The sequence below is a fragment of the Astyanax mexicanus genome, chromosome 11, assembly GCF_023375975.1.
Source record: "Astyanax mexicanus isolate ESR-SI-001 chromosome 11, AstMex3_surface, whole genome shotgun sequence".
NCBI lineage: Eukaryota > Metazoa > Chordata > Actinopteri > Characiformes > Acestrorhamphidae > Astyanax > Astyanax mexicanus.
Genome location: NC_064418.1, coordinates 15,518,129 through 15,590,217, shown reverse-complemented (window position 1 = coordinate 15,590,217; position 72,089 = coordinate 15,518,129). Strand labels below are relative to the sequence as shown.

At 35.9% G+C, this 72,089-nt stretch overlaps 3 protein-coding genes across 6 annotated transcripts; 2 read left to right on the top strand and 1 right to left on the bottom strand.

Annotated features, from left to right (window-relative positions):
• Positions 1–15,116: 15,116 nt before the first annotated feature.
• On the bottom strand, positions 15,117–26,614 carry LOC111196198 (sterile alpha motif domain-containing protein 9-like). Its single transcript, XM_049484819.1, has 4 exons — positions 26,609–26,614; positions 24,319–24,690; positions 21,612–21,882; positions 15,117–19,882 (listed from the first exon to the last, which is right to left on the bottom strand). The coding sequence occupies exons 1-4, from the start codon at positions 26,612–26,614 to the stop codon at positions 16,287–16,289; spliced, it is 4,245 nt and encodes a 1,414-aa protein (XP_049340776.1). The 3' UTR covers positions 15,117–16,286.
• Positions 26,615–29,480: 2,866 nt separating this feature from the next.
• On the top strand, positions 29,481–36,970 carry LOC103037290 (si:ch211-10d23.5). 2 transcript variants are annotated; one of them, XM_049485312.1, is made up of 6 exons: positions 29,481–29,639; positions 31,946–31,983; positions 33,833–33,979; positions 34,069–34,194; positions 35,692–35,718; positions 35,800–36,970. In XM_049485312.1, the coding sequence occupies exons 2-6, from the start codon at positions 31,956–31,958 to the stop codon at positions 36,588–36,590; spliced, it is 1,119 nt and encodes a 372-aa protein (XP_049341269.1). In that variant the 5' UTR covers positions 29,481–29,639; positions 31,946–31,955; the 3' UTR covers positions 36,591–36,970. The 2 variants fall into 2 exon arrangements, with proteins under 2 accessions (XP_049341269.1, XP_049341268.1); XM_049485311.1 differs by having other exon boundaries at positions 29,484–29,639; positions 33,833–33,985; positions 35,800–36,814.
• A 2,635-nt stretch (positions 36,971–39,605) lies between these two features.
• Positions 39,606–54,596, top strand: mmadhcb (metabolism of cobalamin associated Db). Of its 3 annotated transcripts, XM_022685409.2 has the most exons (9): positions 39,606–39,775; positions 41,415–41,504; positions 41,645–41,683; positions 42,828–42,966; positions 43,836–44,053; positions 44,910–45,012; positions 46,163–46,293; positions 52,732–52,818; positions 53,098–54,596. In XM_022685409.2, exons 2-9 carry the CDS (start codon positions 41,439–41,441, stop codon positions 53,290–53,292), a joined length of 978 nt encoding a protein of 325 aa, XP_022541130.2. In that variant the 5' UTR covers positions 39,606–39,775; positions 41,415–41,438; the 3' UTR covers positions 53,293–54,596. The 3 variants fall into 3 exon arrangements, with proteins under 3 accessions (XP_022541130.2, XP_007250670.3, XP_007250671.3); XM_007250608.4 differs by lacking the exon at positions 41,415–41,504 and having other exon boundaries at positions 39,607–39,775; XM_007250609.4 differs by lacking the exon at positions 41,415–41,504 and having other exon boundaries at positions 39,611–39,710.
• Positions 54,597–72,089: the final 17,493 nt, after the last annotated feature.

The following is a 72,089-nucleotide window of genomic DNA, read 5'->3' as shown; positions in this document are numbered from 1 at the left end:
TTGACACATAAAAAAACAAACAATGAATTAACTTAAGGTTACAACAATGACAAACCTATTACCAGAAGGATAACTCTCCCTAGAGTTTATCTATCCTTTCATTTGTTCCACTTATCAAGACATTTTGGCACAGTGTTAAGGGACAGTTTTTGTGTTCAAGTTATGTAGTAACTAAAAATTGTAAAAAAAAAAAATGGAGATACTTGTTTTTCATTGGACAGTGACAATATACTCAGGACTAGGGTTGCAACGGTATGAGATTTTCACGGTATGATAACCGTCTCAGAAAATACCGCGGTATCACGGTTATCACGGTATCACAGTTTGTTACATATATTATTAAACCGACCAATAAAGAAATTACAACAAAGGTTTTTTTGTCCAATTAACTATTTATTGTAGAAACCTGGAACAATTATAATTTAATGTCTCCTTAAAAAAAATAAGCTGTACACCATCAGGTGAAGGAAATTAGTTTTTTCCACTAGTCTTAAGGGCATTAAGAGTGTATATAAAAAAATATATATAAATATATAATATATATATATATATATATATATATATATATATATATATATATATATATATATATATATATATATATATATATATACACACACACACACACGTTACACACATTACATGTCCTCTAAGAAGTAAAGATCCTGTATTTAAAATATTCAGTACAATTATTTAAGTTTAAATTATTTAATATCTGATAAACTGAGCCTGGGTCAGTGTCTGATCAACGACTGTTGTAAACGTCCGTTTTACTGCCAAGTTGGTATATAACCAGATACTGCAGAAAGAGGGGATTTATTTCTGACATGATCCTCACAATAGAGATTTCTATTTTAAGGCTTTCACAGCGAGTCTGGTTTTAACATATGTAAAACAGGCACGTCAGGATTTGAAAATGAACGCATGTAAATGAATGGCGTCTTTCACATCCTGTCCGGCCAGGACCTTTACACGGACACGTGAATCCGTCGTAGCACGCACTTCACGCCTGTACCTGCGTGCCCAAATTTCGGATAACTCAGCGCTTTTGCGGGCGCTTACTGCATGGGTTGTGCACGACTACAAAGAGGTTTTATTTAGGTTCAGAGTAAAATTATAAAGTAAACACATACTTTGCGCTGCACGGCGGGGTGGTGTTCTCGGAGATGGGAGAACAGGTTTGACGTATGTCCACCTTTAGCTGTGACTTTACGGCCACATTGATTACAAATCAGATAACCATCCTCGGGTGTGTTCGGCGGGTATCCGAAATAGTCCCACACTGCTGAGTTTAGTTTAGCCTTTTTTAAGGCGGACGGAGATTTGTTTAGTCTGATGCACTTTCTGCTGTTCTCAACGCTGTGTGCTGAGCAGCTGAAGCGGAGCAGAGTTGCGCATGCGCGGGTGAGTTTCTCCGCTGGCTTGCGTTTTACCGGTAATAAGCAAACACACACGGTATGATAACCGTGCATTTTAATACCATGGTATACCGTGAAACCGGTTACAGCTGCAACCCTACTCAGGACTAACGAAGAACACATGAGAAGAGTAAACAAAAGGGCAGGGCTGCAATAGAAAACACCTAATGACACTATGGGCCCAATTTTAGCAGCTTATTTTAGGGCTTATTGGTGTTCCTTTGGAATAGTTAGGGAGCAACAAAATTCTCCTTGCACAGCTCGAAACGTGCAAAAGTTGGTGTGGGTGTGTTTTGGGCTTAATAAACCAATCAGCGTGCCAGTTTCCTTTAAAAGGCAGGTGCGCTCTGACTTTGCCGCTTTAGTATCTTAACAGCCGGATGCATTTTATCGCCTCTGCTGTGTTCTATAATTTGAGAGTAAAATTGAATTATGCTGTAAACATGTTATTATTCCACAATTCACAGAAAGAGACAACAGAAACAATCAAGATATTGTCCATATTAGAGGCTACATTTGAATAAGCTACACTAATGTAAACAAAAACAGACATGCACAGACTCACTGTATGATATTAGCATTTTTATACAATCCACACATTGACCTACAATGCTGCTTTCTTGTGGACGGCAGGTAAAAATGCAGACAAAAATATTTTTTTACGAAAATCTGGATTCGTGTGGACTGGGCCTAAGCAGTACATGGTAATTGTGACAAAACATTTGTATATTTTGTAAACAACAGTAACCATCACTAATTTATAAGACTCTGTGTTTAGTGTAACATAAAAATAATAATAACAATAATAATAATAATAATAATAATAATAATAATAATAATAATAATAATAATAATAATAATAATAATAATAATAATGTTACAAATTAAATAAGGTAAAATTAAAGAATCTAATGTAGCAAAAAAAACACAATACCAATACTAGTACTACAAAAAAAACGGAATAATAAAGTGTGAAATATATTTTGTGCATGTAAACAGTAAAAATACACAACTATGCAATTTTACAAAAGTACACTTAAATAGCAAAACACATAGAAAATAGACTGAATTCAAAGCAGAATACTGCTATTATCACAATGAGGATTTTTATATAGTTTCAAAAATTACATTGACATTATTGTTGACAGTATGATATGGCACACCCAAAATTTGCATTCCATCATGTACTTTTTATGTTATTTGTAAAAGAGCATCTTGTGTTGTATCTGCTAATGATGTGTATTGTGTATTAATGCCACAGTAAACATGCAGCAGTTCACATGCCAGCTCATTGTTTTCTTACTGTGGACTAATTGAGCACATAACACCTCGCTTCGTATTGTGTCACACAGTTAGCTTATCCAAAATTGAAAGACAAGGGGGTCTGATAATTCCAAAGGGATTGTTTAATTGCTATTTATCTGAGTATGCAAATTCAGTTCATTGTCTGGATGTCTGTTTACGTGTGTTTTTTTTTTTTTTGTTGGTACATTTTGTATGTTTTCGTTCGTGCTCTTCCCTAAGGGGCCACCAGGGCTAATTTGTCAGCTTAATTACTTTCAGACACGTTTTGGAGGTCAGCATTGTAATATGATTCTGGCACCCACCATAATGAGCTCATCAAGGCAGGAGTTAAACCCAGGCCAGGAATATTGATTTAGTAATCCCCGCAGAGACACGGCCGCCTCTCAGACAATAGAGCTTCCAGGACGGATCTCGGCCGCGACCGATACATGTTAATGTGTAGATCCTATCAGACACATCTTAAGCCATTCAGCGATCTACATCTAATTGCTTTGGATAATTCGTCTCGTCCTTTGAACGGTTGCCAAGAGACACGGCAGGAAGAAATGAAAGGTGATTATTTCTTTATCTCGTACCGTCCACCCAATATGGAATTGATTTACGAGCACAAAAAGAGATTCTAAAGGTTATTGTTTCAGCGACGGATACCAAGATGGCAATATTCATCCGCTATATCACGTCAGAGTCTTTTCTGCGTATGTAAATGTAGTACTCATTATTCTTCTCATGGCACAACTTACACAACCATGACTGTCTTTAGGAGAAGAATAGAATGACAGCAATTAAAGTGTAAATGCACTTTACAGTGGGATGTTCCTGTGGGATTTTGCTCTCCATATGCCAGAGACATGCCATGCATGTAATTTCCTCGTCATGGCTGAAAGCCTCAGATAACCCCGCATGGAGTGTCAGAGCAGGTGCTCTACCAATACTGACGTGATGGGCTGTCGTTTAGATACCTCAGAAAATGAATTTTGCCAACTGTCAGCCTGTATGCTTTCTTTTTTTATCAGATTTAATTTACGCAAATGTCACAGACAAAGATCACCAACAACACACTGATTGCGTTTATTTTGTTGACTACTGTTGGAAAGATATTGGGCCCTATTTTAGTTATCTATTGGTGAACCATCAACTGCACATCGCACAGCTTGATTTAGGGCGTGTCGATGTGTCTTTGGTATTGTTAAGGAGCAAAAAGCACACCTTGTGCAACTCAAAAACTGCAAAAAACAAAGGCATGAACTAATTCTATTAATTAATCATGAGTGTGTTTTGGGAATAACAGGAAATAAACCAATCAGTGTTTCACTTGTCATTTACTATAAGAACCAGGTGTGCTCTGATTTTGGTGCGTTGATATCTTAACAGCGCAGTGCTTTGTTTACCTGTTTTCGTTCAAGCTGTTGCCCATTGTCTTTCGTACACACATTTACCTCGATTTCATCATTTAAATAAAGAAAATCGATGTATCAGAGTATTGCAATATTCCAACAATAATCGTAACAACCCAACAATAAGCAAGGTCATATGCATGATTTATTATAGTGACAGAGACCATGTTGATCTGTTTTACGATGGCCATACAGCACATCAGATACTCTACTGGCAGAGGACTTATACAAGCTAAACAAATGAATAGATCATTGGTGGGACACTTTATAGAGCTGTCTAGTAAAATGTTCATTAGACAGCCAAATGTGTTTTTTCTTCACCTCTCTCTCTCTTTAAAAAACTTGGTAGCCCTTTTATTTTTAAATGAACAAAACATTCTTATTTACAGTGGGCAGGAAACTGTTTCAGGGTCATAGTCACTGCTTCTCCTGAATAGAATATTGAAAACATTGCATTTTCTGACGTCTCTCCACAATAGAAGTAGTGCAATTGTGCCGTCCAATGTTTCCGCATTCGCAGTAAATATTTGATTCATATTTTAAACAGTATCTACTAGAACAATATACAAGCTGCAGCCAAAGCACATTATGTAACTCTAGATTTCCTAACATGAAAAAAAAATTGGGTCAGCACTTTCCCAAAACCCAAATTCAACTCCCTTTTAAACAAACAGGATCTGTCACAGTGACATGGATGTTTCAGATTCTGAGAACTAAACCCAGAAGTCTGACATTCCTCAAATGTGCTTCAGTACTAAAGGTATACTGAAGGTTTTTTTTTACTGCTGAAGCTGCAGTGTCAGAAATAAATTAAAAACTGGTATGTTTAAGTTATTTGCATCTTGTGACCAATCTAACACAATGTATTAGGCCCTACCTCACACCCTGCTCAAGGCGCGTTTTGATGCTCATTGCTATCTTACACCCAGTCAACAGTCTATTTTCACGCATTGTGCCTGTATTGTTTAAATAACAATGGCGCTTGTGAATATATCTAGGCCGATGGGCGTGGTGGTCTGGAAGTGAGGTTTGTTTTTTTAGGTAAATTTCTGACGTAATTTGCTATCTTGCCAACGAAAAAAATAACACCAACTAAACACAAACTAGAAAGACATCTACATTCAGGCGTTCATTGCCATCTTGGCAGTGAAGTGTGTTTGATAATCAGAAAAATGTAAGAATGACCAAAAAAAAAAAAGCAAAAACAAAAGAAATCTGTATACTTTTTTCACAGAACTGTATGTTTTATGAAAGTTGACTAATTGAACCACAGCGCCACCATTACTGAACTAAAAATAATAACATAGACATATAGATATATTCATAGACTCCACATATCGTAGCATCCGGCTTCAGGAGGCAGGGTATGAAGAGTCTATGTATATATAGGTCTATATGTTATTTTCAGTTCAGTAATGGCAGCGCTCGGAGCTGAAGCTCGCTTTATAGGATGTAAAAAAAAATGTATTAAGCTTTTTGTGCACTTTTTAAGTTATTAATGCCTCGTTTTAAATATCAAGGCTCTCCAGATTCTAGCAAGGAGGTGTGGAGCTACTTTGTGCCTGGAAGACAGTGTAAAATTGTAAAAATTATGTCCTGTGTTACCCAGTGGATTAGGAAAAACATCCATAAAAAAGTATCGGAATTTGAACAGATTTAACGCAGCCCATACCAATCCATGAAAACATGCCTTGATCAACTCAGATACTGATCTTTTAGATAAGATCAATACATAATTTTTTTTACATGCTTAGTAATACCCTAAGTATATGTCACATACTGTAACAGTATTTCCTGAGTAGACTAATAGTTACATTGATCATTACATTACATTACATAACATAACATTTAGCAGACGCTTTTGTCCAAAGCGACTTACAATATTGAAGTGCAAATAATAGAAGAGGTTAAGTACAAAAATAATAGAAGTTAAAATAAAGCATCTATAGATAGGGCCTTAAGGAGGTCAGAGGGAAATAATGGGATAGAGGAGTAGAGAAGAGGAAGAAGGAGATGAGGTTAGAATTAGTTAGTTTGTTAGAGGTGTTAGGAGAGTAAGTGCTCTTTGAAGAGTTGTGTCTTCAGGAGTTTCTTAAAGATAGCGAGAGATTCTCCTGATCTGCTAGTGGAAGGTAGTTTGTTCCACCATTGGGGAACTCTGTATGAGAACAGTCTGGATTGCTTTGTGTGAATGTTTGTTTGGCAAAGCGAGGCGACGTTCATTGGAGGAGCGCAGCGGCCGGGAGGTAGCGTAAGCCTTCAGGAGCGAGTGCAGGTAGGAAGGAGCCTGTTCTGTCATCACCTTGTAGGCGATTGTAAGAGTTTTGAATTTGATGCGAGCAGCAACTGGTAGCCAGTGGAGCTCAATGAGCAGCGGGGTGACATGTGCCCGTTTTGGTTGGTTGAAGACCAAACGTGCTGCTGCATTCTGAATCATCTGTAGTGGTTTTACTACACAGGCCGGGAGGCCAGTTAGTACGGCATTGCAGTAGTCGAGGCGTGAGATTACCACAGCTTGTACCAGGAGTTGGGTGGCCTGTTGCGTCAGAAACGGTCAAATTTTTCCGATGTTGTAAAGCGCAAAGCGGCAGGATCAAGCAACTGAGGCCACATGGTGCGTGAAGAGAAGCTGGTCATCAACCATGACACCCAGGTTCCTAGCAACCTTTGTCGGTGAGAGAGAGAGAGAGTCGATGGTTATGGCAAAGTTGTGTTGAATAGAAGGTTTTGCTGGTATGACCAGAAGTTCAGTCTTTGAGAGGTTTAGTTGGAGGTGATGTTCCTTCATCCATGCGGATGTCTGAGAGACACTGTGATATTCGTGCAGAGATTGAGTGGTCATCTGGTGAGAACGACAGGTATAGCTGAGTGTCGTCAGCAAAGCAGTGGTAGGAAAAACCATGTGAGCGGATAACCCGACCTAGAGAGGTGGTGTATATTGAGAAGAGAAGAGGTCCCAGTACCGAACCCTGGGGAACCCCAGTGGGTAACGAGTGGGCTGGGGACAGCCGTCCTTGCCATGACACCCTGAACGAGCGCCCAGTGAGGTACGATCTGAACCATGACAGCGCATTGTCTGAGATCCCCATGTTCGAGAGTATAGTTAGGAGGAAGTCATGGTTGACTGTGTCGAAAGCAGCCGAGAGGTCCAGCAGAATGAGCACTGAGGACTGTCCTGCAGCTCTAGCAGTTTTTAACGCTTCCGTCACAGACAACAGAGCCGTGATCAGAGAGGTCTTTCACAAAGAACTACAGAATATGTCCACATATAAAGACAGATAACAGATCAATGAATGTTCGAGCAGAGAAAACGTCAGTCAAGCTGAATGATCCCTCTCTCCCAGCACTGATGCGAGATGAAGGTCAGTGGATTTAGTGGCGTATGCCGCTGTAAGGTTGAATGTCTATGAAAATCCTCTCAGGACCTGCAAGACAGGGGGAGATCAGTGACCCCCAGCAGGAGCCCGGCTCTTAATGACACTGATTCCTGCAGTGGAGGACTCCTGTCTGACAGGAAGCATCAGTCCATAACTCCATGACCAGCAACTGCCGACACAGGGGTGACAAGCTGCTTACAATTAAAGACAAGCTTCCATTTACTGCAGCTAAAGGTCATGTGAAGGTCAGCATGGTCTTTTGAAAGAAGGGGATTTTATATTTATATATATATAAACGTAGAAAAACTTTATACTTTATATTTACAACTCTGGAAAAAATACCACTTAATAAAAGTTACGAGTTTCTTTGATTTTACCTAACTGAAAATGTCTGGAATATAATTCAGAGGAAAGTGGTAATTCTTGCTACTCCTTTCCTGGGGCAATTCTGATGAGGGCCAGTTTCATCATGATGTTTTGTAATTCTTTGCAACTGCATTAAAGGATAATCTTAAAGTTCTAGATTTTTTTATTTTTTTAGATTGACTGATCTTCATTTTTAAAGCATTTTTTCCCTTTATTTTGTTGAGTAGTTTTTGCCATAATATAGATTAGAATATTACTATTTACTGTATACTTGTAACTCTACCTCTTCACAACTTTACAAATGATGCTCTCAAACACATTAAGAGAAAGGAAATTCAAGTAATTAACTCTTGACAAGTTCAGCACAGCTGTTAACTGAAAGCCTTTCCAGGTGACTCTACCTCATAAAGCTGACTGAGAAAATCTAGTCAAGATGTGCAAAACTGTCATCTGAGCAAGAGGTACCTATGGGAAGGCGCCATATATTCTTAGTTTAAAAAAATTATATTAAACACTAGGGGTGTGACGAGATCTTGTGGCACGAGATCTCGCAAGATTAAAACGGATGATATTTCTCGTCAGGCTTAAACCTGTCTCGCGGGGCAAAAAAACAAGTAAAGTGTGGACTATTTAAGAGTGATCTGGCAACCCAGTAGTGACAGCGACAGATGAGCAGTGAGAGCAGCTCTGAGCAGAAGAGGAAAATTCAGGTATTTGCATAGAAGATGCTTCTGCTACTTAAGTTGTATGTCTGGCTGCATTTTGGCACAAACCATATATAAATACTGTAAGTAAATCCTACATGTGACTGTTTCATAGGCAGTTGTACTAATCCCTGAGCTCTGTACTGTATTAAAAAAAGTTCTGACTCTGTTTGCACTTCAAGCATAGTCTTAATATGACTGGTTATGGTTATGCATAGTTAAATTACAAGAGATTTAGAAGAAAAAAACACAAACCATAGGCTTAATATGACTGGTTGTGGTTTGCACTTATTGTTTACCCTATATAAGACCTAGAAAAGTTTTATTTTTATTTTTTATTCTTATTTCTACTTCTTATAGAATCAATGTGTGAGAGAAACCAGTCTGTTAAATATGCGTTATATGATTTTGTCAAATAGAACTCTAGTTTTCAAGCCATTTTTCATTTTTGACGTTTTCTTTAAAATTTTATTTTTAAATCTTGTCTCGTCTCGTTCTCGTGAACCCAATATTGTGTCTTGTCTCGTCTCATGATATTAGTAACTCATCACACCCCTATTAAACACAAATTAAATGAATGAACAAGTAGTGGTTTCACATCTGTGTTCATTAAAACATCTCCAAATCACTTCTCATAGGAGTTTACCAGTATTTATAGATCTCATCATGTCATCACCTGGTTAGGTAAATCAGGGATTAATGATGTTAGATGTTAGAGCGTCACAATATTTCAACTATGTTGTTTAAAATTAGAATTTCTTAATATTCTATTGTGATCTGGATCTTTTTATGGGGATATATGGTTTTAAATAATGTGCTTAGATGCCTTAAACTTTTGCAGAGGACTGTATGTCAAGTACACATTTCACAGTTATTAACAGATAAGTAGGAACAGACCACCATAGAACAAATGACCACATCATGTTCATGGACCACCCTTAGCACTAGTATGGCAGTGGGGGGCTGATTACACAGGCTTTAGATACAGAGTTTAGATACGATGAGCTGCTGCTGAGTGGTCCTGCGGTGTAAAGCGTTGACACTATATTCGGGAGATAGCTGGTTCGAATCCCAGTCATGCAGCTTGCCATCACCTGCTGGAGCCCTGAGCCTTGCTCTTTCTGGGTGAGTAGATGGTGCTCTTTCCCCTCATCACTTCTAGGGTGATTTTAATCAGCACAAGGCGTCTGTGAGCTGATGTATCGGAACAGAGTCGCTGCGCTTTCCTCCAGTACACTGTGATGCTACTCGGCGATGTTCGAAAAGAGGTGGTGACTGACTTCACATGTGTTGGAGGAGGCATGTGCTAGTCTTTATATTCTTCACCCTCCTTGTGTTGAGGCATTACTAGTGATGGGGGATATACAGCTGACAAGAAGCTGAACATGTGGGATAATCGGCCTAGCTAAATTGAGAAGAAAAATGGGGAAAAAAATTAAAATAATGTTAAAAAAAGATGTTACTTGCTGTTTACTTCTAAAGGTTTATTTAGTTAATTAGATTTTGTTATTTTGTTAAACTAGGGGTGTAAGAAAATCGTATTATGTCATCATTTTTTGCAATACTATAAAAATTGTTTAAAAACACAGTATTGGTATTTAATTATTCGTTTATATGTTACTCTTGGTGTCAGACAGTGGTTTATTTTTGTGTTGTGTTTAAACCCCACCCACTACACAGCATGTTCTTCTCCATTTTTATAGTCAACTGTTTTCATTGCATACATTTTTTCAGGTTTTATAAATGGGTGTAATGGTGTGTTTTTTATACTATGACAGTTTTTTTTATAAAACCTGGTTTGAATAATAATCACTTTTTGCAAATAAATATTCAATACATTTCAATACTTTTCAATGTATTTCCACCAAACAGCACTGTAAGTTATTGGTGATCTATATATGTTTATACTGTATGTCTATATATATATATATATATATATATATATATATATATATATATATATATATATATATATATATATATATATGTTTTTTTTTTTTTATGAATGTTTTAAGCCCCCCTTTGAGTTTATTTAAACTGAAAATGTGGGACCTCAGTACCTAACCTGTGATGCAATATATGGGACCAGTTTTTGTGTATGCAATGTCTTGATAGGTCCAGCACTGCCACCCAGCTATACAGTACCATCCTGACCCCCACACAGACAGTAAAAAGAAAACATCCAGCACAATGAAGAAAAGAAGAAGAGCTCCCAGCTCCAACATCCTGGACAGATGATGTTCAGTCAAGCAGAGCATCATTGCGGCACTGAGTTCATTATCTCATATCCAATCTTGCATAAGAAATCATCCTCCCAGTGCAGGGAGAGGTCCAGGTGACGTGACACTGGCTCAGTTCCAGAGGCTCTGCTTTGTGCAGACATGCTCGAAAAACTACAGCTAATAGACCGTTGATATTACATGGTTATACCATTAGACATAATGGGTTAATCTGAAGCCTAGTGGCTAGTAGACGGAAGACTGAAATGTGTTGAATCTTGGCATTTAAATTTAGTAAGACCAAGTCTGGATTTTGGGATATTTTCTATGATTTACTTGCAATAAGCCATTAGACTACAAGACAATATGACCAATAGATCAATAGTTAAGCAGGTTATGCAAGGCTAATTCAGTAGCCAAGATCCCTTCACTATAATCTATTCACTGTAAACAATTACTTCCTTGAAGAACCTCTAGGTTACTCAAAAAACCTAGGGGCTCATTCAAGAAAGCAAGCGTCCTTCAATACTTTGGGTATCATCAGGATGAACTCTGGTGCTTCCATTTGGTTTGAGGATCCTAGAGTATATTTTGGCTTCTGTAGTTGGATATCTGTCTATAAGGGACTACAGAAGAAAGGTTTTCTTGTCTACACTGCAAAAAATCCATTGGCAAAAACTAGAAAAAATATATGCAAATTAAGACAAATATTTGTATATTAAGCAAGACAATCTGCCAAAATTTTCTTAGTAAGATTTCTTACAAAAAGCAATGGTAAAGTCTCAAAATGAGTGAAGTAACACCTAAACAAACAAAAACAGTCACTGTTTTTGGACACAAGAATCAGAATAACTTAATTGTTGCTTGATTGTGCTTATTTTGAGTTCAAATTACTTAAAATATGGTACAAATTCTAATAATACTAAGAATGATTAAGATATTCCTAAAAATAAGCAAAATAATCTAACAATTACAGTGCTTAGTAAGACAAAAAGTCTTATCAGAGAAGAATATAAGATTTATTGCCTTAAATTTAGAAACTTTAGGTAAGATTTAGTTGCTAAGGTTTAGTTTTTTGTAGTGTAGCTTATATATATATATATATATATATATATATATATATATATATATATATATATATATATATATATACAGTGTTAACTGCAGCCATAGTCTCTTAAAGATTAGCAACTGAACTTGGCATATGGGGAACTTGTGGTCTTCTTTGTCACTCAGGGTCGATATATGATTGCTGATATCTATGCGTCCCTGTGTGCATGTTGGCTGCCTTGCGTATTTTCCATCTGTTTGGATCAATGGTTGTGCACATCCTTAAGAAAGTATTGGGATGTGTACGCAAGGTGCTTAGGTACTTAGTATGTGGTGCTCACCACGTAGAATCTGGTGCTCACTAATTAATATGTGGTGCTCACCACATAGTATCTGTTTTTCACCACTTAGTATCTGGTGCTCAGGCGCTCACCATATTTTACCTAAATGTTTACCTTATTTTTCTATTCTCTAAAAAAATATGTAAAAATTCAGATACGCTTAGGCAAAAAAATCTGCAAATTGGGTTAGCAGTTTTTTTCTTAGTAAGAATTTTTAAAACAAGCACCTGAAAGTCTCTAAATCCTTGAAGTACAACTTGAATCAAGTAAAAATCCCAATTTTAGCTTAACTGGTGCTTACTTTGAGTTCAAATTACTTAAAATGAGGTAAAAATTATAAGTAAGACCAATTGAGGTTGGTATTCCTAAATTAAGCAAAATGATCTTACGCTTATGATGCTTGGTAACACAAAAATTCTTATAACAAGAAATAATGTTTTTTTTTTTTATTGGGTAATTTCACTTGCTAAGAATTAGATTTTCAGGAGAAATCAGCATTGTTTTAAAAGTCGATTTTAAAACGTTTAAATTAAAATAGAAACAAATCCAAGAATGCTACATCGCAGGGAAGAAAATGGCCGAGAAACGATTAAAGTTTTGTCTAGCAGTCGTCAGACACCTGAATGTGGAAGCCTCCAGTAACACATAAGTAAGTATGTGAACCTTTATGTTTACTACAAAGCTGGTTGTCTAAGCAAATACATAACCAAACATCAAGTACGTTTCTAGTCTTAGCTGTTGTTGTGCCTCAGCATTTGTGTGTTTTATACTACTGAAATAGTCTGTCCTGAAAGATCCAGAAAGAACTAAGACTAAGAACTTTCCAGTAAATTCAAAGCTGATGGGTTTTAAACATTGAATTTACCTAGACAAACGTTGCATAGCAAATTTACCACTGTACTTTGTCAGTGTTAACACTGGTAAACACCATTTTATTTTAAAATGACAACACAAACTGTGTTGATATAACTTTGGCAAATGTACTGTGTAGATTTACAGACAGTGGAGGTGAGTCAGATGTGATTGTTCTTAATGATATAATGTTCTAATACTTTATCTGTCTAAATCAGTATGTTATGAGTCAGAATAAACAGAGATCGCATACTACATAGGCTACTGGTATCAGGAAGTGTTTGATGCTCTACTGACATCTAGTGGAAGAATATGTTGCCTTCCCATTTTAAAATGTGTTTAAAGCCTTAAAATAAATTACATTTTAATGCAGAAGCATAATCTCACTCTAGAAAAATAGAAAAAAGCAACCAGGTCATTTATGAAAAATAATTAGAAATCATTATTTTTCATAAAATGATCTGTTCCACAATTTTTGGCACCCTTAACAATTTCTTGTAAATAAATGTATTTAAACTATTTATGTAATTTTTACTGTAGTTTATAAAGTGTCTAGGAACCTTTAATTAGTCATTCATCACTTCCTGTTTCCCCGGGGAAATAAATATGGTGTTATACAGAGGCCTATTTCACTTACTCACTCTTAAACATGGGAAAGACAAGAGAACACACTATTCAAACAAGACAGATGTCAACCATAAATCAGGCAATGGCTACAAGAAAATAGCCACTCACCTGCAGATGCCCTTATCTACAATTAGAGCAAGCATCGAACAGTTTAAAACATCTGGAACAGTGACAAACAAGCCTGGAAGAGGACGCAAGTGTATCTTGCCACCAGGCACAGTGAGAAGGATGGTAAGAGAAGTATAAAGTTCTCCAAAGCTCACTGTAAGAGAACTGAATCAAATGGTAGCATTTTGGGGTTACGAGGTCTCCCAAACAACCATCAGGCGCTATTTACAACAAGCTGATAGGAGGCATGCTGCACGGAGAAAGCCTTTTTTGATATAATAATAAGTGTAACACTAAGGATGAGTATGTAGAGTATGCTGTGAGCCTGTTTCTCCTCCAAAGGACTTGGAAACCTTGAAAAGAATCAAGGGATCATGAACTCTTAGAAATATCAGGACATTTTGAGTATAAATTTGGTGGCCTCTGCCTTAAAGCTGAAGATGGGTTAAAACTGGGTCTTTCAGCAAGATAATGACCCTAAACATATGGCCAAATCTACTCAAAAATGGCTCACAAGGCACAAAAGCTCCTCTCAAGGCCATCTCAGTCCCCAGACCTCAACCAAAAAGAAAACCTGTGGGGTGAGTTGAAGAGGAGAGAGCATAGGAGAAGACCCAGGATGATTTTAGAGAGGTTGTGTAAAGAGGATTGGTGGAAGATCCCTCTTTCTGTATTCTCCCACCTTGTGAAAAGTTATGGGAGAAGATTAAGTCTTTTTGGCAAAAGGAGGTTCTACAAAGTACACACAAAGGCACATCAGGGGTGCCAATAATTATGTCACACATGATTTTATTTAGAATATTTATTTCTTAATGTGTGATTTTTTTCCCCACCAAATAAAGGCACTTGAAATAAAGCTTAGATTGCATTGTTGTCCTATATTATTAAAGAAGAATTAAAATATTTATTAGAAGACAAAGAATACTGCTTAACCAGGGGTGTCAATAATTATGGGTGCTGTATAAATATATCATAATTGTATAATATATTTTATTTGTAATTGTGTGTGTTTTTTTATACGGCTTAAAAGAACTAAGACTATTAACTTTTCAGTAAATTTAAAGCTGATGACTACATCTAGACTACTTGATAGACTTACTTTCAAGCAGTCATTTTTTTTAAGTAAATCTGGAGGTGAGTTAGCTGTGATTGTTGCTGATCACCAAACTGTTTTGCATTAAGACTACAGTTACAGCAGTATACCATTGTTAGGTATATGTATATAATACCATGTACTTCTGCTTAATACCTGTATTGGTAAAAATGCTACCATTAGAGAATTAAATGTATAATTGTATTTAATGTTAATGTTTGATAATAAGAAGAGCAATAACAACTAGAAAATTATGAAAGACCATATCCCATGATACCACAAAACTGTTTTATTTTAAACATGGTTATCAAACCGTGAAAATCACATATCGTTGCAACAATAACTAGGACTCTTCAGGATCTGAGCTACACACCCACAGGTTACATAATATTAAACTGTACATCAGCCTTGTGAATCAACAAGGCAGGTCTTTTGTGTCCATGTGTGCCATACATTGTATTATTTACCATTAAAAATACATAATAATAATAATACATAATAATATACTTCAATATAAAATATACTATATATACAACATATATAGAAATTCTTTGTTTTCTCTCTGTCACAGTACAAAACAAAAATTACATTAATTTCTGTCAAAGAACGTAAAAAAGTCATACTAATTCTAACATCATATACAACAGATTGCCAACAGAAAAACAAAACAAAAAAAAACAAGGAACACAAAATTTCTTCATTTTCATAGTTCATTGATATCACATTCACATATATTGTCACATAATATAAGTACAAATGTACAGGTGAATGAAAAACTTGCATGATTCCACATGTTCAAGTCTGAAGATTATGCTTACATTTATTACACTTATATTACACATGAGATTTGTTCTCCTGCCTACACATTTCTGCCTCTGCGGTTAAACTAAATGTTAAAGTGACATTATTTTACATTTTTAATTATACATTTGAACACCCCAACAAGTAATGGGGTATGTCCAGAACATGGTCGCCTCTTGAAGCCACCATATTTTGTTTCAGAAATAAAAGGGTGTCCTGTGACTTCTGACTCATCCTATATAAATGCTCACAACAAGGTAGGCCACTCATGCAAGTTATGCAGTAAACTCTGCTTTGACCCAAAACTGACATCTTGTAGATATTTTTCCTATGTTTTGCATTTTGATCTACACTTTATACTTCAAATTGTCATATCTGTGCATAGAGGTTTTTCCATTCTGTTGTATTCTAACTGATGAAAAGTTTCTTCTTTTCACAAATTCTTATTCTTATTGTACTGTTTTATATCTAGTTTATTTGTTTTTCATATTCGTCATTTCATTTTCCACACAATAATTATGTTATTTTTGAATGTTTCATTTTGCATCTAAACAGCTTTTTATTGACTCCCAATTATTCATGGTGGGATACTGCTTAATGTTCCTAACTCATGTTGCTTTGCTGAGCTCTTTTAATTTTCATACTGAATATCATAGGCAAGTGGGCCTGTCATGGCAAAACCCAAGTAGAAGGTCACCTTTTCTGTACTGAATCCAGTCCTCACTGCATCAATGAAGGCTGGGTGCACTGGGATTTTGAGTTTACCGTACTCAATGTAAACTTCCCCTTGCTCAACAATTCCATGGACGCGGAGCAGGCGGTCTTTGATATCTTTCTGAGCAAAGATGTCCCCACTCTGCCAGAGCCTGTTGCTTTCCTTTGGGTCATTTGTGTAGTACAGCTTGGCTTTAGGAACAAGCCTTTCCAGTCCAGGCTTTTTGCCCAGGAAGATATGAGAAATAGCACCTCTCCTGCGCAATGAATTGGGCAGTTGATGACGTGAGGAACTGCGTATGGCCTTGATATAGATCACAATATTTTCATCAATTTCAGTTGTTGAAGAACTGGGCCAAAGTAAGAGTAATGCCAGGTAGTACGGCTCTGGAAATGGATGCTGTGCTCGTATTTCTAGCATTGCTTGTCTCAAAAGGTGAATGAGATCTCTTTCCTGCAGTATGCGTTTTGATTTGGGGTTTAAGAGGTGCAGGATTAGGTTGGCCAAAATTAGGTTTGTTATGATTTTTGGATGTCTCGACTTTGAGTGCTCAATCAAAAATGTATAACATTCTGTTATTTTCTCCATGGTTTCTCCACTTCTGTCCTCCAAGTGCTGGAGCAGCCCAGCAAAGGTGTCCGCTTTCTGTTCTTCAAGAAACATTTTTCGATCCTCAATGTCCATGCTTTCTTGTAGAAATCTTGTAGAAAGGTTTTGTGCCAGTTCATCTTCTATGGTGAAAAAAGAAATATACTTCTTGAAGTGTTTTGATAACTTTCTTCTAAATCTATGGCCTGATTCCTCTTCAAATTTTCTGCTCTTCAAGTAAATAAAGTATCGCTCAAAGAATTCAAAGCTAGTCTTTGCTTGTTGTTTTAACCCATGAATGAAATATTCATGTTTCTTTAGGATGTCTGCATATTTCTGATTCACCACATTATCCTCAAAATCAACATTACTAATAGAAATGCTGCCTTTGAGGAAGCTCTGCAGTTGCCATTTTGGATCTTTTACATCAAAAAATTGGAGCTTGCTAATTATATCAAAGATGATAAGTGCTATTTCTATTACCCCCATGTCTGCAGATTTGTTGTAGGTGTCTTTTGTAACATGGCAATCTTCATATGGCTCATTTTCAGTCTTTGCCAGTTTCTGGGCTCTTTGAAAAGCATTGGTTGCCTTTTTAGCAAGCTCAATGTATGAATCAAGACGGTCTGGACTGCAAGACATTTCTTGTTCCTTCTCTTGTTCAATTTGGTACTTTAAATAGTTTTTGTGGATCTGTCCTATTGTATCAACAGTGAAAGAGTTTTCAGTGATTTTTGTTGCATTTTCTGCCCAATCAAGTGCTTGAAGGAAATCCTTTTCATAAAGGTACAGGTATCGTGCCAAGGCTTGGGGGATGGAAGCCATGGTCTCATATCTGGTGGAAGCTTTCATGAAGATTTCTTGAACTTTTTGTTGTCCCTCATCTGTATGGATTTTTTCAATTAATAGAGAGAACTGAGTCTCTCTCTCATGCTCCACATTGCGTTGCCTTTCAATCAGCATTCGCTGAATGAAAAGTATTAAATCATCTTTTCCAATCCCTGTTTTGAAAAACAGATCACAGTGCAGCAGGTCCAATGTAATGTCACTCATCTTTATGTTGTATGTCAAATCTAGTTCGTCAAGACATGCACAAGCTATGTCGTAATGTAGGATACGGATAGCTGAGTATTCCCCATAGGAACCACCCCTACACTCAATTAGCAAATTTGAGTAAGGTTCCATTCGTTCTATGACAGTCTCTTTTCCCCATAGGAATGGTTGCATCCCAAGAAAGTCTTCACAGACTGACTGAGAGATATGTGATTCAGGGATGTATGAGTTTAACAGTGCCATGATGGAGAGGAGCTTTGCTTGTTTGGTCTGCATGTCTAGATCTTTCAAAATATTGGAGACAATGTTTTTAACATACTTCTTGTCAAAGTTTGATTTCATGATCATGAAACTGTAGAAGTTTTCAGGTCTTTTATGATTTTCTTTCAGCTCTTGCAGCTTTTCTTCAAAGTCATCTTGCTCTTTCTTTGTTAATTCTGCTGTTATGTACTGACTATCTGTTTCACAGTGTGTGTACTGTTCTTTTGGTAGATGAGTGCGAGCACAGTTTAAAATGATAACCGGTGAGCTGAAGCTCTTTTCCTTTTTGACCAAGCAGTTCTTGTCAATTTTTCTACGAATGCAATTTCTTAGCTTTTCTGCAGCTTCTGTATCTTTGGAATTATCAACCAACAGAAGAGCTGGTGTTTGAAGAGATGCATCACTTTTTCCATATTTCATCAGGTCCATTACTTGTGAGGCCACATGCTCATTTGCAGAGATGTCACTCAGAACTGCACATCTTAGATCCTTTCGAAGTTCCCACATCACATGCTTTGCTAATGTTGTACCTCCACAACCAGGGTGATGAAAAAGATTCACCAGGACACATGTGTTTTTGGCCATCTTAATTTGAGATGTTACCATTGTCCTAACAGCTTCGTATTTGTCTCGTTTGATGAATGGCTTTGCTTTTTGTTTCTCAGAGATGTAGAAGTTGAGCCATTTGACTTCTCCACCTCTGTAGAATTCTTCCTCATCCTTAAGTTTTAAATTATGAAATCCAGGGCTGTCCTCATCATAAGCCCCCTCATATTCATTTTCACAAAGTATTTCCAATGTATTCATTCTCTGTTCATCTTTCTTTTTAAGAATGACAGAACTACAGCCAGCTGATGGCAGCAACCTTGCAAGGGGATGAGACTGTGGTGCCAGTTTTACTATTTTTCCATAAACCTGGCTCAAATCTAGATAATAAACTGACTTCTTTTCAATGTCAAACTCATATTTGTTTTGAATGAGACTTTGCCATTTGTCAAAGGTGTGCTCATTGTTACAAATATGAATGATGTTCTCTTCCCCTCCACACTGCCTGTGAAATGTCATGAATGTGTCAAATATTGGATCTTTTTCTGACTCTACAGAAGAAAGCAGAAGGAATATGACTAGACATTTCCTACTAGGAAGGACTTCAGGTTTAAACATAAATGAAACCATCTGTTCTATTTCCCTGTGAGTCTCTTTCAGCCAGGTTTGGTAGTCTAGATGTCTTGAGTCAAGGTCAAGCCTTCCATTGCAAAACACCCAACTGGTTTGGTTGTACAGGTTCAGTTTTTTAACTACCGCACTTGGTTCACTCTGGAAATATGCTGGAAAATGGAGGTTTGCATGGCAGAATTCTGTGTACAGCTTACATGCACCATTAGTGTTAGAATTTGGATCAAAGTCCAGGACACAAAATAAGTCCAGATTGCAAAGAAACTGGAGGTGTTCAAGTTGTTCAGGATCAGCTTTGTTCATTACAAGGATGAAATAGCTGTAGTGACCCAGCGTTGATGCTCCACATGTCAGCAGATTCTTCAGCTTCTCCCCGTGGTCTGTCTCGACTTTCACCTCTGTTTTTAAGTCTGGTGTTGATATTTGTAGTTGGTCTAAAAATATAAATACACAAATACAACCACAAATCAAAAAGAGTTGGGACAGTATAGAAAATGCAATGGGTGAAAAGTCAGAACACTATGTCTCTTTTCAGCCACATGTTTTCTGGTCTTGGTTGTGGTCAAAAGAGATGCATGGGCCTTCTGCCATGCCTTTCAGCACTGCAACACCAATTTTCTGCAGCAGGTATCCCACCTCCTATTATTGTTCAGCAAATGTACGACAGGAAACCAAACTGGCACCCAAAGGGTGGAATGCCCTGGGATATGCTCATATTGGGATACCCAATATGCTCCTTGAGGGATTGGCTGTAAATAATAAGTTATTGAGGTAGACATACAGGAAGTGACCAAGGGATTCTCTCAATAGTGCTGGAAAAAAACAGGGACGTTCATAAGACCGAAAGGCATCACCTAGAACTTACGATTTGGGGGGGTTGCCTATTGAATAAGTTGTAGTTACTGGGCAGATCCAGTTTGATAAAAAATAGTGGCCTGCTACAGTGCCTCAAATTCAGTGGTGGTATTTGCTGTTGATTAAGGCTCAGATAGTCAGTAAATAAATGAAGGCCCCTGTTATTCTTTCCCACAAAAAAGCAACTTGCCACTGCAGGAGAGGATGATTGGTGGATTACCAGCCAAGTGCTCTACACCACAGGGAAGCGCAGGTGAAAACAGGACCTACACCCTTAAGAGTGGTTGTAAAAACAAAATGTATAAATAAATTAAATGTTTACAAATTAAAGGGTAGGTGCTGTATACTTCAGCCCTATAACTTTTATGTTATGAACAGCCTTCTCTTCTTCCGAAGCTTGGCATAAATTGTTTTGTCTGACTTAATTTTGTCTTACATTTAATTGGCTTGGCCTTTGCCTTTAGCATACCTTACCGTTCACCACTCCATAAAGATATGATAAAGACAAGCATCTTTTAAGGATATGACAAATATTTAGAATATACACTGTTGTGTTGTGTTCAAAATGATGATAATCTTTATGGAGTTGAATAATTTTGGCAATGAGGAAATCACAAAAAGGACACAAAGATATTATTGTAATTAAAGTTGCATTTGTCTATAATACAAGTCGTTATTTAAGCCGATTGTAAACAAGATACATAAATGTTAAACTTGCTGAAACACTTTACTGAAGTGGGGGTTGAATAATACTGAACTGTTTACAAGTTTACCAGATACACATGAAGTATCTTGGGTTTATACTGTTTGCAATTACCGTATTTTCACACTATAAGGCGTACTTAAAATCCTTTAATTTTCCCAAAAATCAGTAGGCCATTTAATCCAGTGCGTCTTATGTATGAATTTTACCAAGTTATAAGGAGCAGTAAAGCCACTCTGCTGAATGCAGCTTTATACGGGAGTTTCAGTTTAGTTCTCCAGCACTGGGGCTGGAGTAGCATTAGCTGCTAACCACTATTCCCTTGCTCAGAGATGAGTATTATCGGCTTGCTGGAGCAGCATTAACATTATATTACACAATTAGAGCACTCTGTTTTTTCTACCTCCATAATTTGCTCAGCTATTGTGGTTGTTTTGGCCAAATGCATTTTTAAGAAAAAGTATTGGTAATATAGTAAGTCATAAGTTCAACATCAGTACATGCGATGAATAAAATTCAGAAAGTAAATATAAAAAACACTGCATCAAATTGTAATGATTTACTGTTTTTAAAATGGAAAAAATGTATTTCTTGATCATTCTTACCAACTTTTTCGGTGAAGATTTGCACAAGATCATTCCGTGGAATCTTCTTCAGTATACAGTGGGTGATTTTTAGGCCATTTTCCTGCCCATGATATTCTAATATTAAGTCAGCAATGTCCATTCTTTTTCCTTTTGTCTCTAATTGACTTTCAGGAACTGCACTGCATTCACTTAGTAAAGGCTGCTGTAGGAATCTTTTGAACTTTTTGAAGTGTTCTTCTGTGAGCTCCTCAAGACATTCAAGAAGTATTGTAAATACTTTACTTGCCATCTGCATGGACAGAAGGAAACATGTTAGCAAAACATTTATATATAAGATATTATAATAATCACTCATTTTAATTTAGTTTTCAACATAAAAAACTAAATGATCAAATCCCTCACCAACGTTGACTTTCCCTTCAACTCATACTAAAGTACACAAGTGATCATTTGCACCACAAGGTAGAATGGAAGAATAGGGAGCATAATTCTGACCTGGATTGTATTTACTCATTAATCTCAGTGCACTGCTGGCAGAGTAAAGTAATGAAGCTGCACTAGCATTACATTAGTCTCATAACTCTGTGGCTCTGTAGTCTCTTTGTGGCTTATAAGCAGCTTTTTCTGCCTTTTAATAATTAAGGTTTGTAAAAGGAAATGCAGGTAACACTTTATAATACTGTTCCATAGTTAATAGGTAACTAAGCAGTAACTAATTAATAGTGCTGCATTAACACCTAAATCTCTTCTATTAACTACCAGGAAGTACTGAGTAATTACCCAGTAGATAGTACTGAACTAATGATTATAGTAGTTCACTATAAACATTCACATTAATTACTGAGACTCATTTTTAGCAACTATTCATAATGCTCAAATCAACATTAACTACTGAAAACCCTTACATGCCACCTAGGAACTATGTACTCAAACAATTATTAAAATTATTTGATGGTGATATTAAAGGCATATTTGAATGAAGCCAGTGACACCATTTGTAGTAGTAGTAGTAACCATAGTTACCTTATTATCCTCAACATCTTCCAAATATTAGCAGCATTTAGTAAAATACTACAGTGTGTATTAGTCTGCTTAACCCCTGTTTTTAGAAGAAAAAACATTATAACGTAATATTATTACATAGGAGACATAAATTAATGTTCTCCAGAAGGCATGTAAGACTCTAAGAATGACTGTTAGACTGTAATAATATTTGTTTTAATAATCATTGCTTTAACATTAAGCATCAACCTTATAAAAGTTCATCTTCAGCCTTGCAGTCTCACAGAGACTTTTAGTGCACACTGTTAGGGTAATTACGGTAATTTCACAGCAGACGCAGCTTGCCTGGTCTTCAGTGTATTTTCTGCTGTGCTACTGCAGGAGGGAGACTGCCTCTTTTTTATTTCTGTATTTGACTGAAAATAAACAAAAAGTTAATAATCAAGATATTGAGATCTTTTCCTGCTTATTTTACCCCCGGATCAGACAAGGACACTTTGTGTGTTGTTTAACAGCTGTAGGGCATGTGTTAGCGTTAGCTAGCCAAGTTAGCTAAGTTATTATGTGTGTTAGTTAGCATTAGCTAGCTAAGTTAGGTTATTACAGAGACTGTAAAAAAGATGGATGCCGTGTCGCTGTTCCCATTCATTCAATGCCAAAATCCAAAATCTTCCGCCATGATCCTGAAACCCTGAAATCCTGAGTCTGTGCAGTAGAGACCAGAGGAGGGAGAAAGACTGTGGAGAGACAGCCTACTCATTTAAATAACTCCGCCCCTGAGGCCTGCTTCGACAGAGTTATACACAGTCTATGGTCCCACCCCGGTTAGGTGTAACCCAGCCATTTTACAATAACCACACCTTTTTGAATAGAGCTAACTAATTCTGTGGGGATATAAAAAAATTGACAATATAAGCAGAGATTTAAGTAATGGGGGTGGAATTACAGTATATTGGAAAAAAATGTGATTGAAAGTTGTCTGTTTTGCCATTGAAACCTATGGGGATGGGTGGGGTTACACAGCTTTCTGCAACCGAACAGCAGGGGGCGCCCGACAGCAGCAGAAGGAGAAAATAAAGCGAGTCTACGCAGCGTGCTCGTGAACAGAAACTGTGAAGTAGTGCCCTCTATTGTCACAAAACCCGACGGTCACAGAAAACGGTGTAACACCGGCGCTGTGAAATTACTGTAATTATCCTAATAGTCTCTGTGTGACTGCAAGGCTGAAGATGAACTTTCATTAGGTTGGTGCTTAATTAAATGAAATGATCATTAAAACAAAAATTATTACATTCAGTCTTAGAGTCTTAGATGCCTTCTGGAGAACTTAATGTCTCCTATGTAATAATATTACGTTATGTTTTTTTCTTCCAGAAATGGGGTTTAAGCAGACTACTACACATTGAAGTATTTTACTAAATGCTGCTAATATTTAGAGTATATATATTAGAGTATATATAATTTACTTTTTATAGTGCATTCACTGTTAATGATGATAAAAATGAAAAGTTTAAGAGGATGAGGTATTGTACAAGGTATGGTATTGTATTAAAACCCAGCACTAGTGGCAACATTTTAGGTGTTCTTACATTCTTCACTCAAATTATGTGAAGAAAAATAAGCATAGTGCATGTAAAAAATATTTATTTCTTAATGCTAAAATAAGGAAAATAAACATTTTAAATGTAACTGTAATGTAAGTACACAACTGAAAGATGTATACCTGATTGGATCTCTCTGCTCTCTGAGTTTGGTGTCTTTTTGAAGGCATCTCTGTTGCACAGGACACAGCTTCATTTTCTCTCTTCGTCTGTTTCGGCTGTGTCTCTTCTTTGCAGGACTGAGTGTTCTCAGGACGAGATAGGTGTTCCGTTAACCGTTTCATAATCCTAACAGCTGGACCATGTTGTAGTCCCATTTCTAACAGATCTTGCTTTTCATAGCATACCAGATCTGCACCTGATACTTCCTCTTTTATAAAAATGTCTGCATATTCCGGCTTAATTTTAACAGTTTCACAAAGCCAGGCATGAACATGCTCTTTTGTCCAAGTTTCAATGTGATGATTATTGTAGTCAGCCATGGCAGCTTCACCCTATAAGACAGAAAAAAAAACATTAAATTAATGATATATCTAACAACTAAAAATAACCCAATGCAAGACATTTACGGACTTCTAAATGTGGTTAAATGTTTTCATAATGCAGTTATTTTGACAGCTTGATTCAACTAGTCAAAGTAATGACAAAAGCAGTATTGCAGTATAAGCTCACCAGCCACTTACTTAAGTTAAGGTAGATATACCCAGGGTAAAATATTACTGCAATAAAAGTTGATGTTCTACCTGTTAGTGAGTGGTGCATTGTGAGCTGAACAAAGTTTTGTGGTGGCAATTTCTTTACTTGTGTATGCTTTCTTAGAGAAATAATTTGTAAATTGTTTATTCCAAACTATACATGATGATGAAAATAAGTTGAAACAAAGTTTATACCATAGTTAGAATGTTCCAAATATGAAATACAACACTTAAACCATAACACACAACACTGTGAGAAAATTGTGTTGCTATTAGCACCTTTTAAACTGCCTAAAACAAGACATTATTAAGATTCCAGAAGTGATACTTGCACTGTTTATCTTCACAAACAATATGAAAATGGTCTTAATATTTTGACTCCTAAAAGTGCCAAAAGTGCTGCTTATTTTGAGACTGAAGCCATCAGTGCTAATAGCGCCAGTGTTGCTAAGAGTGCTCGTGCTGCTCACATAGGGACCATAGTGCTAACAGTTTTAGCAATCCTTTTTGCAATAAATATAGCAATAAACTCATCTGAGGGAGTTTTTTCTTGGCAATGTCACTCACTGGGGGTTGACTTTTAGATATACTGTGTATGAATCTGTATATGACAAGTAAACTTTGAACTGTGATACACACCCTGTTCAACTTACCTGTTAATTGCCAGGTTAAATCAGCAAACTGTGCTGGACTTTGGCCCTTGGTTGTCACAGTTATCCCAGAAGTGCCCTAAACTGAAAACTTTTGTCCCAAAATATATATATATATATATATATATATATTTTATATTACACAATTAGAGCACTCTGTTTTTTCTACCTCCATAATGTGCTCAGTTGCTTAAGTACAGCTAGTTAAACCTGTTCCCTAAGGGACAGTCGTATCTAGGCAACAGTGAAAATGCTATACAGATATATAGTTATGGTGAGATATTACATTGCATTTTTACACATTTATTGTCTCATCCTCAGCATATTAGAATTAATAACTGAAATAACTATTAACATTTGACTGTGTGAAAATACAAACCTATTCATATACCAGAATTTAAGAGTTTTTCAGGAATTAGTTTTTATTTAAATAGTATAAAATAAAAGTACCACCTTACCTGGCTGTCATTGCACACTATTCACAGTCCACTAGTCTTTAACCTGTCCTTCAGAAAGTTGACTATTCAGAGAGTTATGTCCATTACACTTGTCCTCCAGATTACACAAATGCATTGTGTAAAGTCTGTTTAAGTCACCATAGGCGTGTCTAAAGTGGGTCCACCTTCTTCTGGCTCATATTACAATGTTCATCAGTGGAAAGTTTTAAAGGAAAGTTCAATATTAAAGGTCCTTTCTACCCAGTGTTCTCTTGTGACTTTGCAACACAGAAATAATACAACTTTTTAAACATCCAAAACATACATAACAGTAGAACTAACTACATAACAGTCATCACTAATTAAAATAAAAACAAATCGCACACAAGGCTTCCATATGTGATTGGCTCAGTTCATAGATAGTTAACATCACATCAAAAGGGTCAGATGTCCCATTTCCCCAATTACAGCTCTTCACTCCATCCCCTCCTTCTCCTCTCCTCGACTTCTCCACCTTCTTTCGGGGTAGAAGATGAGAAACAGGATGTTGACTACTAATGAACACATGCCTTTACCTCTCCTACTACTGCCCAGCCATTCAAAGCTGCTGCAAACAGTCGGCACACATACAGCCATCCTTTCATCAATTAATTGTGGATGTTTAAACTTCTGTTAATGGAAGTGCAAGCCTTGTGATATTTATTTTATTTAATTAATTTGGTTCCTCCCAAGGTTTTTTCCTCCGAGGCAGTTTTTTCTTGGCAATGTCGCTCACTGGGGATTCACTTTTAGATATACTGTGCATGAATATGTATGTGACAAGTAAACTTTGAACTGTAACACATCATGTTCAACTCACCTGTTAATTGCCAGGTGAAATCAACAAACTGTGCTGGAGTTTGACCCGTGCTTGCCCGTCCTGGGTGGGAAACTGGAGACCAGAGTCCAGTTCTGTTTGAATACTATGTATACAATATAATCTCTTTATTTATCTTTTTATTATTTGTTCATAATAAGTGATGCAATGTTTTACATTCATGTAAGTTTGTTTGTGTGCTTTGTGGGCACGGCCACATGACACCACTCCAAAATCCCAAAAAGAGTTCCTGGGTTGTGTACTCTGGTGTATCCTCCGTTGAAAGTTATAGGATGCTGACTGCTGATGAACTGATGAGAAGGCTTTTGAGATACTGAGATGATTCATATTTAAGGGCCTTTCATACATTCCTCCACCAAAAAAGTATGTTATGACAATGACTAGAGAAAAGGTAATGAGGGTGTAAGAATAAATTGTAGTAATAAAATATACATAATTGGAACAAAAGGCCAAAATACCAAACTTTTTTTAAATAGTACATATAAAACTATATGCTGCAGTTGTTCCAACTTTATGAATGTTGTGTTGTTTTAGCATTTTTTCACCCTGGTGAATGTCCTGTGGTGTGACTGTGATTTATTATCAAATAAATTTTTCAAATATATATGTTCTCAGCGAAAAATATATAAAACATATATAAACACAGTGTTTGCATTACCTAGAGCTTTTGTAAATAATGATCTCATTTTTATTCCAAAATTTGGCAGTTTCTTCTTTGTTTTCAAAATATGCTGTAGATGTTGAATTTACATTGCAGAGTTGTTCTAAGTGAAAAGCTTGAACCCAAAAAGGAAAGGCACTTACTAGGAGGTGAAAGATCTCCTGTACTGTAAAACAGGTCCATCACTGATTACATGTAGAACTGCCCTTATCTGACAATCTGGCATTTCCCTGTTTGTTATTTTAAGATGCTTAGTCAATATTTTGAGACATTGTCATTCTTTTGAGATGCTTTTTTATTCATTATATCATTAATTTGAGATACTACGTCATTATTTTAAGATACTGAGTCATTATTTTGAGATGCTGCGGCATTATTTTGAGATGCTAAATCATTACATTAAGATGTTACGTCATTACATTAAAAAGCTTGAACCCAAAAAGGAAAGGCACTTACTAGGAGGCGAAAGTTCCATCACTGATTACATGTAGAACTGCCATCTTCTGACAGTCTGGCATTTTCTGTTTGATATTTTAAGATGCTAAGTCGTTATTTTAAAATATGAAGTCAATATTTTAAGATGTTGTAATTATTTTGAGATGGTAAGTCATTATATTGAGATAATAAGTCATTATAATAAGATGCTAAGTCATTATTTTGAGATGCTAAGTCACTATTTTGAGATGCTATGGCATTATTTTGGAAATGTTAAGTCATTACATTAGGATGCTAAGTCATTATTTTGAGATGCTAAAACATTTTTTTTGAGATGCTGCATCAATATTTTGAGATACTAAATCTTTATTTTAATAGGCTAAGTCACTATTTTGAAATACTATTGCATTATTTTGAGATACTAAATCGTTATTTTGAGATGCTAAGCCACTAGTTTGAAAGATCACCTCATTTTAAGAGACTTAGTCCGTATTTTAAGATGCTAAGTCATTACTTTGAGATTCTGAGATACTTATACTTTGAGTCATTATAAGTAATAAGTCATTATTTTGAGATGCTGTGTAATTATTTTAAAGTAATGTCATTATTTTGAAGTAATAAATCATTATTTCGAGATGCTAAATTATTATTTTGAGATAATAAGTTGTTATTCTGAGATACTAAGTCATTACTTTAAAGTAATGTCATTATTTTGAAGTAATAAGTCATTATTTTGAGATGCTAAGTCATTATTTTGAAGGAATAAATCATTATTTTCAGATGCTGTCATTATTTTAAAGAAGTAAGTCATTATTTTGAAGTAATAAGTCATTATTTTAAAGTAATGTCATTATTTTGAGATGCTGAGTCATTATTTGAAAGTAATGTCATGATTTTGAAGTAATAAGTCATTATTTTAGATGCTAAGTCATTATTTTAAAGAAGTAAGTAATTATTTTGAAGTAATAAGTCGTTATTTTCAGATGCTAAGTCATTATTTTGAAGTAATAAGTCAATATTTTAAGAGGCATTATTTTAAAGTAATAAGTCAATATTTTAAGATGCTAAGGCATTATTTTAAAATAATGAGTCATTATTTTAAAGTAATGTATTTATTTTGAGTCTCATTAACATATTTAAATCTTCTTCTTACCTGGGCACTTGAAACGAGTATGAATGTCCTCCAGAATTGTAACACTAACTGATGTTCAAGACAAATTGTTAAATAATGCTTTTTTTTATCATCAACATTAAGAGATGTATTGCTACCAAAAAGTGAACGTTGAGTTCTAGCTAGTTTAGCTAGTGTAGGCAGCGAGGCATCAAGGCAGCATACGCTGCGTTTCAGATGCACCTTCTCTAATTCTCCTCTCTCTGTGGATCTGTGGATTGGCTGAACTGTAGCTTTAGTTGTGTTTTGGTTTAGTGTTGTAAATATACTGTCAGTAATGTATATTAAGTCTGTTATACTGTGTGGAAAGACTGTGAACAGAACGGGTGGATTAATGGAGTTTTCCTCAGTAGGAACTGTGCTGCTGGGGCTGCGGTGATTCAGGCCGGACTGGTTTGGGTGTGGGCGCGCGGTGCTGGAGAGGCTGTGGGAGGGAGCGCGTGTGGAGGAGATCAGCGGGCTGCTGTACTTTCTTTATTTACTGAGATTACTCTTCCCTCTTAGTGTAAAACTGCAGGTAAATACACCGGCTCTTTACCCCGCCGCGCGCTCTGCGGGCAGGCTGTGAGTGCAGCAGTTATTAGAGCAGGGTCGCTGTGAGAGTCAGCTCTGTTATCAGCACTAAACCAGTAACTACACTCATTTATTTATTCATTTTTATACATTAATACATCAGCTGTGCTGTTCAGAGGCTGTGTGAAAGTAAATTACAGAGTACAGAAATCCTACCCTATCATCCGTGCAATAGCAGATCCTTCAGAAGTCTTTAAAAAGTTCTATAAATCTCTTTTTATATAGACCTTAATTTGTCAAATGTCTTATATACAGTACTAGTCTAAAGTTGAGACTCACCTTCTCATTCAATAATTAAATTTATTTAATTTATTTTCAACATTGTAGATTAATACTAAAGACATAAAAACAATTAAGAGACGTATGAAATTATGTTGTAAACAGTAAAAAAAATTGTGTTGTCCCCCACAATTCTCTGATTAAAACCTAAATGTGGCTATTTAGATGAATCCAAAGTATAAAACATCTTGGGTTGTGTAACGCTTTTAACAAAATAATATTGTTCCTGTATAGCTTTAATGTCTTCAATATTAAATTTACTATGGCATAAAAAGATAGAAAACACATTGAATGAGAAAAGGTGCATCCAAACCTTTGACTGGTACTGTATATTTTATTTAGGTTAACAGTTAGATATGTACTATTTGGTGCATTTGTGTGATACAATTAAATACTGTCACTTTAGCATAATTGTATTAGGCATATCGAGAGTGTGTGCTTATAGGCATACAGCCCATCCCTACTGATTATACTGGTTGACTACTTTAGGCTAGACAATCTTTCTTCATGCTGGTTTCCAGTAGGGTGGGAATCACAAGGCATCTCATGATACGATATTATGATACACTGCCCACGATAATGATGATATCACGGTACTGTGATTTTCTACGATACTTCACTGTATCAGTGATTTTTCAGCAGTTTTTTTCCCAATTACCTTATTTTTTGCAGACTATAAGGTGCACTTAAAATCCTTTACTTTTTTCCAAGGTGTGCCTTGTGTATGAATTTTACCGGTCAGGTTGTAAGAAGCAGTAAAGCCACTCCACTGAAGCTTTTTACAGGAGGTTCAGTGAAGTTTCTCCAGCACCGAGGCTAGAGCAGTATTAGCATTAGCCACTAACCGTGTACAAATCGCTAGCTAATAGAGCCGTTGGTTACTGGAACACTCAGGGTTTCTCAGTTTAGTGCTGTCAGGCTGCATTTACTAGCGCTAAACCCTGCTATCTGCTTCTAGCACTGCTGCTAACCGTGCTAAAATACTGGAAATCTGGACTTAATGTGAATAAACAGAATCACTTTACTCACCCAAATGAATGGCTTTCTGGAGAGAAATCTGTGTAGATGTGTAGCATCCAGCGCATGATTGACTCTGAAAGAAAGTGTGTTTTTTTTTTTTTTAAGAATTACCGTTTTGTTTACTTAGAGCGCCCCCAGCAGCGAGAACTGCTGAATTAGAAGTAAAACATGGTGACACCCTTGTTCTTTACTAGTGTCATTTAACCCCTTCAGACCTTGCGACCATTGCAATGAACATCCCATTTTTTTATGTTTTGTTACACATAATACTAATTAATACACATTGTTTATCTGAATAGACCATGAACCTGCCAATCAAAAGTTTTTAAGTCACTTAAACAGTAAAAAAAAAAAAAAAAAAAAACACTCAACCCATACATTATGACATGGCAGCACTAGAGCCAATTTTTTACTAATTCTTTGTGATTTTGAGAACACTTTTTATTATAATTATGCATGGTTTTTGAAATAAAAAGGTATATCGATATCAAAAAATAAATAAAAATGTTATGCACGGGCCTCCGATGCAATGGGCATTAAATTAATTTACATAATTTTTTTTTCATATTTTATAATATTAGAGTCTTCTTTTGTGTTAATCACAGACAGAAAATATCATTTTTTTTATTTTGTCATCACTGCATCATAACCCAGGTATGAAAGGGTTAAAGTGCGTCTTATAATCCGGTGGTTTTAAGATTCATGTTTATTACATTGATGCAGAAAGGATGTGGCTAGGTCGGCGAGGATTGGGTGATTGTACTGTGCCTTTGTGTCTGCAAAAAAAATAACTTTAAAAAATGTTGTGCTTGGTTTTAACCCTAAATGGACTTTACTTCTGTAAGAGAAGTAATGAGCTCTATATCTGCTCATCCTTAACATGTTTGTGTGTCTGTGTGTCTGTCTGTCTGTCTGTGTGTGTGTGTGTGTGTGTGTGTGTGTTTGTTGTAGGCATTTGAAAATGACGTACGAGTCTTCAGTCATGGCAGGTACGCATGATTAATTTCCTCAAATGAAAAAAAGTAAAATTTCAAAGTTTTTAACAGTCATGAACAAAACTGCTTGCACCTCCTGCACTTTTACCTTCTGCCATTTTACTTGTTAGAACATTGTTGCAGGTGGTTTGGTATTCAGCAGTTTTTTTGTTGTTGTTGTTGTTTGCATTGAAACAACACCAATGGTAAAAGCACTTTAAGTCTTATTAACTGTTTGCTAAGGTATCCATGGGGGTTGCTTTGGTGTTGTGATGTGGTTGCTTGGTCAGTGCTAAGGTGTTTCTTGATTGCATGCAATTATGTTTAGGCAATAAAAGAATGTTCCCAAACTTTTGACCAATAGCTGGTTTATCCAGCAGCTTCTCTATACAAAGACAGTACTGGAGAGCAACCAGAGTCTGGCATTCATTCCTGTAGGGAAAATCTGTATGTAATTTCACGAAATTCATACATCATATCAGTTAAAGCATACATTTTTAAACCACAGGAACAGTTCTGTGATTTGGTCTTTATATCTTAAAAATGTAAAAAAGTAACTGCTAGGTGACTACTAAGGTGTTGTTACAGTGTTTGCGGTGGTTGGTAAGGTGATACTATGGTATCTGTGGTGGATGTTATGATGTTTCTAAGAGGTTGCTGTGATGTTAGTTACTGGTTGCTACTGTGAGGAATAAGTTTGCCATGTTTCCTCTGCTACCTGTTAATCCCCAGTTTATCTGTTGAAGTTTAACAGTAGAAGTTTTACATTTTTTTTTTTTTTTTTTTTTTTTTTTTTTTTTTTTTTTTATACAGTTTACAGAGCTGAAAGCTGTACTGTGGTATGACTGACTGAATGTGAAGAAGGATTAAGCTAAATCCATTACAACAGAGATATTATTGCTGTATAGTGCTGAATAGGGTTCTCCTCCAGGAGAACTACTGTATATATACACACTAGTGCATCTCCAAAAACTTTAATATCATTGAAAAGTTATTTTATTTCAGTAATTCAGTTTAAAATATGGAACTCATCTATTATATAGATGTATTACACACAGAGTGATCTATTTTATTTTATTTATTTTATTGTTGATGATTATGCCTTACAGCCAATGAAAATCCAAAAATCAGTGTCTCAGAAAATTTGAATATTATATAAGACCAATTAGTACTTTTGACAGTGTGGGCAGTGTGCCAAGTCCTGCTGGAAAATTAAGTCTGCATCTCGTAAAAGTTGTGGAGGGAAGCATGAAGTGCTGTAAGATTTTCTGGGAAAACACTGCACTGACTTTGTACTTGATATAACACAGTGGATCAACACCAGCAGATGACATGGCTCTCCAAACCATCACTGATCATCAGTAAATTTTACATTTAATTTGGAAATCAAGGGACCAGAGTCTAAAGGAAGAGTGAAGAGGCACACAATCCAATCTGCTTGAGGTCTAGTGTGAAGTTTCCACAATCAATGATGGTTTGGAGAGACACGTAATCTGTTGGTGTTGGTCCATTGCGTTTTATATGTAATATGTGAGTTTCACATTTTGAACTCAATTACTAAAATGAAGTAACTTTTTAAAGATATTCTAATTTTTTGAGATTCACTAGTGTGTATGTGTAAACAAGCAGCGTCATTTAAAATGATGCACAAGCTGTTGTTTTTATTAATTTAAAATGTCAGTAAAGGTGTGTCCAAAGTTTTGACTTGTGCTGTATGATGAAAAAGGTTGAAAATCTGTGCTCTAGAGGTCACTGCAGCCCCACTGTAGTAGATGAGAAGACACATTTACAACAGCAACAGCACTGTGAAATGTTTGTTTTTGGCCAGACTGTCCATTTAAATTTATTTTTATTACATTTACAGTGAAAATGTTCGAGTTTTCCAGTAAAGAAGAGCTATTCAGCTTTAATGCAAACATCGACTGTCCGTATTGCACAAAACCCGTCACAGCTTCCCAGCACCATCTATCCACACACCACCTGAGATGTGCCATCCATTATTCTGAAAATGGTATTGGTAAGTTATTTTAACAATGAAATATGTGCATATGCTATCCTTCATAAAATACTATGTTTAAAATTATCCTCTTTACGCTTTAGGTAAGTTCTCCATACCCTGCTTCTGCCCGGAGGAGAGACGAGGGAAGAGGAGCCACTGGCACTGTACAAAGTGCACTAAAATAATCCAGAGATCTTCAGATTTCAGGCTGCATCTGTCCAACCACGGTAGTTTTTTTTAAACTTTTATATACATTCAATTATTTGTATTTCTTTGCTAACAAACATGTGTGCTGCACAGAAGTATGAAATACAGTCTTCTCTTTTTGTCTCACCCTTTGACCATACCAAGAACCCTTTCAGCCTGTGGACTATGGAAAGCCCACACTTGCAAACTGTCCTATAGAATGTTTGGAGTAGGGATGGGCATAATGGCCCTAAAAGAATAAAACTGTGTATAAATAACATCAGGAATACAGTCAATCATTTGGACACACTTTAAAATCAATTGTTTTTCATTATCTAAAATATTCTTCATTGTAGATAACCCAAACTGTGTAGTCACCCACACTATGAAAAAAAAGCATTATTAAGAAAACAAATGTGTTAAACAAACCAGAATATGCTTTATTTTAGATTATTCAAAGTAGCAGCTTGCTTAAATGACAGCTTTACACATCTTGGCTGGATTTTCCAGTCAGCTTTATGAGGTAGAGTCACCTGGAAATGCAGTTAACATCTGTGTTGAACTTATAAAGAGTTAATTACTTGAAATTCTTGTCCTCTTGATGTGTTTGAGAGCATCAGTTGTGTTGTGAAGAGGTAGAGTTACAGGTATACAGTCCCAAAGACCATTAAAAACAATATGATTAAACTGGCTCTCATTAGGACTGCCCCAGAAAAGAAAGAGCAAGAGTTACCTCTGTTGAATATGATAAGTTTATCAGCATTACCAGCCTTAGAAAAAAAATCCAGGTTAACAACAGACCAGATAAGAGCCCACCTATTTTTTTAGTAATTTGCTTTATTTAACACTTTTATGTGTATTATTATTACTACTACTAATGTACTACTATAGTTTTTTAGTATAAATATAACAGTTTCATACATTTAAAAAAATCTATACGTTTGTCTATTTCATAAAAAGTAACTTACCAAGATTCTGATTTTGTATAAAATAATAAGTGTATCATAATATAGTGTATAAACAAATATGAAGTAATGCAAAAAAATATCTACCACAAAATTTAAGTGTATAATATTTAGTGCATGCATATAAACTGCTAATAAACAATTAAAAATAAATAGAGTAAACAGCAAGTGCAAGTTCTGGAGTGTGGTGCAAGAATCATTTAAAATATAGTCAGTGTGTCTCCACACTCCTTTTTACATTTAAACCAGATCCAAAGATCTCTACTCTATTATTGTAAATGCTTTCATATCAATGGCTTAAGAAGTATCTAGTCAGCTTTGCTTCTGTCATGGTCCCTTTTAATTTGAGGGGTTGAGGGTGGTCGACATATAACCCATGTTCAGTAATTTAAAAGTTTATCCTTCAATCATTTTTGTTGTGTGTGTGTGGAGTATGTCCCGATTGTGAATCATAAATATTAAACATGTTTAATATGAACAACTCAGTATTCTATAGTGCTGAGTGGTCTATTAAAATTCCATCCATTACCCACTGGTCATGTGTAGTTAACCTATTTACCTTTTGTTGTTTAGGTATGGTGATGACAGACAAGCCTCAGGGTGAGTACAAAACCTTATTTAAAAAAAAAAATGTATTGCTTTAAGAATTTTTTGTATTTAATATTAAAATGTTATCTGTAGATGGAGAAGAAACCAGTATGGATAATACATATGTCAGCGACACACCAGAAGAAAGGCCTCCCTGTCAGAAATGTGACTCTCTATTCGCGACTCCACCGAATTTTCGGCAACAGTCGAAGCAACAGAATGGCAAACATGAACAGCCCATGCTTTGCGTGGATGCTAAGAATGGGATATACGTGACCCCCAAAGACTCTGAAGGAACAAGCATTCCCATACACATCTGTAAGTCTCTGGTTGCACAGAGCTTTCTTTGCGAGCTGGACTCTTGCAGGGAGTTCATGAGCATGGCTGCCCAGAGTGGAAATCCTGGGAAAGAGTGTTTTCATCTTGAGAGGACGAAGAACGCACGGTGCTACAGCCCGCCTCCGCCGCTCTGCAACGCCTCGCTGGAAGAGATGGCTGAGAAAGGCATCCTTTCAAAGTCGAGAAAAGATGAATGTATGGCGTTGGTTTCAAGGGCGTTTATGGAGGAAGTAGACTGTGTGTTTCCTGTTTTCTGGGAGGAAAACGGACCTGAGAGATTTGTGTACTTTTCTGTGTTCGCTGATCAGAACGAAGTCTGGTGTACGTTCGGAAGAACCTGCGTCACGTTAGACACAAAGTTTGGTAAATGGCACTGCCAGTGCCCAGACGCAAACAACGCACAGTACAGTTGCATCCATCAACATTTGTGCATGTGGTGGGTCTTTCAGGAACGCCCCTGCTGGCGACAGAGCGCCACAGTTAACAGGATGGTGGAAATGGAAGGAATCCCTGCAAAGATCATGAAGACCGACGACATATTATAGCCTTCTGAATTTACAGTGTTTTGGTCAGTGTTATGTTCATTAGTTTAGCTTTGAGGTGTTTTAAATCTCCATCAGCACTGCTGTCTGATCCAACCAGAACATTTGGTGTAAAACGTCATTAGGTCACGTGTTTTCCATTTAATATAGTAAAGAAGATATAAGCTTTCATCCGTTTTTCTTATTTTACAGTTTTTCATTTTTGCCCCTCACAATTTGAAATTTAAGATAATAAAATAAATAAAAATAAAAATATTCTTGAATTTCTGATTTTGCATCTCATACTTTTTTGCTGCAAGATGCAAAATGGAACAAATCAGAAAATCGAGTCTATAAAATTTAATTGGGAAAATTGTTCTACTATGTTTTATATTCTATTTATATTAATTGCAAAAAAATAAAATAAGATTTTACACTCAATATCCTGTTTTCAAAGTTTTGTTTACAAAGCTTAGAAATGTTCAGAAAGTTAAACTGATGAATGTTACACTGACCAAGTTCCCCCAAGATATTTAGATATTGCCATATCTTTATATCTCCACATCCTAATGAGGGCTTGTGGGTAATAGTTGTTTGTGTTTTTATAATAGTTGTTTCATAGCATGTTTTTATATTTGAATGAATTATAGTTTATTATTCAGAAAAGAACAGTTTTTATACACATATCTGTTAATTTTTAGGAAACATGCATTTGTAGGATAAGCAGAAGAGCTGAGTATGGTGGTTGCACCCATAAAACATTCTAATCTTCCCTGCTATCGCCAAACAGCTTATTCTGCCTTCAACTCGTGTGGTGTTTGACAATGTTTTTGGGGTGTCATCTTCTTGTGATGCCCACTTCATTGCCTGTGTGTCAGTAAAAAAAAAACAAGTGTCAGTAGCAACAGCAAAACTAAGCTTTTTGCTGTTTGGCATTGGCAGAGAAGATTTGTCAAATCTTTCATGGGCGCAACCCACATACTCAGCTTCGTGTTCCTTACAAATATGGCTCCATTTAAAATAGAAATGAACAGTCTTTCCAACACTATAAGATTTATTTCTAAGAAGCATTATTACAACAAAGAAATAATCTGACAAACACACATTTTCTAACTTGTTGTCCTATGTTTATAGGTAGGTTGGTAGGTGAACAGTCAGTTCTTCTAGTCTCATCCACATCCTGAATAAAGTGTACATGAGAAGAAGCAAAGATGCTAAATATATTTGAAACACATTCCACAAGAGGTTTAAAAGACTGAGCTGTTTTGGTGGCACATAGAGCTTGTTTACAGCTGGCATTCAGTTTTAATTTGACTTCTCGGCATAAAAGCTAGGTGTGAAGACCCAATAGATGCGTTGAGTACTGATTACCATTGGTGGTGGTCAGAAACAGACCTTGTCCACTTTTTAATATAATTGCAAACAGAATTACTATATTTCTACAGCAATTATTAATTTCACAGTATTGCATAATCCCAAACATTTATGCTAAATTGTTCAGATGCTCTCAGATAATGTTTGATATTTACACAGTAACAGTAAGTTAAATTGGACCTCATGTGGTCAAAGTGGATCCAGATACTGTTCAGATATGAACCTAATTTTAATGCCAGGTGTAAACCAGCCCAAAGAAGATTAGCAGCATGTTAAATATAATGTGTTTTGGATCAACAGTGTATATTTCTGAACAGAAATGTGCAATTATATTTTTATATATGTAATAGTTTCTGACAATTTTAGATACGCTTTAGATTAAACTTATTGAAGTGGAAGGTTCCTTTCACTTATTTTCTTACCAACAGTGAAAAACAAACAAGAGGCACTGTGATCAATGTTTATTATTCTTTTATTTCATTTTAGAATTTACAGTGATTTCCAAATTTTAAAAGTCCTACAATATTTCAGTTCCTAGAAATACTTCCACATCAGGGCTGAAAGTAAATCATAGTTGTGGATCTGGTGGATTTTTATGTTAAAAACAGCCATTTACTGAAAATTTTGAAAGCCATTAAAGGCTGGTTACATACCAATATGTGTATTTCCTTCTTCTGTTTGACAGAATTGCAAAACAATGCATGTACTGCTATTGTTACACATGCATTGTTGCTGTTGCACAAAGTTCTTATAATAAATATATATTTTTTTGCTAAATTTGTATCTGAATGTTTTTCATTGCAAGTATGATGATGAATGGACCAACACAAATGCTCCAAAATAACTTGGAATAAATTATTTTTACACTGACTTTAATTTTAATTGACAGTGAAACAACTGGATACTTACGGGGAGCTTCTAAAAGACTTGTGTACAAAAGAGAAGCCCCTACTTAAAGGGCTATTTTTTGCCTTTTTTTTTACATAACTTAGAATAGGTATATTGCCTGTACAACATGTTCATTAAGTTATTTGCACAAAATCACTTTCATATAAAGAGATCTCACTGACTCTGTTCTCCAGTTTCAGTACCTTTTAAAATGAGCCGTTGGTATTCAGTGAATAGCTCTATTTGAGTAATGTTGTAATCTATATTATGGCAAGAACTACTTAACTAAGTAAAGAAACAATACTGTAAGAAATTAAGGTCAGTCAAGAACTTGACCCCCAAAGTATTCTCAAGTTCAGTTATAAAGACTATTCAACATGTTATGATGAAACTGGCTCTCATCAGGACTGCCCCAGTAAAAGAAGAGCAAGAGTTACCACTGTTGATGCTGCACAGGATAAGTGTATCAGAGTTACCAGCCTCAGAAACCACAAGTTAACAGAATCCCAATAATTTGGTTTGTTTAACACTTTTAAGTCACATGATTTATTATGTGTTCCTTTATAGTCTGGATGACTTCAGTACTCATTTACAATGTAGGAAAAAATAAATAAAACATTAAATGAGGCGGTGTGTCCAAATTCTAGCACTGTATACTTATTTTTCTAAATTAAAACCATGTCTTGACTTGTCTATAAAAACCTCAATCCATTGAATCAGCGCCACTGATCTTGCAGGATACTCTGTATTTCTGCTACCGAAACGCGCGTCTCTGTAGTTTGTCCAGTCGCGGCTTCCGTCGTCCCATTGACAGAAGGTTACAGCAGACCTGAGCACTAGTGGAGTTTATAGAGCGGATTAACAGAGAGATCTCGGGTCCAGGTGAGACTAGAGCTGATCTACAGGTAGAGGAGCCGCGCGGGGGAGTGTAGAGAGCAGTACTGCAGGTAAACTCGACCTGTCAGCAGTGTAGTTCAGTTATATGAGCTGTAACCTTGTACACATGCTAACCGCTAACAGCACGCTTTCCACACTAAGTTCACAACTCTCCGTTCCACCTTAAATATAGCACTCGTGCTGATGGGCTGGTGAGTTGCTGTCCCGTTAACTGCGGTGCTATTTAAGGTGGAACGGAAAGATAGAATATAAGCGTCCATAGTTTTACACTAATTATTTCTAAACAGGAACACAGTTACCTACTACTACTCAAAACGGCCTAGTATCTCAAAACAATGACTTAATATCTCAAAACAACGACTTAGTATCTCGAAATAATGATTCAGTATCTCAAAATATAGACTCTGTATCTCACCAGACACTTAGTATATTAAAACTATAATTTATTATCTTAAAATTGTCTTAGTATTTTAAAATTGTATCTCAAAATAATGACTGTATTTTAAAATGACTATTTAGTGTCTCAAAATAACTACTTAGGGACTTAGTATCTCAAAATAGAAACTTAGTATCTCAAAATAATGATTTAGTATCTCAAAATAGACTTAGTATCTCAAAATAACGACTTAGTATCTCAGAATAACAATTTTGCATCTCAAAATAATGACTTAGTATTTCAAAATAATGATTGGTATTTCAAAATAATGACTTAGTATTTCAAAATAATGACTGTATTTCAAAATAATGACTTTGTATTTCAAAATAATGACTTAGTATTTCAAAATAATGACTTAGTATTTCAAAATAATGACTGTGTATTTCAAAATAATGACTGTATTTCAAAATAATGACTTAGTATTTCAAAAATAATAACTTAGTATTTCAAAATAAAGACATTAGTATTTTAAAATAATGACTTTGTATTTCAAAATATTGACTTAGTATTTCAAAAAATGACTTTGTATTTCAAAATAATGGCTTAGTGTCTCAGAATAACTACTTTGTATCTCAAAAAAGAGACTTTGTATCTCAAAAAAACTTAGTATGTAATAATTAGGATTAGTATTTTAAAATAATGATTTAGTGTCTTAAAGTACAGACATAGTGTTTCTCAAAATAATTATTTATTGTCTTAAAATAATGATTTATTATCTCAAAATAGAGACTTAGTACCTCACAATTATGATTTTGTATCTCAAAATAGAGACTTTGTATCTTAAAATAATAAATTATTATTTAAAAATAACTACTAAGTACTTTAAAATAGTGAGATTCCTATTTAATTAACATTTTATATGTGCTTTTTTTTGTTTCTGTTGTATCTGTTTCTCTGCATACTTCATCAGTGGGCTCATCACACTGTTGGTGCACTATTCTCAGTCCAGTCGTGACACTGAGCTGTTTAAAAACTCCAGCAGCACTGCTGTGTCTGATCCGCTCATACCATACTCAAAACACACACTGTAACACCAACATCATGCCAGTGTCACTGCAGTGCTGAGAATAGCTACTACTTGAGCTGCCTGGCTAACTGACTGAATGGTTTCGCTGTTAAATTACCAACAACATATGTTTTCCATAATATGAGCTCTAGAACTGCAGGTTCTTTTGCTTAACATTCTTCATTTTTCCAAAGTTTACTCCGCTCTGGTTTACTAAAAAAAATCTGCTTTTTGAAATACCCCCCAGGCCTTGAGTTTGACCCCTGGCCCTATGTTTTCCTGCTCTAACACACCTGATTCAACCCCTCCGAACTCCAGCCCCTATGTTTGCCCTGCTGTAGGTGTAATATTTGTACTGCTTGTTCCCTGTGCCTTATATGAGACTCTTGCTTGTTTTTTTTATGACTAAATGGACACTATAAACAGTGTCTAAATTTGTTTGTTATAAAAGGTTTGTGGTTTTCATTTCATCCACAGGTGGAGTGTAAACCGAAGAAGCCCAACAGGATGACCAGTGTAAGTAAGAGTGCCCTTTTACTGTGCAGTACACTCATTTCTTCATCAGATTTGGGCTAATGTGTGGCAGAACAGAGCATCTGGACAGTAACGGTTATAAAATATGAAAGTTTGTTATTTTGTGAAGAAATATTACTTTAAAGATGCCATAGAACTCACTTTTTGAGTATTTAAGTGTTATGTGATGTAATAATACTGAGTATATGAGTTTGGTAATGCTCAAATATGCCCTATTTTCCACTTTGTTATTTTGCCTCAGACTAAAATGAGGCAATGGATGAGAGTAAGGCAAACATTATGATATTACGTTACATTGATAAATCTGCTTTTATTGAACCGTTTTGGATTACATTAGACTAGCATATGTTTGTTATTTGCACTGCAAGAAAAACGTGCAGCAGTTTTTTTTTGTGTGATTTTCTCTCACTTTCTCTTATTACCAGATAGGGTTGGTGTTCACACATGTATCCTCTCAGCACAGTGTGCAATTCACTAACTGAACAGATTGTAGCTGGTTTGCTGGGCTAGCTTTTAGCCTAGAAACCACTTACTGGCCAGTGTTTGTCTTCATGTTTTTTGGTTGCCTGTAAATTAAAGTAGTCCACATTGTTTTTGATGTTGAAAGCAAGTCTGCTAGCATTAGCTTTTAGCTTAGTGCAGATTTCTGTTTGATCCTCCTGGCTTTTTATTCATCACGTACTTAAGAGTTTAGGAAAGTGAACACCTTTTCTGCAGACCCTGACACAGGACACCACGAGTTCTGCTTCTCCTCCCATATTCTTATAACTAGTGTTGTCTGGAGCTGATAAGCTGCTCTCCAGTATGAACAACATCATGTTTTCCTTAAGTTGCTGTCATGTTTTACTGTTTCACCAGCTTTGCACATGGCTTTCTCTAGTGGCTCAATTCATGTGGTTGTTTTAGTTATGTGGTTGTTAATACAGTCAAGACTGTGATGTAAGAGTTGTGTTTTATTTTTTTTTTATAGAATCAGCCTGTTTCAGTCTGTTTGTATGTACAATTCTATCCAGATGTTGTGCCATGTTCACCCCCTTTATTAGATCTATCGTGGCATGTCGGTATACAGGCTGCTGTACTGTGTTTTGATTGATGGACTTTTCTCTTATATTGCTTTGTTCTTTAGGTGCTCTGTAGCAGAGCCAGGCTGGTGACGTATCTGCCAGGGCTTCATGTTCTCGTGCGACGGGTCACAGCAGCTCGAACTTTCTCTGGAACATCTGGCTCTGATGAGCCTCATGTGAGCTTCACACCCCCAGATATGGGTGAGTCTGCATTGGTTTGACCCATTTTTTCATGCAAGTTAGCGGCGAGGTGGCATTTATTTTGCTGTGTTTTACATCATTGAACAAATCAAATTGACTAAATGTATATTTGTCTTGCTTTTTAGAGAAAAACAAATCACTAAACTACAATTAAAAATATTTATTGAACAACACTTAACGTTTTAACATACCAGCAGACATATCAACAATGCACAATATTTCAACCTTTGCAGTGCTACTCTAAACCTAAATTTACTTCAGCAGTGCTATTCTGGTATTTTGATAAACAAAAAATGCTAAATTGAAGTTAACTCAGCTAAGAGTTAAGAGTAGGAAACTAAGTAAACTGATACCAAGCATGTTGAGTGATGCTGTGCGCTTTAGTTCATTTAATTTATGTACAAATGTACTTGAACCTGGCACTTTCAGCTTCCTTACTGCAATGCCTGTGGGCCATTTATCCTGCTGAAATAACCTAATAGAGGAAATACTGCAATATGTCTTGAAATAATTATAAATATTATTTTCTTACCCACTTATAGAACTAAAAGAGAGTGTTGCCGGTGTATCCTTAACCCTAGTGAAGTTTGTTGCTTGTGGAAAGGATTACTGACCAGGCTTACTTTTGCCAGGGCCATTGGGAGACCTTAATGTCTCTTAAAGATTGATGGTTTTACAAAATAAACATTAAAAAATACTAGTTTGTTGTTATTGTTTGCTATCAAACAGTAAAAACTTACTATTACATATTAACAATTAGTTACTAAATTAGACTTTCTTCTGAAATCAAAGATATACATATAAAAAGGGGATGTCCACCAACCTTTGAACATAATGTGCACATGGCACTCAGAGTCTGTCTTTCACAGGGCCCCAAACAGTGTGGCCAGATGACACCATGGGCCCTTTTGGACCTCAGGACAAGCGCTTTCAGCTGCCTGGGAACGTAGGCTTTTCCTGCCATCTAGAGGGCGTAGCTCAACAGAAGAGCGCTCCTACCCACAAGACCGTTCCAGACGTCCTGACGGCCCCATCTAGCAGTGAGAGGCACGAGTTCATCCTGGCTCAGTTCGTCACAGATTTCCATGTAAGTATTTCAAGCTGAATTCAGTCCCTGGTCATTATTTTGTTATTAATTAAAATGTCACTGCTCTTACAAGTGATATATTTACACTAATATGCTTTAACATTATCATTTTGATATTAGAAATATCATTGTTATATAAATTACAATAATATAGTTCATTGCATTTTATGGGACAATATATCATCCAAAGAAAAGAGTTATTTTGACGGGCCTAATTCCGAGTCTGCTGTTTTTAATGTACAGTACCAGTCAAAAGTTTGGACGCATCTTGGTGTGTTTTCTTTCTTTTTATGATTTTTTACATGATAAATTTAAACTATATTAAAGCTAAACAGGAACACATGCAGTGTTAAATAAACCAGAATCATTTTTATACCTAAGATTTTTATAAGTAGCACATTTAGCTTTGAGGACAGATCTCCTGGTATTTTAATCTCAGTGTCAAACTCAGATGTGATTGGCTCCGCTTACTTATTTGCATGGGACATTTCAGTCTTAATCATTTCCCCACACTGCACTGTTCCCTGTGGGGGGTCACGTGACTCTGTGGATCGAGGAATGTTCAGAAATGTCCCATACACTCACTATCAGGTCATGCTAATACATTTTTTTTTACCTCAGAATATAATAATTCATTCAGAATACTAAATGTTTGTCCCTGTATGTTTGCTTGTATGCAAAGTTTTCAGTCATTGTTCCATTGTTTTGGGATGATGAATATGATGATGATAAAAATGATGAAGATAAAATTAAATACAAATGCAGTAGGATCGTAAAACAAGCTTAAAGTTATATAGTTAGTATACATATCGACCATAATATAAAGACAATAAATATGATTCTTCGTTATTCACAGGAAAAAGATGAAGCTTCGTCGAGTGTCAGCAGTCCAGATCACTATTTTGATCATTCTAAAGTGGAATGTGCGATACAGTCCTGCCCAGAACTGCTAAAGAAAGGTGTGTATGCAGTGCTTCATCATTTACAAATGGCATTTAAATAGCTGATCTTTAACTTGAAGAAGATATTGTAGTTATTGTAGTATTGTAGAGTTAAAAAAATGTAATTAACACAAATTATATCTCCAGTGCTGAGCCATTTTAATATTGTTCTGAAAATGAGAAAATGAGTAGATTTTAGGGGTTAGGGGTGTGTCATATTGTGCCGTATGCAATAATACCCCCAACATTTTTGAATATTATCACAAAAACATCTGAAGAGCCCTCAGAGTACAACTTTTTTGCTGTTTGTAGCAAAAGGAAAATTAATTTCCCATTAAATATCTTCTACATACCCACTAAATATGTCTAGTATCATTTGTTTTACTTCAGATCTGAATATATATGGTGTGAATTATTAGTATTATGACATGTTGGATCATTGACTTCTGTTTTAAACTGATAAAAATCTCAGTTAGGGGTGTGTCATATCATATCATATCATATATTTAACAATATACTATAATAAACTGTAATATTAATTTTTATGTAGTAGTATATTCTTTGTTTTTTTTTATTAATGTTTTGTCTTCTCGCCAAGAATGTTGTTATTGCAAAAGTACCCTGACACATTGTGATATTATTTTAAGGCTGTTTCATTTTAGCTCTCTTTATAGTTGGCACAGTTTTGCATTTTATATTTTTATGTTTTGTTTTGTTTTTATTCTGCTGAAAACTTTACTGCTGTAACTAAACTTCCCTGTAAGGGAAAATAAAAGGGTTATTTTAGGTTTTTTTCACTGGTGGCACTTGAGGCATTTCATACTTGAATATAGTGTGGAATGAGAGTGAGTTTTCTGTGGTCAGAAATCTTCAATGTTGTAGTTTCAGTTTCGACCACTAGATGGAAGCATTGGCTCTGTTTATAAGCCTTGCTAATGTACTTAATACAGTGAATTAACCAACTGAAGTTCATAATGAAACTATGGGTATCTAGCATAGTGTTGTCACAAGTTAAATGCTGAGTTTTGTACTTATTTACTTTAAAAATGTATAAAGTGGTATACAATGGTATCCATTCTGTTCTTTGCTGAGAAATACTCCATATTTATGACGTTTAAACTGATTGTACTAATTAGATTGGTTGTTTATTTAATGTATCCCAAAACAGACTTTGAGTCGATGTTTCCTGAAGCCCCCTCCAATGGCATGATGGTGGTCACTGTGACTCAGAAGACAAAAAATGATATGACTGCTTGGTCAGAGGAGGTGGATCAGGAGAGGGAGGAGCTTCTAGAAAAAGTGAGTAATGGGAATTTTAGCTGAAGAGTCAGTTTAAAAGGATGTTTATAGAACGTTGTCTAGGACAGTGTTTATCAGTCCTAGTCCTGGACTAACACTGCCCCGCATGTTTGATAGTTTCCAATAATTGTAATGCACTTGATCCATCTGGTTAGATGGATGGATATATAGATGGATGGAACTAACTAACTGGATGGATGGATATATCGCCTTTCTACACACCCAAGGATGCTTTACAACCATATTACATTACTCACAGTCATTTTACATCCAGCACCTAACCACACAAACACACACACACATCAGAGCAATTTATAGTATCCAGTTTACCTGATCTCCATGTTTTTGGACTGTGGGAGGAAACTGTAGTTTTCCCATGTGGAAACTCTACCCACATAGGCTTGTACCACAGCGGTGGGATGAGAATGTGCTAACTACTAAGCTACATGGTATTGTTGGGGTGCCACAGATCCACAAAAATGTCACAAAAAGTCTTGAGTCTTAAATTCATGTATATCAATGTATTTTTCGAGATTCTCATGATTTTACAATATATCAGTGTTTTTTTGTTTTGTTTTGTTTTGTTTTGTTTTTTTGTGCGCTTGACTGGGCTTTAATATAAGTTTGTAATTTACTGTACTGTACATATAACACCAAACATTAGGGCTTTAAATTAAGGCTTTGATTACTATTGGGCTTTGTCTCACAAAATTACACAATATAAAAATGAATCATATATTCTGCATTAGCAGAAAAACAGCTAAGGACTGCAAACAATAGACCTTAAAAAAAAGATACGCCAACAACTTTAACATAGCTTCCTTTTCAAAACTAAATATTTTAAATAGTTCCACATTCAATATAAATGAACCTAAAATACTCAATGTTTAAAGCAGCACTTGGTAGGATTTCCTTGTTTTTTGATCTTTTTAAAGAAGTAAAATTACAGCTTGAAACTCACTGCAGCGCTGCATTGAGGTGTAATAGGAGGAATAGCGGTGCTCTCGTGCCTGTACCGGAGCTCCTCTGAGCTCAAACCAGACTCTGTAAGTTTTCCAAGGCGGCCACGACCAGCGCTTGCGAGAACTGCGACCTGCTTTCCGACCTTTAGTTCTAACAGTTCTACAAGGACTACTAGTTTATTCTTTTTTTTTTTTTTTTTTTTTATTCTTTATTCTTTTATTCTTTACAAACTAACATACAGACACTCTTGCAGAATCTGGAAAGAGACCGAATATGTCTGTGAAAGCCAGAAAACGAGAAAGAGAAACTAATCCGCCTGAAACATTTATTACACCCTGCAACTGTAGGGGGAGCCCACAAGCACAAAATCTCAATCCTACCTAGTGGAGCTTTAAGTAATCCCAGTAGTGGGATGAGAATGTGCTAACTACTAAGCTACATGGTATTGTTGGGATGCCACAGATCCACAAAAGTATTCACAAAAAGTCTTGAGTCTTAAATTCATCTATCTAAAAGAAAAAGCCTTAACTTGTAGTATATCTTAAATCCATCCCTAAAGCCCTAAAATGCCACAGTAAATAAATACTAAATAAATAATATGCAGTAAACAGTAAATTTACATTCACTATCTATTAGAACTTTTCTATTTTTTGTATTCGGTAGCTTCTCAGTAGCTGTTTTAATACATCATTCAAAGCTGATGTAGCTTCCTGTTATAATGATTCATCATGTAATACTGCTGGGTTAATGCATTAGCCACCAAAAAAAAAAAAAAAAAAAAAAAAAAGATTCACTCTTCTATCTAGTGAGTGCGTATATCTCTCAGCAGATGTTGTTCCAGTTGTAGTTTATATTTTAGTGGGGATTAGTTTTAAACGGCTGCTAGCTCTTAACCTCTGTTTCTTTCTGATGCTCCGAGAGGGGTCGTGACCTGTGATGGTGTCCAGACTGCAGAAAAGTGCAGTGTTTAGGCTTTACTCCCGTTTCCCACCATTCCTTACATTCCATACTCATTTGTTTATGTGAGCATAAACCTCACAAAGATAATTTAATATCTAGAATTCTAATTTTAAATGGTTAGGCTGAATAAAATGAAACATTTGGCTGAATGCTGAACACTTTCTTGTTTCTTTTTAACATTAGCTTATGTTTTTTTATGTTTCTCTCTTACTTAAAAAAAAAAAACAGAACTTTAGTTTGAAAATATTTATTGGCCACACAGAATTTTAACATACTGGCAGAAAAACTCACTAAAATATTAGAACTACTTTTTTTCGGCATTGCTATTCAGCCTTTTCTTTTACTTATTAAAGTGCTGTTTCTGTCATTTTCAGCCAAATAATTTAGTGCATTGTGTGCATCTCTAGAGTTTATCACTGGTTAGTATGTAGTGTGTAAGGTAATGACTGGTAAATCTGTTATTACTTTAGTGTAGTAGAAGGAAATACAATATTTAAAGCGCTATACAGGTTGTGATTAGTGGTGGGTGGGATGATCAAAAATGTATATCACTGTATTCTGAGCGTTTTCGCAGTATATCATGGTATTTTTATAATTTATATTTATTTGTAGGTTTTGCATGACTGGGCTTTAATGTAGGTTTGTGACTTACTGTACTGTTAGGAGTACATATAATATAAAACACTAAGTAAAACACATATAATATAAAACTCTCTCACTCGTTAACTCAATGAAAACACAGCACTGCTGTTTTGCTGCAGTGTATAGTAGTTGTATAGCAGCTCGCTCTCCAGAGAAATCCATGCTGTTTCCCAAACCACACACTTCTTACTTACTTACTTACTTTACTTACTTCTTACTTACTACATTTAATGAACACACTTGATGCTGGTGCACTATTTTGAACACTACTTGGTGTGTTTCTGGTGGTTTGGGACAGAGCTCCTGTTTTCAGTGAGTGTAGCCAAATTTGCTATGTGTCAGTGCATGTTGTGCAAATCAGTAACATTGATGTTGATCACATTAACAAGCCGCCCAACCATGATTTAGTGTGAAATGGTTCATCTTTGAAAAAGTTATTAATTCTTATTGACAAGACAGAATAATTTATAGCATAAATGACTTATTTATTTGAAGTCATCTTTTAGTGTTAACTCTAAAATTAGGATAATTTTATACAGTGATACAGCTTTACCTGCTCATTTATTGTTTCTGCTAAAATTGAGAATACTAAAAAATTGTCTTGCTTTTGTTGGAGTGTCTGTCTCTACTGTAAAGGAAAAGTTTTCTACTAGATTTCTGGAGCATTGTTGTTAGGATTTGCTCTAGGTATTATACCCCTCTATAGCCCATTCCTGGCATTAGACATGGATCCAATAGGTTCATGCTTATCTGCTCTAAAGAGTCCTGTTCTTTTGGCAGTACTTCCTTATAGTGCTGTGCGATATGACGATAAATATCGTGGGTACGATAGAGAAGTGTCTATCTTGCTACTTACCTTCTATCGTCCCTATCGTTTCTACAGTAATTTCATCAATTATTCATGCAAATATATAAATTAGGCTACAATGAAATGTATTGGCGTGGTCACTTTGCATAAACTCGATTTATATAAGTGATAATAAAGTAATCTTTGAAAAAAAAAGCTTCATAATGTGGTTTTGCGACACTTTAAAAAATGTTAATTGAGTTTATTTTGATAACTCAATTTAAAAACCTGTATAATTTTGAAAAAAATAGCTACTGCATCTACCTCGTCTGTTTTCATTTGATACATATATATATATATTGCTGTACTAAAAGGTAGTAATTCTCATTTGTGAAAGTTTGGTTTAATGTCACTTCGAAATAAAGTTGGAAAAAAAGTAAGCAATGATATTATTTTGTCATATTTTTCAAAGAATAAAAGAAAACATAATCAAATCTGGTATATCATGATATATATCGTTATCGTGATATAAAAAATTCCATATCGTGATAAGATTTTTCCCATATCGCCCAACACTACTTCCTCACAGACAAGCTGTGTGTAAGAGCATTGTTTTTCATCTTGACCTTTTAAATTGTGCATCACTTTTAAAAATCTGGTGGTCTTTTTTCTTTACATGCATTCTGATGCCAAACAATAAAAAATGACTAATTGTAAAAGATGATCAATTTGAATTGATTGTTTGAGTAGGTGTAATTGTGAACGCACTGCTTGACATTTTGATGAATTGTGCTGTTAAACTCTCTGTAGTGAGGTCTTTAAGGAAAGTTATGATGTAATTTATGATAATGGAAACAATAGGCGAGACTCCCTTTCCTTCAGATAACACAAGCCATGAGGCTGACGCTCCACAGCACCAGTGTGAGTGTGTGTATTTGTGTGTCTGAGGGACAGACGTGCGTGATAAGGCAGTGCGTGCCCCTGGCGCTCTGTGTTATTCACTGTCTGGTTCACATGGTTCTGGCTGAGCTTTGCTCTAATTGGCATCAGCTTAAGCCTTACAGGGCATTTTTAACTGCTGGGTTTTTGTTGACTAATATGTTCATTAATAATTTACTCTGAAAACAGGGCAGTATGCTACATCACTCCTGTACACATCATGTCTTAAGTCTTTTTAATTTTTATTGTTTAGAAGGATAGCATGTGTTTTAGCTACTAAGTTTTAAAGCAGTTTTTCTCTCTCTTTTTTTAATTGTTTGGTAAATTTTGAGTGGTAGGTGTTCTTGAATTTTTGGCCAATTACCCAAACCCTGTTTATATAAATTCCTCCATCACTAGTATTGCTACACTATGAGAATTAATTGTATTGGCAAGAACTTAGCGAGACAACACGCACCATGATACTGGGGCTACAATTCTTTTTTATATTGCAATACTGTAAGCAAGGTGATAAATTTCCAGTCGAATGTTTGGACACACCTCTTCTCATTCAATGTGTTTTCTTTCTTTTTTATGATTTTTTACATTGTAAATTTAATATTGAAGACTACATTAAAGCTCAACAGGAACACGTGCAGATTCATTTTTGTAAACGAAACATGTTAAATAAACCAGAATATGTTTTATACTTAAGATTCTTCTAAGTAGCTTATTTAGCTTTAAGAACAGATCTGCACACTCTTGGTATTTTAATTTCAGTGTCTTCATGAGGAAAAGTCAGCTGGAATAGTTTCCTCAGGTTTAGATCAGGGAATTGTGGAGGCCAAAGCCTTTTTTTTTATATAGTACTTCCATATGTGCTCTTTAATTGTTTTCATGTTTTTAATATTTATCTAAAATGTACAAAATTCATAAAAAAGAAAGAAAGAAAAAAAAAAAACATTGAATGAGAAGGAGTATCCAGCACTTTAGACTGATACTGTATGTTGAAATCGATTAAAAACTTAATACAGCAATGCCATCTAGTGGGCTGGGCTTAAACGCAACACAAAATGAACCACTGTCTGACACCAATCTTTACTGTGCTTTATGATCTATGTAAAGTTTTTACAATATTGCGAAACAAAATATTGCCAATACCATCAATATTTTCTTCAGTATTTTCTAGAATTTTCTAGAGCCACTTATGCCACATCACTGGGTAGCCAGTGCACTGTAAGGAAAACACCAGATCCCCAGCTTTGATACATCAGCTTACAGACATCTGTGCTTACCAACATCACAGCGGGATGAGGAAATGCGGGGACCAGAATGGTCCTCGCTCGGACTCCGGCTGCTGATGGCAGGCAGTATAATTTAGGATTCGAACCATCGATTCTCTGATCGTAATGACAGCACCTTAGTCATAACCCACTTATAGTGCTTTTACACTGATGTGAGACCCGCACCATTTGGATTCGCAAACCTAATTTTGAACTGTTTGCCGCGTTTCCACCAAAAAAAAGTAAGTTCCGGACCAGGAACATTCTTTCACAGCAGGAACTGAAGAATACTATGTGGTGGAAACGCTGACTGGTTTGCTAAAAAACACTACAGTTCTTATAAGCCCGAATGGAACTGGTTCAAGAACCAGAGTTCATTTGTTGTAGAAGAACTCTTAAAGCCCCAAAGCAGTGTTTTTCAACCCCAGTGCTCAAGACCTAAATAAAATACAAATATAAGAAAATGCAGCAAATGAGCACTTTTAATGCTTTTAATGCTGATATACCTTAAATGACCAACTTAGTTGGTTGCTCTTTACTGTACCTAATGCAGAAAACCAATCCAGTCTTTTTCATATGTAAGTGGGTGGAGCTTAATTGCTACATATAAGTGTTTAGTTTTTTTTTATTTTTTATAACACACAAAAATGAATAAAATTTTTGAACACTTTTAACAATGTTTCTGTACATCAATGCTCCTTCCATACATCAGTGCTCCTTATCTGTTGTGTCAAGTTTTTATGATGTGGGAGTTTGACTAATGCATGTTTTATATGGCATGCGTTTATGTGACAGTTGGTTTTGAGACGGAGCTTTTTAAGATACTGTAACTATTGCTAGAAAACACAGTGATGAGTGTAACGTTGTGTGTTGTGTTGTGTGCAGTTCATTTCAGGGGCGAAGGAAATCTGCCTGGCCCTCCGGACAGAGGGGTTTTGGGCCGACTTTATAGATCCGTCATCTGGACTAGCTGTAAGTTCACAATTTAAACAGATTTTTATGTGAAATCTGAGAAGAAGGCTGAGGAAAAAATATTGTTTTAGATTTAATTATTAATAAACATGACCTTCCTTTTATTGTTTTTGGAAGACAATTGTTGGCAAAAATTTGCCAGATCACATTTTTTTTTTTTTTAGCATAAATGTATATATAATATAAAAACTGTTTAATTTGAATGATTATTATTAGGTTTTAACTATTTTCTTTTTCATAACTTTTTTTCTTACCTTCTGTATATTTCTTTACTCTCAGTTCTTCGGGTCCTACACAAACAACACACTGTTTGAAACAGATGAGCGATACCGCAACCTAGGTTTTCAAATCGAGGACCTCGGCTGCTGCAAAGTGATCCGTCACACCCTGTGGGGGACGCACGTGTTTGTGGGAACAGTCTTCACCAACGCACCAACCACCAGCCTTATAATGAAAAAGCTCCAAGGGGATTAATTTATCATATGCTGGACAAGAACAAGATATATTCAAACACTTTCGTTTTTTTTTCTTCTTCAAGATCAAGACAGTTTTCCCAGTCTCTGTACTTGCTTGCTTGAAGTGCACTCGACCAACTAACAGCACCAAACGCACTTGGAGTGCACAAGTATAGAGACTGGGACAAATAGCCTGAGATTTGATTTCATCTCTAATTCAGGTTTGTTGGAAATTATTATGGGGCAACGAAGGCGACGTTCACACAGCAGGTAATAGTGGCACAAATCTGATTTTTGCAAAAAATACTTTTATTTTAGGCTGTTCACACATCTTTTTAACATTACCCACATCTGAACAGTTCAGGCTTCTAAACTAAAGCTTTTGTGCGAAATAAGCCATGCTTCACGTGAAGTTTCGGATTCATTTTCTGTTAAGCAGGTGCGACTGCAGCTAGGCTTATCATTAAGATTTCTTTCCAGCTCACTTTATAAACTTTTTTTCAGCCACATCCACTTCATTGCTTTGTGTAATTGTGTAATTGGTTTCTTTATACTTCTTCCTTTTTTTTTTTTTTTCTATTGATGCTATAGCATCGCCCTCCTGTGAAAAATTGAAGGATATTTCTGGGATCTGTTACCTGTTTTGAGAGAGATTTCCTGCCATTGAAATCCTTACTCACTGCTGTTTTCCATTTTTCCATTTTCCTTACAATATTTTTCCCCCTTCTCCGTGATCTAAAAGTCAAATGAATTCCAATCTAACTGTTCAAACTGAGTGCAGATTGGATTTTGGCCAATTTACCTGCTGTGTATAAACCTAACCTTAGTTTTAAGTCATCCCGTGGCTGAGACCTTGGAAAGATGTATTTATTTTTGTGAATGATGGGAAGGTCATCATTAAAAGAAGAAATCAGTGTGATTTGAATGGTATTTTCTGTATTGGAAAATATGTAAAACTCTAAAACAGATATTCTGTTGTTGCCTTTCCTTAAAATGCCTTTCCTTTCCAACCTCACAGAGTTTAATTACCAGTGTAGTGCTGGTGGTAGAGTATTTTTCAATGAACTGTAGTAGTGTAGTCATTATTGATGGGTTATTGAGTATTGATTAGATCTCAGTATAATAGATCAGTCAGTTAGTCTGTTGAATACAGAAAGCGAGTGAGTACAAAAAGACTGTGTTCTTGTTACTTGGTGAGAATAAATAGCTGTGGGTAAAATGTGAAATAATTAAATTGACCATTGGTGGAACAACTATTTACCTCCTCTCTCAAATAATTGTATATATTTATTGATATGTATAAAATAAAGTATGTATCTAAGATATTGATAGTATGGTTGGTTTTTCAGTTCATCTTTCTTAACCTTTAGATCAGGGGTGTCCAAACGTTTTTTGTTGGGGGCCAGAAGGAGAAATATATTTGAAGTCACGGGCCAACGACTCTGTAATAAAACAAAAAATGAAATATACCACTTTAAAAAATACTTTTTCCTGATTACTTTCATTTACACACCATTTTACTTGACTTACTATCTTTATCTAAATTTGACAGTGTTGTGTAAATCAAGATTTTTCAAATTGATGTTTAATTTCATGATGTCTCTTAATATTAAACTCCTTAATTACGGCAACTTTTAGACATTTGCCCTTTTTCTGCTCTAAAACTGCACACTCTCTCCGCTTTTAGACTCTTTGGCCCGTTTTCTGCGATAGAAATGAGCACTCGCTCCGCTTTTAGACTCTTTGGCCTGTTTTTCTGTGCTAGAAATGCGCACTCTCTCCACTTTTAGACTCTTTGGCCTGTTTTTCTGAGCTAGGAACTCGCACTCTCTCCACTTTTAGACTCTTTGGCCCGTTTTTTTTGCACTAGAAATGCGCACTCTCTCCGCTTTTATACTCTTTGGCCCGTTTTTTTGCGCTAGAAATGCGCACTCTCTCCGCTTTTAGACTCTTTGGCCAGTTTTTTGCGCTAGAAATGCGCACTCTCTCCGCTTAGTGGGTAGATGTGGCAGACTGTAATGGAGTGAGTGCAGTGGGTCATCTTCAGTGATGGGCCTCGCTTATGTCTTTGTGGAGACAACCAACAAATCTGTTTGTTGTGAATGGTTTTCTGATTACAAGTCCAGAAGGCCTGGTGTGTGGTGCAGTTTTACACAATGCCAGATCAACTTTGGTCTTCATTACAGACACTCTGATAGCCCAATGTTACATTATTTTGGTCCTGCAACCACTGTCCCTAGTTTTTTGGAAAACACACTTCCAACAGGACAATGCACATCCACATACTGCTGCTGCTGCCATCTTCAGGCACATACAATACCAGTTAAATGTTTGAACAAACCTTAAATTCAGGGATTTTATTAAAAAAAATTCATTTATTGTAGATTAATACTAACAACAAAGAAAAATCTGTAATTATTTAGTAAAAAAAAGTGTTAAACAATCCAGAATACGTTTTATATATTACATTCTTTAAAGTAGCACCTCTTGTTTAGCTAAGATTTGAACGTCTGAGCATTTTCTCAGCTTTATGAGGTAGAGTCACCTGGAATGGCTTTCAGTTAACAGCTGTGCTGATGTATTTGAGAGCATCAGTTGTAAAGTTGTGAAGAGGTAGAGTTGGTATACAGTGAATTGCTCTATTTGGATAATGTTTTAATCTATAAAAATACAAAATACTTTAACAATTGAAGGTCAGTTAATCTGAAAAAAATCAAGAATTAAGGAAGTATCCTCAAGTGCAGTTGCAAAGACCATCAAAAATGTTATGATAAAACTGGCTCTCATCAGGACCATACCAGGAAAGGAAGAGCAAGAGTTTCCTCTGTTGCACAGGATAAAGTCTTCAGAGTTACCAACCTCAGAAACTGCAACTTAACAGCACCCCAGATAAGAGCATATAAATAAGTATTTTAAGTAACTTAACACTTTTACTACATCATCTCTTATGTGTTCCTTCATAGTATGCTATCAACAATCCACTCCTACCACAAAATCTGCTGAAACTGTGTGACCATATTTAAACTGCATGAGATGGATTATTGCAGAACTCCTATTGTTCCTGGTAATTTTTATCTTTCTTCTGTACAGCATTGCAATCAGACACTTCCTTCTGGGTGCACCTCTTATTTTTACGATACATGAATGTACACCTTAACCCTCATTAACATTTCATCCAGTCACCCAGCTCAGCATATTATGACCATTTTAAGCATTGTGGTTACTGAGGTCATCAATGTTGGGGCTGCTGTCAGAGGGAGGCAGCTGCTGGGGTCATTGCAGCCGGGGAGTCATTATCATTCATTACCTCACATTAGGGGTGAGATTACAGCGCATGAAGGCTAATCAGTCTCTTTAGACATGACCCCCTGGTTATGCAGCAGTTTAATTAAAAGTCCTTGAATGTATTCTTCCTAAATCAATGGTGAAATTTCAGTTCATCAATTTGTAATTGCTTTGCAGACAGAATCTTTGCATTGGTGTATACTTTATTTCAGTAATTCAGTTCAAAATGTGTAATTCATATATAGATGTATTACACACAGAGTGACTTATTTAGGTGTTTTTTTTGTTTATTGTTAATGATTATGGCTTACAGCCAATGAAACCCAAAAGTCATCTCAGAAAATCAGAATACTATATAAGACTAATTAGTACTTTTGGCAGTGTGGCATGTCCTGCTGGAAAATGAAATCTGCATCTCCATAAAAGTTGTCAGCAGAGGGAACTTTGAATTTGTAACAAAGTATATGGCATGTCTCTCCAAACATCACTGATTGTGGACACTTCACACTAGACCTCAAGCTGTTTGGACTGTGTGTCTCTCCACTCTTCCTCCAGACTCTGGTTAAATGCATTGAATGCAACAGTTACTGATGGTCAGTGATGGTTTGGACAGTGGACCAACACCAGCATATGACATGGGCTCTTAATGGGCTCTTCTTACTTAGAAAAACATCAATGAGTGATATCAAGATCAGCAAACATTAGTTTATATCTACAGGGTTCCTGCAGGTCCTTAAATTGTCTTACATTTACTGTACATTTGCTGTAGGTATTACTTTTTTAGACAGTGTGTTTAATGCTGGTGGGAAAACACATGCCAACTTTAGCTGTGAGTTAGCTAACATTACCGGAAAGAGAACTATAAGGTTAGCAAAGAGCTAGCTAATATACTAACGTTAGCAGCGAGTTATCTAGTTACATTAATGGGGAACTGAGAGAACTAAGGTAAGTGGAGAGCTAGCTAACAATAACATTAGTGCCGAGTTAGCTAACATAATAACATTAGCAGTGAGCTAGCTAACATAATAACATTAGCGGCAAGCTAGCTAACATGCTAGCATAATAACATTAGCGGTAAGCTAGCTAACATGCTAACATAATAACATTAGTGGCGAGTGAGCTGGGGAGAGAACTAAGCTTAGCAGAGAGCTAGCTAACATAGTAACAATAGTGGTTAGCTATGTTAGAGGGGAGAGAACTAAGGTTAGCTGCAAGCTATAGCTAACAATTGCAGTGAGCTAGATAACATAGTAACATGAGCGGTGAGTAAGCTACGTTAAATTTTAATTTCCAACACAACAAATTATTTTTTACCAAAGAAATTATGATTATGTTTTTGGGCCTTAAATAATATTTATTGCGGTCTAGAAAAGGTCTTAAAAAGTATTAAATTTGACTTTTAAGTTGGTGCAAGAACACTGATCTAAGTATTGTACAATATTTTGATAATGTAATTATCGTGACAGGACTACCAGCAGACTAATGCCCCCCAAGAGCTAGTCAACTGTTGAAAATAATAAAGAATAGAATATTAATTCAGTTAACTCTCCATCATGCTTTTCTTTTATTAAAAGCGTAATGCAGCTGGCCAGACAGAAAACTCCCAAGCCATTTGAGCTGTCTCTCAGATCATATCAACCGTCCTGCTCTTTTAATGACCACACTGCTGCTCTGAATGAGTGTATTATGGGCTAACCGTTCAGATGAGGCGTTTGCGTGCGCTGGGCTGTGTCTGGGATAACTGATGTGATGCGGTCGCCTCAAGAAGACGTGAGAAGAGATAGCATAAGACCGGCCATGGCTGTGATAACCCAGAGCGTGCAGGGTTCATGTGGAGTTTTAGGCAACACTAGCATGACCTCTTCGCATGTCTATTAGTTGAGGTCCCACTGTAGCATGCTGTGACTGACAGGAATCCTAATTGTGTTAAATTGCCGGGTAGAGATGCGGTTCCTTACTTGCTTTGAGAAAATGGGATTTTACCAACTTTGTGGAAGTCACGGAATGTTGAATAACAATACACTGTATTAAAAAAAGGATCCCAAAGGATTCCTTTTGAAAAAAATATTTAAATATTATCTATATATATATATATATATATATATATATATATATATATATATTATCTATATATATATTATCTATATTATCTATATTTATTATAATAGAGCAGTGGAGATGTGTTCTCTAAACTGATGAATTTTATTCTTTTAGCAAGCCAATGGACGACTCTGCTTTTGGTGGTGGTTATCAGATTGGTCCTTCTTTGACTCCATTGTGCCAAGTGTAAAGTTTGGTGGAGGGGGGATTATGGTACAAGGTTGTTTTTCAGGAGTTGGACTCGCCCCCTTAGTTCTAGTAAAAGAAACTCTTCAAGCTTTAGCATTTAGATTTTAGACAATTTCATGCTTCCAACTTTGCGGGAACAGTTTTGGGACGACCCCTTTCTGTTCCAACATGACTGTGTGCCAGTACACAAAAACATGGCTGAGCGAGTTTGGTGTGGAAAAACTTTACTGGTCTGCACAGAGTCCTGACCTCAATCCTATAGAATCCTACTTCATCCTACCTCTAGTTGTACCTCAGTGTTTGACCTCATAAATACGCTTTTAGAAGACTGATCAAACATTCCCAAAAACACCCTCCTAAACCTTGTGAAAAGCCTTCTCAGAAGAATTTAAGCTGTTATAGCTGTAAAGAATGGCATGTCACTCAAGTTCATATGCAGACGTAGGCAGACTAGCGAATACTTTTTGGCAATAGAGTGTATTAAAATTCTGTATGTGGGCCCACACTTCAGTTCTTCACTTTTATAACTGTAATACTATAGTTTTACTATAATTTTCACAGAATAATGTAAAGAATAATAACTCCATAATTTCCAAACGTTTCTGCATTAGGGTTTAATATATGTAACAAGCTCACTAAAATAACCCAGTAGGCATATTTCCCTGAACAGAAATAGCTAATAAATTGCTTACCTTCTACTGGAACTAAAGGTGCTTAAGTTGGTAGTTTTGTTTTGATTATCGTTTTTTTTTTATGTGTTCTAAAATATTTGATAAATGTTGCCATAGAAGAACCATCTTTAGCCCTATTTGGATGTGATTAGTTTCTCAGGAGGTCCTGGTAATCTTCTCTTTTATGGGTGGGGTCCTCTGTGATTTAATTCCTGTCTGAAAAAAACATATACGTGTTTATCTCAGATGTCCTCTGAGAAAATTACAGGCTGAATTACCTACTGTTTATCGCTGAACTCCGTAGTCATCTAGTAATTTTAGTCCATTCCGGATCCACATCTCTGAGTTTCATCACCTCGAGTTAGCTATTTGTCCACCTGCTACTCACCGTAATTACTCTTAGGGCACGTTTCCACAGAGATCCACATAAACACAACAGCAAGTGGAAATGGAGGAGCTACTGAACGTGATGTTGTGACTGGAAAAAACTAAAAACTCACTGGGCCTCCTGTTTTTTCCATTGCAGTCCGGATGCAAGAGTTTTAAATTACCAGCTCAGTTGATCAGGTTTAGGTCAGGCAATTTTGGAGGACACTTTTTTGTTTACTGCATAGTTCCATATGTGTCCCTTAATTGTTGTCATGTCTGTAATACTAATCTATAATGTAGAAAATTAATTACATTCAGAAATAAAGAAAAATATTGAATGAGAAGGTGTGTCCAAACATTTTGACCATGAACCTTAAACAGGGATGTATTTTAGGTCCCCCAAATGTAGCCAACCAGCTAGAGAAATTCAAACATGGCGAAAAAGTAAAATGTGATGGTGACTTTAGGAGAATATGGTGTTGTTGGTACTGGAGAGCAGCTCATCACCTCCAGACTCTGGCAGTTATAGTCATAACTGCTGCTTTTCCTGGGCTGGTATCCACAGATGAGGAAAACATTGAATGAGAAGGTGTGTCCAAACATTTGACTGGTACTGTAAGTATTGTGAAGGATCAGTTTGGACTTTTATGATGGTTTCATCATAGTTGAGCATTTATAGATGAATCATTGCAAATATTGTAGAGATTTATAATACTTTATTTAAAAGCTTTATAACACAGCCTGCGTTTTAGAGGGTAAGTACTGTGTGCTTACAGTAATAATGGTAAAACACTGTACACTACATAATATAGCCTGCTCTCTGTTGTACTCTCTGAGTAAGTACTGAGTACTTAGAGAGTAAAAACAGTAAAAATCAGGCGAGCTTTGGTTTAATTAATATAAAACCTTGTGGTTCCTGTGTATTAATGAAGCATTCCGGATTGTGTTATTGAAGATATAAAAATATATTAGTATTTTAGTCTTGACATAACAAAAAATATGTTTTCTTCCTACTCTACTCCACTCTGACCCTTTTTTTAGCTGCTCCACCCTTGACAGTTTTAAAAGCATAAATCAAATTCTCAAAATCGTATTTTTCAAACTCATTGAATTATTAGAATAATAATTCCCTGGAGTGTGACTGGAATGAAGCCTTCATAACTGCCATAAACAAAAGGATTGTATATTGTATTGATTATATATTATTTTATATGAAAATTGCATCACAAGTTTAGGTAAATTGTAGGTTCTTCTGTGCTTTATTTGTACCTACATTTAAGTACGAGTAGGACCCTGTAAGTATTTTAAATATTCTGATTCATAGAGAACAGTTACACTATAAGTGTTGGGAAGATATAGGGTTAGTTTTAGAAAGTTTCACTCTTGTTTCTGGTTGTACTTTATTTATACCTACAGTTAAAGTTCCTGAAGGACCCGGTAAGTATTTTGAATGTATTGGTTAATGCAGAGAAGTTACACTGTAAGTAAAGGGAACTTTCTCCTTTAAAATGCAGGCCAAAAATGTAGTAATCTCTACAACCTGATTTTACTCAACAATTGTAACCGTCCCAGATCACTGACTAGCATAACTCTACGGCATTCATAATGAGGTGAGATTCGTACAGTCTGTTGTCAGACAGGGCCACAGGCTGTGCAGTGATTGGCCTACAGCTTTGTTGCTGATAGAAATGAAATGCCAACACCAGAGAACACGTTCCTCTAGTCATGTAACTCGTTTCAGTCACGTTACCCGTGTGCTGCTGTCAACATCTGAGCCTTTCAGCGTTTCCTCTGTGTTGACGTCCTGAGCTGCCATATGGGATCTCCTCAGTACCTGTCACTCAAACACTGAATGCTCCTGGTTTAGACATGCACTGTAGGAATAGTTTCCACAAGGTGTTGAGATCAGTCAGAGCAGCTGTCTTAGCTTAGTGCTTTCTTCAATCTGGAAGTGTGTGCAAGTGCCAGAGAACGGAAAACAGTGTTTATCTCGGCGAAGATAAATAATAAGAGTTCAGTACATGACACTGACAAGCCATGAACCTTTAAACATCTGAGTGTTGTCTCTTCATTCTCTAAGTAGAAACAGGGATGTATATTAAGAGCCCCCAAATGTAGCTAACCAGCTAGATAAAGCCCTAGAATATGTATCTACATTCTCTCAATCAAAATAGTTGAACAGTATGAAATTTCTAACTTGTAACTATGTTTCACAATTGACATAAAACCCCAGCACTTGTGAAACCTGTAAAAAAGTAAAAAGATGATAGCGATTTTAGACAAAGCAATTATAAGAGAATGTGCTGTTGTTGATACTGGAGAGCAGCTGTTCACCTCACGACTCTAGTTATGGGAATATGGGTCACTACAGAACCCAGAAAAGGTGACCACAGATTTCTATGTGTCATTGAGTGTGCTTACCTGCAAGAGAGCTGGACTTTAACTCAGTAATTCGATTTCTTAGTTAATTGTGTATGCTTATGTTGATTTATTTTGTATGTAGTTATTTTAAACTGAAGTGTGTTTCTAATTAAGTAAAATTGAAAATGTGAAAGTACGATCCACTTTCTCTCTGCTCTGCCATGCTCTGGGCTCAGCACTCTTTATGCTGTTGTTGTTTGAATGCTGTTTTCTCCTTTGTAACTCACATAAAAGAAGATTCTAATAATCTATTATAAAATCTATACATACATTAAATCAAATTAAGTAAAATATTAAGTTGCTTTTGTAATGTCCGTTGCATCAATTTTATATTTGATATTTTTTACACTAATCATTCCTAAACAGTAAAATAAACCAGATAAAAAAAGTGTTCTTAATCACAAGAAATTAGTAACAAATTAGCTGTTATTTTGATTGGTTGACATCTAAAGCTGCCATGCCCAAATATCTGAGTTGCTGTTATTTTCTAGTGCAGGAAAATATTGTGAGCTAATGTTTCAGTGGCTTGTTTATGGTCTATTCCGATGGACAACATGCCTCAAATAGTGTTATGTGCAAAAAAAAAAAAAAAAAAAAAATAGAAGCAGGATTTAAAAAAGGTTAAACTGGAGTGAGGGAAGCTAGCTCTGTATTGGAGGTAAATAAAACAAACAAACCAAAAAAAAAAAAAAAACTAAAATAAATAAACTTGTCTAAAAAAAATTCCAAAAAACCTATTTGACCTATTTCCATGTGTGTGAAAATAGCATGAAAAAAATAAAAATAAAAGTAAAATTAAAATGCTAAATTTGCAATTTAATTATTCACTCAAGCATGAGTAATCTGTACCAAAAATCTAATTTCAATTAAAAAAAGCTATTTGTCATTTCTGTCAAAATCTGCTAAAAATCTGTCAAAAATTGCTTAATTAAAATCTTTTCTCTGCAGAGCTTCCTCATCCTTTGTATTATCAAGAAATGTGTTCTTTTAAAGCATGGCTCTTTATTAACAGATGTAAATATATATTTATATTAGTTAAAACACCCTAAAATACAAAATAAATTAATTCTACTGCAGGTTATACTGTAGAAGTGATAAGTGTGAGTCTGTAACCGCTGTGTAGAACTGAAGAGGGTAACAGATGTCAGGAAATCCATCCTCTGCACGTTCCTCTGATTTACACTATTACCTGAACTATTTCTCTCTGCCTGAAATTCCACTCGTTCTGTTTGTGTTGGACCTTCCGTGCCCACCCAGACCCTCTAAAGCCTTTTCCGTTAAACAGGACAGAGAGAGTAAATACAGTCAGTTACTGTATGATTAATGGAGAGTGCAGTTCAGAAGAATGAAGGTTAGAGAGGCTGTGATTTCCTGTAGGAAGGTGATGTGTTTACTGCAGGCTGGTGACGGTATTGTACTCCACTACCTGGAGGAAATTATAAATTATCTTAAAGCTCAGCTGTTTATTAACAGAATACACAGTGTGATTTTAAACAAAAGCAGGAAAGGGAATAAATATTGAATGTTAAATATGTGATATGAATTACAGCTGTGTCTAAAAAGTCATTAGTATAGAATTAATTTGATCTCTCCAGAGCTTTATCAGCCATTTGTTCTTTTAAATTATGACTGGCATATAAACATGGCTGATTTATACAGCTCTGGAAAAAAAAAATAAGAGACCACTTTTAAATGATGAGTTTATTTTATTTTACCAAATTGAAAACCTCTGTAATATAATCAAGAGGAAGATGGACGATCACAAGCCGTCAAACCAAACTGAACTGCTTAAATGTTTGCCACCAGTAGTGGCATAAAGTTATCCAAAAGCAGTATGTAAGACTGGTGGAGGAGAACATGACAAAATGCATAAAAAATGTGATTAAAACCAGATTTAGAAACTGAAGTGGTCTCTGTTTTTTTCCAGAACTATATATATATATATATATATATATATATATTCAACTGTGCAGAAAAGAAATGTAAAATAAATACCCTGGTAAATTTTTGTATATTATTGATAGTGATAATTAGGTGTGTAAATATTTTTAAATATACAAATATACTATGGAAAAATCCATCTCTACAGATGTGTTAGCCGTGTTTGCTTGAAGCTAGTGATGGTATTGTAGCTGACTACCTTAAAAAAAGATTTTCCTTCTTTTTTTTAAGCCTGGTTATTTTTTGTGCAATATTGTTTGTGTAATTAAAGTTTAAAAATAATTATGCATGGAAAAAACTTTAGGAAATCTAAATCTAATCTTCAGAGCTTCAACAGGGTTGTTTGATTAGGAATGATCATAAATCATGACTGTTTATTTACAGATTGGATTAGAACAAAGAGAATAAATATTATTATTATCATTTTTGTGCATTTATAATAATAATTCTACATGTATATTTGTTAAAATCTGCAGAAAAAAATATAGAAATAAATATGCTAAGCAATATACTTACTAAGCCTTTGGTTACTTAAAGGCAATGTGTGCATTGTAGCTGTAGCATTGCTACCTGATTATGTAAATAAGTAAAATATGTTTATAACCTGTAAAAAGTAATATGTATGGGAAAAAAAAGAAATATTAAAGTAAAATCTAATCTCTTTATCTCCACAGCTTCATCATCCTTGTTTACTTGAGGCCGATAGCTGACTACCAGGAGGAAATTCTGAATGATTATAAAGCTCAGTTTGAATTTGAATAAAAGCAGGAAAATGTATAAATATTATTTGAGTGATATTTTAAAGCTTTTTTTACTCTAATGTGTTCACACATTGGGCTGAATAATTTAGCACGCATGAGAAATGGGATGCATCAATTTTTAATCGAGGTTAGATATCTAGGTCAGACATGCTGCTTGTTAGTTTTCATGAGATGTGAATAATTCATGAGTTCTTCTCCTCAAGACATTTCCTTCAAGGAACGACTACAGAGTGACAAAAGCTGGATACTTAATGAAATCAATCGCTGATTTTCACTGTGCTGATCACCGGCTGTGAGTATCACAGTTCAGTCCATCTGTTCCTATATATAAAGTTATGTATAATATAATAATATGTTATATATTTGGATGCCTCTGCTTGATTGGCATGTTTTTGCTGATTAATGATTTCAGTAAAAAAGTCAGCCAATTTAAATGTAGTATTTCTGAGCACAATTTCTATTAATTAGATGGATTTCTTTTACATGCATTTTTCCAGAATAAGCTTAATTAGTTTAAAACCAGCCAGTGTGCGTTAAAATCTATGGAAAAACATGAATAAATTCACCAACCAAAACATTAATGGGACTGCATGATGCATTTCTGATTTTGTTTATTCTAATAGAAAGTTGTGTTTATGCTTCTAAAACATTAAATTCAGTTTAGACTTTTCACACAGATTTTTGAAGAATTCCATTAGATGATAGAGCTATTTTAACATGATGTCAATTTGACCAGAATGGACCAATAGAAATGGTCATACTGTACAAATTATATACATTATATTCAGCGTTAAAAGAATAACTGCGGGGCACTAAGGGATTCAGCAGTTTAAGTGGGAGATTGCTGGTTTAAATCCTGGTCATGCAGCTGGCCATCAGCTGCCAAAGCCCTGAGAGAGCACAGTTTGGGTGGGTCGATGGCGCTCTTTCTCATTATCACTCCTTAGGGTGATGTGGATCAGCACAAAGTGTCTGTGAGCTGATTTATTGGAACCTAATCGCTGCGTTTTCCCAGATCGCATTGTGATGTTACTCAGCAATGCTGCATCAGCAGCAGTTTGAAAAGAGATGGTGGCTGACTTCACATGTATCGGAGAAGGCATGGTGTTGAGGCATCACTAGTAATGGGTGGTAATCCATTAAACAATAAAACAATACAATAGCTGCACCTCTAAGGAATAAACTAATAGGAATGAAACTTGGTGGGAAGTGCCAGACTGTCATGGAGTGACTCAGAGTGTAAGCAGGTCATCCTTAGTGATAAGTCCCACATTTGTCTTGGTGGAGATGACTAATGAATACGTGTGTGGAAGCATCATATTTAGCGCTCAAAGGCTTAAACACGAGGAGATGAAAGTCAGAGATGTGAGTCCAGACGGGATTAAAATTACTGGAGGACCACAGAGTTTGGTGAAAAAAGTAGATAATTCAGCCTGTCATTTTCTCAGAGGATGTCTGAGAAAAACACATGCATGGTCGTTCTGGACGGGAATTAAATCACAGAGGACCCCCCATAAAAGAGAAAATTACCCCAGGAACCCCTGAGAAACAAATCCCATCCGAAAAGGGCTTAAGACCTCCCTCTGTGGCACAGAATATTTTACCAGAGAGTTAACATCACCCCAGATAAGAGCACCTAAATCAGGGGTCACCAACATTTAACCAATAAATGCTCAATTTACCTTTAATTATATGTTATTATTAATAATTAATGATATTCATCTATTTATTTATTTATACTATTTTTAATAAATCTCTGCAAGTATTTACATTTTTTGCAAGTAAAAATATATATTTTTTATTTTATATAATATTTTAATATAATATTACATATATTATTTTATCATGCCTGCTGGTGAATGATGTCATTGATGCCAGCTTTTCAACAGTACCTTTTTTTCCCCCAAAAAACTCCTTCACCACATTATAGATGTCAACTCCCCTCATACTTGACTTTAGGTATAGTAGTGTCAGAAGTTTTTCTTTTGTGCAAAATTCATCAAACAATCCTGAAATTTCTCTCCACATTGTGCTGCTTTGCCGTCGCAGGAATCTTTCATTTTCACGTTTACACCAACGCAAGTGTGATTTAAAAAAGTATAGCAACAAAAATGCTATTTTTAGAATAGGCCTACTCATGAGGTCCCCTCGGGGGACCATGTAAGTGACCCCTGACCTAAATTCTTCACAGAGTATTTTGGTTTGTTTAACACTTTTAAGTCACTACATTATTGCTTATGTGTTCCTTCATAGTCTGGATAACATCAGGATTAATTTATAATGTAGGAAAAAATAAAGAAATAAAAACATTGAATGAAAGGCCATTTGCGGCCCACTTTACTTTTTTGGAGCGGCCCCGCGGTATTTTAGAAATAGAATGAAAGTTGGCCCGCTGTTAAGCAGGTTTTTATAATGTGAGATTCAAAGTTTGAACGCTAGGTGTCAGAAATGGGCCAAAGAGTCGGAGAAGGTGCACATTTCTAGCGCAGAAAAACAGGGCAAAGAGTCTAAAAGCGGAGAGGGTGCTCAGTTGTAGTGCAGAAAAACGGGGCAAAAGAGTCTAAAAGCGGAGAGAGTGCGCATTTCTAGCGCAGAAAAACGGGCCAAAGAGTCTAGAAGATGCCGTAATTAAGGAGTTTAATATTAAGAGACATCATGAAATGAAACATCAATTTGAAAAATCTTAGTTTACACAACACTGTCAAAGATAAAGATAGTTAGTCAAGTAAAATGGTGTGTAAATAAAATAATCAGGAAAATTTATTATTTAAAGTGGTATATTTCATTAATTGTATTGTATTACAGAGTTTGTGGCCCGTGACTTCAAATATATTTCTCCTTCTGGCCTCCAACAAAAAAAAGTTTGGACACCCCTGCTGTTGAGGAATTGTTTGTTTATTTTTGCTTATAGAGGACAGTGAAAGGACACCTGGTCATGAGTCCCTAAACTTATGACTATATACGTAATCTAAAATGACAGTGGTTATAAACGACTCATAACACTGTCAGTAATTCCTGTGATGTAGACTTTAGGTCCCGCTGTGACCACATGCCCATGTGCTCCGTCCAATCAGATCTGATCCAGCAGCCGAGCTCCAGCTGCTGAACCTGTGAGCCCTGCCGTCAAACAGCAAGGCCCGAGTTTAGATATGTGAGTGTTTTATTATGAACAGATTCTTATACTTCCTCTGAATCTTCTGTTTTCACTCCTCTCTCTCTCCTGCAGATCTGCTGCTGATCAGAAGATCAGAACCTCACAATCGCTCATCACACGTCATCTTCAGTTACTGTCCAGCAGATGTGGGACAGGACATGAAGGCTGTATCAGTCCAGTTTCATCTCTGTCTAACTGGCAAAAAGCTTTTATTATTTGGATTTTTTTTTTTTATTGGCAAGAACTTTTAAGGAGGTTTTAATGAATCCCAGATTATAAAACTATGTAGCAGAGGCGATTGCTCTAAGACTGCAAGGGAAGCTTAGCTTCCCCTAAAATGTCAAAAAATAAGTGATTAAATATATACTGTTGTGTGTACATGTCATTGACTAAATATGCGCTACAACACGCTCAACTTTTGTTCAGAATCAGCTTCTTATCACTGGTAACGCCGCGGCTTTCCTCTCACTTATTCCTGCAGCTTCACAGCGCTGCTTTAAACAGTGCGGACGCTGAGCGTCCACAGACTTCAATAGCGAAGCAAAGAGTGCAGCGAAACGAGACGAGTCATTGGATAAATGCTGGGCTTTGTCCCGCCCATCGGACGCTCAGCGTCTCTGGGGGTCTATGGGGCAGTGGGCTGGCCTCGGCCGGCCCGGACGCTCAGCTTTTACATGATGATTGGATGATCTGTCTGAAGCTGAATCCCTTTTTGATTGACGGCGAAATGAGCGAATCAGCGATCTTTTGGTGTAAACATCCGTGCTGGGAACATTTAATGTTCACTCTGTTCTGAGTTGAACCGGAGACTTTCCTAATCCTTTTACCGGCTTTTTCTTTGTTAAAAAATGACTGGCGACAAATCCAGCTTCTATTTCTGGTGTTTTTTTTGTAGCTGCTTGAGTTTGGAGACTGACTTCTATCACTCTTTCTGACTTCTATTGCAGTTTCTTTCCAGCGGGTGCTGCTCAGCCCCTCCACCGTCACAAAGCACTTATAGGCAGACACACTTCACACTAGCCTCGCGCCAGTCCCAGCTAGGTAGCAAGCTGCACATAATATCAGACGGTTTTATTGTTTTGGACCGGCTGTTTAACTCTAGCAAGTCCTTTGATAGAGTTAAACAGCAGGGCAGATCAACTCCTCAGATTAATTTGATGCAAATATTGGGGCAAAGTAATAGGTCTTTTTAGCTGTCCTGGTATGACAAAGTGAGCTGGCGGACTGGAAGTGCTGTAACAAATAAAGTGTACTGTTGGCCATGACTCTTGATGAAACTATGTCAGGGAGGGTAAAATTTACGTATAAATAAACCGACACATTTTAAGAAGTAGGTCGAAAATGAGCTTCCCCTCCTTGAAAGACCAGCATCTGCCACAGCTATGTAGGCATGTTTGATGCATGGTTGTTTAGACCTTAGTTTAGAAGTTAACAAAAAAGTGAGTAGTGCTTTTTTTTTACTTTTATAACACCTCAATTGTGAAAGCAGGGCTGAATCATAATCATATGGCAAGATTATGTCAGTGTTATGCAGCAGAAAGCTTTATACTTTACACATAAATACTGGAGAATCTCTATGTGTTTGTGTATTTAGTGTATTTGTCACAGTTACACTGGTGGAGCATTTCCCACCTTATAATTGGTGTTGGGTTAGAGGATGAATAAGGGTCTCCACCAGTGAGCCAATGTTTCTTATAAAAATTACTGCTTGCATCTCCTTGTTACTAAGTACAATACAAGTAACAGTACAATACATTTACTTAAAGCAGCAGTAATTACCAGTATAGAGACAAAAAAAAAATGCATAATCGATTGAAAACCATGTCCCTTATGGGGGGAAAAAATGTTGCTCAGTTTGAATAAACATGAATAAAATGTTGACACGTTTTAACTGAAGAAGAAGAAGAAGAAGAAGAGGAAGAAGAAGAAGAAGAAAGATATATACTAAAACTAGCTATCATTAGACTTCTTTAGTGTCCGTTTTTGTACTCCTTCCTTTGACACATCACATACCATTACCTCACCGATTCTGCATCTTAATAACACTCATAACACTCTTAATAATTATACCCATATCCTCCATGTTTGGTCTCACTACGAAAAACTTAAGTATAGCTGTACTATTCCATATTATTAGTACAACTGTTACCATTATCCTTGCTGTTTTTGCTGTATCAGACTGAATTAATATTGTATGTTAATTGCCTAAAATAAAAAGGCTATCATGCTTTAACCAATAGATCAATACTAACAACCCAAACAATTTAAATTTAACAAAAAATTAAAGTAACCCAAAAATGACTGGAAATTAGTATGTAGTAGATTCTATAATTCTATTTAGCTAACAAGCTAACTATTAAAAAATAGCTACATAGCTAACTAGCTACAATCTATAATAAGTAGCTTAATTAACTACTGACATCCTATTAAAATGTTTGAGTTTCAGGATCATAAAAAACATTAATTTAGAGTGTTTAATCTTATTTTCTGTGCACACAGAAATGTTGATATGGTCAGTTTAAAAGAAAATCGTAATAAAAATGTATGGGTAAAGGCCATGGCATGGGTGTGGCCTAAATGCACTTGCTGATTGTATGGTATAGGCTAACAAAACATATACACAAACCCATATTTTAAAATAAGCAATTTGCTGCCTGACAATAAAATCTAACAGCTGTCTAGCAAAAAAACAACTTAGGAGTGAAAGAACCTTGTCAAATATAAAGGTATACTAGCATGCCAGGACTATGGGCCTTATTTTTGCGATCTGTAGGCGAGACGTCAATTTCACATTGTGCAGCTGGATTTAGGGTGTGTAGGAGTGTCTCTGGTGTCATGGGGGTGCAGTTCTAAAAGTGCAAAAGGCATGTTGAAGGGGTGTAAGATTGGAATGAGCATCTTAGTGCCCCAAATCTGAGTTCCATGATACAAGCTGAGAGATGCAGAAGCAGTATCTGAAGAAAAAGAAGTATGTAGACTGCAGCAGTATATAATTACAGTAATATTACAGGATTTTACAGTACTATGACTAATATGGCTAATATGAGTACACAGTTCTTGATGGCCATTGTCCTGCTCACTTTTCCAGAGTTACATAGTGCTTTTAGCAGCGTTCCAATTCAGACTAGCTATGATAGAGGTCCCATTGTAAATAATACAGTCAGTGGAGCATCATAGTAATTTAAAAACTGTATGTTGCAGAATAATGTTGTTTACTACAAGCACTACTAATCAATTTATATTATGTATATTGTTATATCTTGACATTGTTATATCTTGACATAGTTATATAGTGTTAAGGTATATAGAATTCATTCTCATGTATGCACTTGTATATATCGTATATATGTGTTATTGTTTTGGAAAGTGTCTCATGTGCTGATCAGTGACTCTCTCAGTCAGGATATGGAGGACTACAGTGAACACAGTGCCCTGGAGTCACAGGTCTGAGCTGAACAATGGAACATCCACATAACTCATCTCTGAGTGCTTTCCTGTTTTTGGTGAGCAGGTCAGATAGACTGAGGCTCAATCTGACACCAAAGCACCAGACGTGTTGATCTTGGGTGGGGAGCTTCAGTTTTTGGGGCTTTTTATCTGACTTTAGGCAAAGCTGTAAGAGCATCTAAAACTGCATCTAAAAATTATGAAAGAATCTCTGAAAAATGTTTCTCAAAGTAAAATTTGCCAAATAAAGCCCATAATATCATCAAAATATTCAGATAATCTAGAGAAATCCCTGTGTACAAGGTAAACAGTTGGTGATCTTCAGGCCCTCAGGCAGCATTGCAATAATAACAGGCTCTTCTAATTCCATACTGGAAATCACTGCAAGGGCTCAGGAACACTTCCAAAAATCACCCTGAGATCAATTTGAGAACACAATTCAGCACAAATGCAGGTTAAAGCTGTAGCATGCAAAGAA

What these genes read in the sequence shown, in the direction of transcription:
- LOC111196198 (XM_049484819.1), bottom strand. An exon ending in GAGCAGAGAGATCCAATCAG is followed by an intron (nt 21,883 to 24,318) that starts GTATACATCTTT and finishes CTGTCCATGCAG; the next exon opens with ATGGCAAGTAAAGTATTTAC. An exon ending in AATCTTCACCGAAAAAGTTG is followed by an intron (nt 19,883 to 21,611) that starts GTAAGAATGATC and finishes TTATATTTTTAG; the next exon opens with ACCAACTACAAATATCAACA.
- LOC103037290 (XM_049485311.1), top strand. Translation starts at nt 31,956, where the DNA reads ATGACGTACGAGTCTTCAGTCATGGCAG. An exon ending in CGAGTCTTCAGTCATGGCAG is followed by an intron (nt 31,984 to 33,832) that starts GTACGCATGATT and finishes TTACATTTACAG; the next exon opens with TGAAAATGTTCGAGTTTTCC. An exon ending in GATGACAGACAAGCCTCAGG is followed by an intron (nt 35,719 to 35,799) that starts GTGAGTACAAAA and finishes TGTTATCTGTAG; the next exon opens with ATGGAGAAGAAACCAGTATG.
- mmadhcb (XM_022685409.2), top strand. Translation starts at nt 41,439, where the DNA reads ATGTTTTCCTGCTCTAACACACCTGATTCAACCCCTCCGAACTCCAGC. An exon ending in GCCCCTATGTTTGCCCTGCT is followed by an intron (nt 41,505 to 41,644) that starts GTAGGTGTAATA and finishes TTTCATCCACAG; the next exon opens with GTGGAGTGTAAACCGAAGAA. An exon ending in AGCCCAACAGGATGACCAGT is followed by an intron (nt 41,684 to 42,827) that starts GTAAGTAAGAGT and finishes TTTGTTCTTTAG; the next exon opens with GTGCTCTGTAGCAGAGCCAG.